Source organism: Eulemur rufifrons, chromosome 18 (assembly GCF_041146395.1).
Source record: "Eulemur rufifrons isolate Redbay chromosome 18, OSU_ERuf_1, whole genome shotgun sequence".
Lineage (NCBI taxonomy): Eukaryota > Metazoa > Chordata > Mammalia > Primates > Lemuridae > Eulemur > Eulemur rufifrons.
In genome coordinates, this window is record NC_091000.1 from 3405690 (window position 1) to 3477778 (window position 72089).

Consider the following 72089-nt stretch of genomic DNA (forward strand, 5'->3'; position numbering starts at 1 on the left):
GTCCTCTGAATATTTTGAGAATGTTTCTTCAGCTTAGCATAACGTTTCACAATAATTTTTTACTAGAGATGGGTTTTTTAGGGCTTAAATATAATAGTTGCATCTAATTAAAGGCTCCAAGGACATGGGGCATGAATAAAACAAGGTTAGATGTACAGTGAATATGTAAATTTTAGTTCAAACTGGGACATTTTTGAGGGTAAAAAGTCACACTATTAATAATGATGCTAATATAACCAGGTCAACCAGGCCTGTCCAAGCAAACCAGAACATATGTTTGCCCTAATAACAAGATACATGAATGTTATACATTCATATCTGAAGATTTTTTTTTAAAACAAAAAGAAATAAATAGTTGTAATATTAATGATGCTATTTGTTTGAAATTTTTCCTCCTTTTTTTATCTCCTATTCCGGGAGCCTTTAGTTTGGTGCTTATATCCTGGATAACTTTTTTATCATCTATTTTCTTGTATTTTCTGTCTCTTTGGGTTTTTGTGCATAGTTTAGTGGCAATGAGGAGGAATTGATGGATTTGAACAGGGTCATGGTACTATCAGTGATGTGTTTGGGGAATGCTATTATTTACATAATGATGATGTGTAATCTGGATTGGAGCAGATAGTAATATGCGTGGGATACCATTAAGTCATTCAAGCAAACATGATAAGATACGAATTTAGTTGGAAGCAGTGGGAATAAAGGGACAATTTGAATGAGTTTTCTTGAGATAGAGCAGATAATGCTTAGGGAAAAGTTTCAAGAGGCTGCCAAACATTGCTGTGGAAACGACATTCTCCTTGCAATAGGAGAAACCAGGGTTTAGTTTTCTATACTGTCATTATCTAGCTTCATATTTTCATAGAAATGGAATAAAAATATTCAGAGAAACTTGTAGTTCTCCATGGGCTTCCAGGCAAGTCACTGTCTAATCATTTTAGACTCCTGATGCCAAAAGACCAGCAGACATGAAGAGGAGTCAAAGTCTCAGTAGAGATAATTAATCCTGATCTTAGGGATTAAGTAGACCTGCTTTGTACAATGAAAGCAGAGAAGGCCTTTCATAGCTAGTGGGCCTTTGTGGGTGTCCCCTGATATTCACTCGCCCTATTTTGACTGTAAAGGGACAAGTCCAACAGCCACAACTTGAGAAGAGCACAACATCCTCCGACTTCTCAGTGGTTAGGTTTGTGTCACCCAAACAGGTAAGCCACCTAGATCAGCAAAGGTGTTATCCAAGGGCGAGAGGAAGAAGACATCAGTGATGAAGGAAGGGGATGACAAGTATCAGTTAAAACCCCCAAACCTTCTATAGCAGCAGGGTGTGATGCTGTGATATAACAAGAAATATATATATTTTGATCTTGGGGCCAGGTTCCTGGCCACAGTTTCTGAAACCCTGATAGTTTCCTAAGTCCTAAGAGCAATAGGAGCATCTTTTGTTATAATATTTGGTTCTTGTTCCCAGTTCCTGAAAGAGTGATGGAGCTAAAAAGGTGAAAGGAGTCTTTTGTTATTCATAGTATGCCCCTTTCAATCACACCTGCATTTATGTTGATGTGGTAACATCTGGAAAGCCTCAAAGGATAAGAGGAATTGTTACCAGGGGAACCGAAGTTGTGATTAGAGGGTTAAAACTTTCAGCTCCATCCAAATCAGACCTCCAAGGAAGGGAGAGGAGCTGGAGGTTGAATTTGATTACTAGCGGCCACTGATGTCGTCAATCATGCCTTTGTGGGGAGGCCTCCATAAAAACCCCAACAGAAAGATGCCCAGAGCTTCCGGGCTGGTGAATATGCGGAAGAGCTGGGCGGTTGGTGCACCTGCCCCTCCTGCCTGGCCCGGTGGGTGCATCTCTCCCAGTAGGCTGCTCCGGAGTTTAGTCCCCATCAAAAGCCACAATTACAATCTTTAGTTTAAAGATCTTAACTGGCTTTCCTGTGATTCTAGAATCAGAGAACACTCTATTCCATAAATAGAGTAAGTGTTCCAATGAGTTGAGCAGAGGGGGTTAGTGTCATAGACAAAAAGGCTGAAGAAAGCAGAAAAAAAGAACAAAGAGCAGATTGGTCATTTCAAAGTTACTTTTCTTACAAGGCAAGGGCAAGGAGACAGAAGATAGGAAAATAACTGATTAGGTAACATCAGATTACTTCAGGTTATCTTTTTGGTACAAGGATTAAAGCAGAGGGAATGCCATTATCATGCCCAGCGAAGACTGAAGCTGGCCTGTTTGGGAAATTGGCTGTTTTATCTCTCTCCTGGTTTTACAGAAGGTTAGATAACAACTTAGTTTTAGTTTGGTGACATGGAACTTTAACGTGGATGACTCTGTTTTTAGTCTATTAGGGCCAAGTAGAGGAGTTTGGTCTGTAACAATGGCCTTGTATAAATTTTATTTAACACTCTTTTACAATAAACTAATAATCTAGTAAGTAAACTCTTTTCCCGAGTTCAGGTAGCCATTCTAGCACATAATCAAACCTGAGGGGGCTGTGGAAACTCTGGATTTATGCCAGTTGATCAGACGTCAGAAGGGAGGCCTGGGCTTGCAATTGGCATCTGAAGGGGGGGGGCAGTCTTGTGGGACTGAGCCTTAACTTGTGGCATGTGATGCCAACTCCAGGTACATAGTGTCAGCATTAAATTGAATTGTCGGCCACTCAGTTGGTGTCCACAGAGAATCTGGGAATTGCTTCATATGGAAAAAGCCCACACATTTGAGGTTAAAAGTGTTGTGTGAGAGTGTACAGGAGAAAAGAGATTATTTTTGAAAGCTTTCTATAAAGTTAATAAAGGGCCACAAGGTGAGAACTGTACTAGGGCTAGGGTTAGCCTGAATGCTGCAAAGGTGTAGGCACAGTTAAAAAATAGACATAACCAGCCATTTTCCCTCGCTTGCATTCCTGTAATTGCTCACTATTCAGGGGTCACATAGCTGATAATCATAAAGATTCTTAGCATTGTTCGTTGCTCCCACAGATAACATCACCCTTGTGAAACCTAAGGCTAGTTTTCGAGATATGTTCCAGACCCTGCCTTCCAGTGGACTGGCAGACCCACTCAGGCCAGTGGCCCATACTGAGGAACCGACTCACTGCTCTTGCAAGCCCCGCCCAGGAATGGACTCAGCACAAGACAATTTCTACACTGCTGTGACTCCACCCTGAACCCAGTCAACCAGCAGACCCAACTGCTTCCTCTTGAGCAGCAGGCAATGAACCTGGTTGGGCTGTAACAGTTTTCTCTTACAGGGAATGCAGTGCATCCTATTAATCTTCCTCTTTCAACTCTGATCCTCACCTTCTCCAAAATAAGCTTATTATCATAAAGAAATGAGCCCTGACCTCCAAGATTAATGCACTTATTCCTGCAGCCTTGTATTGTTGGCAGCTGACAGCTGTCAGATGAGTTTCTCTCCTAGGATTGCCCTTGGCCTAAAATAATATCCTCATGATGTGGAACTAATTCCAAGAGAGCTCTCCCTTATTACAATCCTGTAAACAAAGCTCCTCTCAGAGTTTGGGTTTCTGCAGAACCCAACCAACCTGTAACAGTGAGCAAGGTAAAATTTCCTGACTCAGTGACATACATTACAATATAAACACGTTTGAAAGTGTCAAAATATTTCTACACAATCACCTCTATACATACAAACACACAAGCACATACGCAGGTACCTATACTTACAACATATTTCAAATTTACTATCTTGTTATAAAATGCAAATAGATAATTTTTATTTGAAAATTTACTTTTTTCTCTAGGGGATTCAACAAGCACTAATTCAGGAGCACTTAAATATCTTATTGAATGATATCTTAATGAAAGGTAAGTGTATTTTGCATTGTTATTAATGCAATTTCAAGATAGCGTAGTGTCTAATATTGTTATTTCTTAGGAAGATTTAATTGCATAAATAACATTAGAGGGAGGAGGATTAAACTTTTGAGATAACTAAAATAGAACAGGAAACAAGTCCAAAGAATTTGAGCGAACATGATTAAATAGTAATGGGAGAATTTATATTTATAAACAAGTAAAAATAATTAGACTTAGATTTATAAAAAGATTAGCTGTTTTGTTTTGTCTTCTTTTGGTACAAAACATTCAATTTTATAAAGTCCAAACAGCTGTAAATATAATTCTTTTTGTAACTCATTTGGCAGTAAAAAATGTGATCTGACCTGATCTAATTTAATTTGAAATCCTGACCTGAAGAGTTAAGAGGTTATTTGCCCTCTGTCTTTATGTCCCTTAGTTTGAATATTCACGTAGTTTTCTATGAAAATATTAAGGTTTTGGATTATGAGCTGCTGCCCCAATGCACTGGACCTATTACCAAGTATACTGTACACAGATCAGCACCATCTCCTTTCTATATGCTAAAAAATTGCTAAACAACAAATGCTGGCGTGGATGCGGGGAGATAGGATCACTTATACACTGCTGGTGGGGTTGCAAACTAGTACACACTCTATGGAAAGTAATATGGAGATACCTTGAAGAACTAAAAATAGAACTAACATTTGATCCAGTAATCCCACTACTGGGCATCTACCCAAAGGAAAAAAAGTCATTATATAATGAAGACATCTGCACTCAAATGTCTATAGCAGCACAATTCACTATTGCAAAGGTGTGGAAACAACCCAAATGCCCATCAATACATGAGTGGATTAATAAAATGTGGCATATGTATAACACGGAGTACTACTCAGCCACAAAAAATAATGGTGAACTAGCACCTCTTGTATTATCCTGGATAGAGCTGGAACCCATTCTTTGAAGTGAAGTATCCCAAGAATAGAAAAACAAGCACCACATGTACTCACCATCAAATTGGTACTAATCGATCAACACTTATGTGCACATATGGGAAGTGACATTCATAGGGTGTCAGGCAGGAGGGAGGCGGGTGGAGGGGATGGGTAAATTCATAGCTAATGGGTGTGGTGCACACTGTCTGGGGGATGGGCATGCTTTTAGCTCTGGCTTGGGCAGGGCAAAGGCAATATATGTAACCAAAATGTTTGTAATTTAAAAATACAAACTTTTGAAATTTAAAAATAAAGATAAAATGAATTCCAAAACATATCTCATAAGAGATTTTATTCCTACACCACTTTTATTCAAAATATAATAAAACATAAAATATAATAAATATTTTAAAAATAGCAGTAAAACCTGAATTTTCTTCAGAACATTATTTAATATAAAGAACTTATTAATACCATCTTTTAAACAAGAATATTAGCCTAAAAATTCTTTAAAGCAATGATAGAACCAATTTATCCATGGTATACTTTATTTCATACATGTGAATTATGTGAGACACATAATAATTTTAAGAGGCAGAAGAAAGAAAAGACACACAGAATAAAATTGCTAAGTACTTACAGTGCCCCCAATTCTATATAAACAAATCATCTAAACCAGCTTCATATGCATAATCAAGCATAAGGGGTAAAATCATTATTTTAGGACGTTAATTCATTGTTTTTACCCAGGCACTGACTTGATCTTTAGTATTAATTCACGTTATTTGCCTTCCTTCTCGTCATTTTTCCCCTTCTTTAAATCTCTCCTCTCACGCAATCAATAGTTTTGAAATTCTAATTTAATTATTCATCTAGTAAATACTTGTTCTGTGGAATAGCTGTGTATTTATACAACAAATGGCTCTATTGAGAGGGTTAGGCATTCCGCCCCCTCCCTTAGACTAGTGCTTTATTAGGTAAAGAAAAGCATGGAGTGAGACAATGAGGAGGCCTGGAGGGAAAGACCCTTCACAGTGAAAGAATAATTATTGAGATGCATAAACAAAAATGTAATAATAAAAATCCCTGAATTTCTTAGAATACACTAAATTTCACAAATTTAACTCTCCATATAACCTCAATGTATGCCTTTGAAAGCGAATGTAATGTTAATACTAAATATTAAACTCTCTATGATTGATCCTACCAGTTGTCACACAGACCACCCTCGATTTAGTGTTTATTTGCAATTATCATCTTCATAGTTTTTAATCTATTTCAGATTATTTTCATTTTTTGGAGAACAATTATGTCATTTTATTAAGAGCATGGTTTATGTGTCTAAATGCAACCTATCTGTAATGTGTGATATTCCTATGACGACTAAATGACCACATGTTAACTAGTATCCTAACAAAGACAACACATGGTTAATTAAAATGATATTTCAATAAAGTATTTAAAGGAAAGTCTGCTGTATCTGGGTCATGATACATGACTCTCTACAATATATTCTGTAATTTTCTGTGTATTTTAATATTTCATATTGAAATTTCTAATGGTTTCTCAATACATAAAACAAAGATGCTCTCAAATTAGAACAATGTTATTTCACATAAAAATTAGTCTTAGGAAGCTTTTCATTTCTGTCTGATTTTATATTTTACAGTATTTCTGCTACTAACATGCTCATCTGTGGTTTTATTTGTTGTCATTTGTGGTGTTATTTAAGAGACCTCAGTATTACATTTGGCAGGGAATATTACCTGTGCAATATTTTTTTTCTGTTAAATTAACTTTATGATATTTTAATAGAGATACCAGAGACCTGCTATATGAATACATGTAACTTATTGTTCATATACTATTATATTCCACCTGGTCTAACAGATTCTACTTCTGTTTTATTAGTTGAAATCTGAAATGTTATGTGACTTCTCCTTAGGGCTAATATTTGTACTTATATTCCCAAATACACTATTTCTTTTTGAAAAGTAGTCATTGTCAGGAGGCTGAGGGAGGAGGATCCCTTGCGCCCAGGAGTTTGAAGTTGCAATGAGCTATGATAATGCCACTGCACTCCACCCTGGCTGACAGAGGGAGAACCTGTTTACAGAAAAAAACCAAAGCAAACAAAGAAAAAAAAAATCTAGTAGTGTATTTTTAGTTTCTCTCTCCTAGTTTTTCTCTCTGACCAGAAACATGCTGAAATCTCATGAATTATAAAGTTCCTTTATTGAGTTTCTTAATCCATATACAAATCTGTATTGTACAAATCTACTTGACAAAAATAGTTTGCAAACATGTTCAACTTTCTCGTGTTCTAGATACCCTAATCTAATAAAAATGTTAAGTCTTCAGTGATATCCTGGAATCGAACACTATTAACATATTCAAAATATACTGGGCAAGATACACTAGGTATGCTGTATTCTAGAGAGAGGGAGATACAAAAAGTGGAGCCACCAGGACCTCCCTGCAGTCTTGTAAGAGGCTCGTGGGGTGTTGCTCTGCAGTGCCACACTGTCACAAATCAAATGTTTGCCTGTGGGTGTCTGCTGTACTGTCTGTGCTGCTGCAAGCATCTGTTCTCTATTAATCATCTTCATGACAAGACTGCATGTCTTCAATGGTACAGCCTTACGCCATTTGTAAATATAAATACAAATACTGTAAATAGTGACCCCCATCTTATCATTAAAATTTAATAGTTATTAATTCATGACCTATATTTTCCATTTATATATACACAATCACCAGCCCAACTTGGATTATCTGGAAGCAAATACAGAGGTCCGGCCGCTTACTGGTGTGAAGCCTCTGCAGGCTTCAAGGGCGTTATGCTGTGGAGGGCCCCACGCTTGCTTTAATGCTCTGATATGATTGTCTTGAAATCTGTAACAGTTTTCAAAGGAGAAAAACTGGAGCCAGTCTTGATCCCTATTAATGCTGATTTCACATTCCTTGACCGTTTTAGACCATACAAGTAACCCCAAAGTCAGTTAGTCCTTTAAGAAACACTGATAATTGTATTAAGAGGGAACTAGAAAAGGAGTTATCAAATTTGCATTTGTCATATCTTCATGCATGCTCCCTTTCATTTTCCCTTCTGTCTTATAAGGAGATATGATGATAAATATATTTGTAAATTTAAGGGGAAAATAAAAGATGATATAGTTTAAATTACGTTGAATTATGATCAAAGACTCTAGTTTACATTCTGGCTTTGCCATTTATTTATTAGTCTCAGCAATCATTTCCTTCTCTTCTATATTCTCACGTATAAAACACAGAGAGTACAATCTGACTTTGTAGATATGTTAGAATTACTTATGGATAAAGAACAAAGATAAAAATGACCTTTCACCCTGTTCCTTCTGTAAGGAAATAAAACTATTCTGCTAAGAGTCATAAAGGAAATTTTGGACTCCCAAGGCAGTAACACTTTTAAGAAGGTATTTTAATTTAGTTTTTTGAGTTGACCCCAGGCGTCACTTCCGATAACTGTCACCTATGCTGCATTACTTTTTCATGATGGGCTATGGGGAGTTGACAAGGGACCCAAAACATGGGAAGACTAAAGCTTTCCCAAGGGCCACTTATTCTCCAAGGATTTGCTAAAATTCGTGGGAACCTGTGGCCTGAACTTTGCATTACTCCCACTAGAGAGTAGTTTTGAGAGTAAATTATAACCACGCAGGTCCTGGGGGTAAAGAGCTTTAGAAATAATCTTGGCTTAAGGATTTAGTTGACTCATCAGAATATCAATGTCAATTCCAAAGTGAGACTGGTGCCCAGTGCACTGAGCAGCACAGGGCAGATTCCCGCAAGAGTCAGAGCCGTAAACTTCACAGGACACTCTGCACAACCTTCCCGACGTTGGAAACCAATGGCCAAAGACTAGAGAAAATATGGCTCATGTCTAATGACTTCACTGGTAAAGAGTGGGTGTATCTGATGTGGGATCATAAGACACATGCCATTTTCCTCAGGCACTTTGGAAGTGATAATTTCCTTATCCACTCTGATTTCAGAGAAACTTCTGCCACATTATGAATTTCAGGCCTCTGAAGTGAAGAAATTCAACACTATTCCAGCTATCTCCAAAGGGAGACACCCGGAGGGCCTGGGAGCTAATTAAGTGCTGCTGCATGTGCGGGAGAAACTTTTTCCCAGAAGAGGAGGAACTCTGGAAGCAGAATGCACAATCCCCACGTGTTCCTGTGATGACATTAGGAATGTGGTTATTGATTTACTTCTTGTTTCTTGATGTTTGGGCAGGAGTCTAAGCTACACATTGATCACTGCTCTGGGCTGGACGAGGGAAGTCAGGCACTGCGAGATTGTATTCAGTATGCAGCTAATGAGAGGGGCAAGTTGCAGGAATAGTTCTGGTTCGTTCCTGACATTATCCAGAGCAACATAAAATGAAAAAAAGAGATGGAATGATGTCAGACTGACATTCAAAGTATGAAAAGGAAGTTGATTAGTCACAATCGTCTGTTGATTATGCTACGGTGACCAAAAAACTCAAAATCTCAGCTGCTGCCAGCAACACTGTTTAATTCCTGACTCGTGATAAGTGTCCATTGTGCCACCTGCTGACTTTGCTCCCCTCCATCCCTCTCCTGGTACTGGGGTGATGAAATGGCCACGGTGGCACATACTGCCCTCCAGATGTCACATCAGATGAAGAGAGCACCACGCCCAGAAGCATTTCACACCACTGTAGCCCACATCTCATTGGCCAAAGGAAGTAACGGAGCTGTAACTAATTTCAAAGCGTAAAGTAAGTGCACTTCTGCCTCACGCCTGGAAGGAGAACTGGAATATTTGACACTGTATTAATGACTACCATTTCAATTACAATTGCAATTTCAATTACAATGCTATAGACTTTCAAGTAAAAGAAACAAAGATATCTGAAAATCTCTTCTTTATATCACTTGTATATGAAAGTATAGCGAAGATTAATACAGGCTAATTTGTTGTGTATGGAAAAATCTATTGCCTGGGTATGAACTCAAAGAGCTATGTTCCCTCTATATTCATTTATTCTATCCTGTGAAGAGCTGATATGCCCAAGGGCAGGGACAGTTTCTCAAAGAAAAAGTATGTGTTTTATCTCCTGATCCTCCAGAATGAGAGAAGGATTGAACAATGAGTTACTGTGGTAGAAATGGAGGTGGTATTCTCCGAAGGTGGGAGAATGCTCATTTTAGACCTTTAGACCAGTAATAGACCTTTCTGAAGAATATTTTGAGGCAGTGTACACACCTGATAAGATTCATATACATTTAAAATATACTCAATCTATTTTTATTTATATTATCAAGAGTTTAGTTACTTACATATATTTAATTTTTGTTCAGAATTCACTAAGCACGTAACTATAGATTTAAAAGAAATTAAATTCAAAAAGTTATGTTTTTTTTTAAATCTCAAAATGAAAAATATCTGAGGATTTCCTGTCCTCTCAGTATAACTACTAGTCCATTTATGCTGTCTTCTAAGATTATAAATATCAAACAATTGGCAAATAAAGTATAACTTTGTATAAGCATTGTGATTGGTTAGGCTCCAGTTTTAGGTGTTATTTTCAAATCTTGATTATTTTCTATTCCTTATACTCTTTAGCATCCTGCATAACAATATGTAATTTATTGTTATTCTATTCAATGCCAATACTGATCTCTTAGCCATGAAGATCCCAGCTGATTCACAGCCTTTATCTGGCTTAGCAAATGGAAAGCAATTTTGATATCATAGCCAATGATACAGCACCAAGAAAGGGAAACTAAAAGCCTCTCGCAGAGCAAATATGAACATATAATTAACATCTTATTTTGTTTGTTTAGTTAATGGTCATCCCCAGTGTGCTTTGGAGCCTTAGAAAAATAAGAACATACAATGTGTATTTCACATTTCCTATGATTTATCTCAAAAGTTTGTAAATATTCTAATGAAGAAGAAATCTGAGGAGGGGAAAACACATCTCTCTCCACATCAGTGTTGTGGTAAAGGTAAAAGAAAATGTGGTCTGCAAACAATTTTGCTATTCTGGAATATGTGGGGGCCATGTTATGTGTAGCAACTTCAGGTTATTCTAGCAGTAGCTTATGGAGCCCTTAACCCTACGTGTTTCACTGGCTATTTCTGTAAACCACTTTCCACCCCAGCATCGGGTTGTTCTCCACATCATGAAATATGGAGCCCTTGTTCTATTTTGCTGCATGGAAAATTACTCAAATAAGATCACAGGCACAGATTTGCTCTCTGCACACAGAAAGACACCTTATACATATGTCCCTTCATATGTCCCTGGTACATATGAAGTGACTGCTCTATTTTAGTAGAGTATCCCAGGGAGGAAAACATACTGTGTAATATATTTACTTGTGTTTTAATGACAAAATTTGGAAGAGACATTAAGCAAAAGGAATGGGGAAATCAGGAAAGGGGAATGAAATTGGGAAGAGCTGAATTTATTTCCCATTTTAGGTTTTAGGGTCTGCCAAGTGTGAGTTTTAAATATGATCCTAGAATAATTATTGATAAAAAAAATTGTAATCTTTAGCTGCAGGAGAATTTTTACAATGAATAATACTGACTATTTCAGTAGCTAATCCCAGTTTCCTTTTACTAAGTAAACACTACGGTTAGTCCTATGGATTATATGCTTTTGACAAATTGGTTCTGTTTAAAAGCCCAGCAAGGCTTAAAATGGCATTAACGTCCCACTGTTATTAGAATGATTTGAGTTCATTTAACATAAATTGTGCTGTTCCTGTCAGTAAATTATATACCCAACATGTTAAGCTGGTGCCTGTCAAAAGACTTCAGTGTGTGTGCGTTTGGCAGTGCCTCGGAAGCTCTCACCTCTGCAGGACGTAAGGAATGTCGATATGGAAAATGTTCTCCATCATTTTGAAACAGTTAAATTTCTAGAAATTGCATTGTTTCCGTAAGTTTTATTCTTCATACAAAATTTTAGCATAACATTCATACTCTTTCTTTTTTATTTATTTTTAATGGACAATAATTGGGTATATTTATGGGGTGCCATGTGATGTTTTGATCTACATATAGATTGTAGAAAGATTTATTCAAGCTATTTAACATATCCACCCCCTCACCAACTTATCATTTTTGTTTTTTGTGGCAAGAATGTTAAATATGTATTATTTTAGCCATTTTGACATATACGATACATTGTTATTAACTGTGGTCACTGTGCAGTACAATAGATCCCTAAAACTTATTCCTCCAGTCGAATGTACTGGAGGATATTAGGCAAGCGAAATAAGCAGGCACAGAAAGACACACACTGCTATTCTACCAAACACATGAGCCATTACATTTAATTCTATTTTTTATGTAGTTTAATCTGACTTTTTAAAATTTAAGCCAAAAATTATATTAACCTATATGCACAAATCGAACCTTATATTTTAAGAAATAGATATGTTGCATATATTTTCTCATATTAACCTATATGCTAAGTATAAAGTTAGTGCCACTTTTGATCATTCTTTGAAGTTTGCTGTTTCCTATATCCTATGTATCATATTTATTATAAATCATTAAGGCACTATTATATACCTCACGGATTATATTAATTTATTAAATAATTTGCCTATGATCCATATTAAATAAGAGTCAGTTGAATTTGTAAGCTATCTGAATTTAATCACAATTAAAAATCTTTCAGTGTAATATATGAATCATTCATATTCTTTAAGTAAATCTCCCAGCTCATGCTGAGATACAACACCAAAGCAAAAACCAAAGAAAAGAAAATGTTTGCAATGTTATTCCTATTAAATTGTGTAGCTGGAGAATTCCCATTATTCAGCCAGAGAATTTTATTCACCATTAGTGTGAATCTTAATTTGTTTGTATTTACCTGAAATGCCCCAAATAAAATTATTACAAATATTTGAAATATGTTTGAAATGAGTCTCATTTTCCCCAAGTACTCTTAGATCTTCATTGATTCTGAAATTGTTTACATTTTAACTTCTTATTTGAGTAAAAAAAATGATTCACAACTGTAAGTTGAAAATTTTTATTTTAGTTTCAAACCCTGTGTCTTGATTCATGCTGAATGTTAATAAAGATAAAGATTTAAATCACTTTAATTGGATGTAGAGATGATAACTAATTCTACTTTCCCTTGCTATCTTATATAATATAAATCAGAGAATAAGTATTAAGAAGTTACTGAGGAGTCAAAAATATCCAAGAGAGCATTAGTTGGCTAATTATAGTAGGAGGACTCTTACTGATGAAATTTATTTCTTTTACTTAATACCTCTGTAATATAAAATTTTTAATTTTAATCATGTTTAAAAAATGTGTTCAGAAATTTTATTTCTATTGACTACCATAAAAAAGTGTTCTCTGGAAGAAAGCAAGCATCTGTCTTTTACTTATTTTAGTTTTCTCAATACAGCCAGACAGGGAACAGCAATGAAAGCATTAAAATGAAGATATTTTTTAAAAATGGAAACATGGCATTGTGGGAAAAATCAAGCTAGATAACCTATTTTTTTGTTCTAGAAAATAAAAAAAATATATTTTATGAGGGTTGTATGTGTGGGATTATGAAAGTACATTACATATTTGATAAGGGGGGTGGGATTTGTCTTTGCCATAGGAAGACCTTGTGGACACAATAAGCATCCAGGACAAAATACCAATACTAGACCAATAGCAACTGGATGATTTATATTCATTATTAGATATTAGAAATTATCTATTTACTTTACATCGTAAAACTTTTTATTTTGTAATTTTTTCATGATGCAATCATATTATCACCATCTGACATTCTGAGATACTTTTCCCCACGCCTTGCGTGGTACATGCAAACTGTCAGTGCAGGTTCTCTAGCACGGAAGAACAGGCACAATTAACAATAAATTTTCTGAGGCCAAATGAGAAAACCTCTTCCAGCTGGACTGAATGGAAATAGAAATTATGTGAGATTTGTATTTTCTTACAGAAAAATGTAATTTCTATGCACATTGAAAACTATAGCCAAAGTTTTTGCTTCTGTTTGAATTACAAAAGTCTATTTATAAATACCTCTTTACCAATGCCAGAAATGTTGGCATTTTAGTATACTGAAAACAAACTTGGATAATTTTCATAATGAAATGTATTATTTCAAATGTATTAAGTGGAGTAAAAATTTTTTCAAACAAAATAGGTAGCTATTTATCCTAATCACACACATTGTTGATTAATTCATGATAAGATTAGCTTCCAGCTATATTATGTTTTTGAGCACCAAACATTCTTTCAGGCATGTCTCATTAATCATTTAATTAGTTTACAAAACACTTTCTTTTTCCCGGAACAGTCATTGTGAGATTAAAAGGGATTTTAATTGATGGCAGGAGAATTTGTTAAAAGTTCAATTTAAAAAGACATCAGGGAGGAGGGGGCAGGAACAGAAAAAGAATTTCCAAAAATACAAAGAAGAAATGCAGATGAAAATAAAGTAAATTATACATTAATAAGACTAAGGTATCAGTAGCTTTGATTTTCCTGAGTAAAGGTCTTCACTTTTCATTACTTTTATAGAAAGTGTGCCTGATAAGGAAATCAGAAGGTAATTTTATGTATACAAAGAATTGTAATGATTGGTATTGCTAAGATATGGAATGAATTTTAAGTTTGAAATTTGAGAGGCATATTTAAACCGCATGAATTTAAATACTTATTTTTCTTGTTGCTGGGGCTTTCAAAGTTGTTGAAATTACAAAAACACATAAAATATTAATATAGTATTATGTTAAGGCTGAGCATACTGTATTGATTTTATGTCAGTTCTTTGGATCATTATGTTTTACTTCAATGCAAGGCTTTTTGTGTAGTGGGGAAGTCTTACAGACAGTATTAAATTTGTTGTTTAATCATCCACAAAATTATTTAAAATTCTTAAGCCATAGCCTCGTCATCTGCAATATGGAGATAATATTTGTGCCATCTCACAGAGTTGTGGTAAATATTCTTAAGAACTGACATAATGACATGATGCAAATACAGCAGTACCTGGCATATGCTAGCACCCAGCGGGGTCCCTTACCCACTGCTTAGATAGATAGAGGGCGATATACTGAGATAGCGGGAGTTGCAGCAGAAAAGGAGTTTAATATCTCAAAGAGATGAGTGAGGAGAGGAGAGAAATTTCTCAAATCCACCTCCCTGAGAATTTTGGGGCCAAGATTTTTAAAGGTGGTTTGGCTAACAGTGCTAGTGAATTGAATCTACTGATTGGCTGAGGATGAACTCACAGTGTTGGGAAGCAGACAGTGTCTTCTTGGCTGAGAAAGTTCCAGGGTAGAGGGTCATAGGACACATTGGATCAGTTTCCATGCATGGCCACTGGTCCAACGGATGTCAGTTGGTTCCCCCCAGTACAATGTCTGGAAGGTATCTCAAAGAGCAGTCTTAGGTTTTACAATGGTGTCGTTATCCATGGAAGCCATTGGGAAAGTCATAAATCCTGCCCCTGCCAAGGATACGTGACACCTAAGGAGTGAGCAGCTATCCAGCAGCAGGCGAGTTAGGAAACCATGGCTGGTTTACTCTTAGCTATGTCTACACTTCTGTAGAAATCAGACTTTTATCACAATTTCTGTCTTATGGCCTTACATTATTTTAATATAGGCTGTTTCATATATGTTATGCCATGGTCTAACATGATTATACTGTTTAAAATTGCAGTTCTTTCTTAGCATGCTCCCCACCACACTTCTGAATCAAAAGGAACCCAATGCATAAATAATTTTTAGCAACAGGATCAGACAATTAAGGTAAGCTAAGCTATGCGCATGACATTTGTCCAACTTTTCCCTTGACTTAACATTTTATAAAGCAAAAGACACATTGGGAGTACAAGAAACTGAGCTGAGAGAACAAAAAATTAACTTTTAGAAACTGTGAAAAGTTAGAAGTCTTAGTAAACAAGATGGGGTTTTGACTGGGACACTGGGGAACAACATCTTAGTAGTAGTTTGCTTTCAAAGTAAGAGAAATTTAAATAATTTCATTTTTTGATTCAATTAAAGTAATCTTTCTCTAGGATTATTCTTGTCAAAAGCAGAAGAAAACCACATCCAGAGCCTCAAATTATCCCCATTTCTTTTATATACAATGTCAGCACTTAATTAAATGTAATCAAGCATACAAGAAAGATAACACTCAACTGAAAACCAAGAGAAAAAAATAGATAATAAAAACAGACTCACAGGATATGCAGATATTATCAGATTTAAATTTTATACAAATATGAGTAGTATGTTGAAGGAATAAAATAACAAGATTCAGAATTTCAGCAGAGAACTAGATAGAATAAAAAGATAGAATACTAAGAGGAAATAAAAATTACAATAACTGAAATTAAATAATTGGTGGACATAATTAATGGAAGATTAGGCATAGCAGAAAAAATAGAATATTGAACTTAATGACAGGTCAGAAGCTGTCTCCATACTATGGTATGGGGAGAGAATAAAGGATGCAAAAAGAAAATAAAAACACAAAAAAAGTGTAAGAGACACATAATGGCTAAGGATTTTCATAAACTGATAAAAACCCCACAGATTTAAGAAGTGCTATTGAGCTAACAAAAGTGTATCATTGTCAAATCAGACTCATATGATCTGGTAGACCTTATCCATTATTCAAGCTTTAAAACCAATTTCCAGGATGCAGGCAATGGACATGCTCACAGGAAGCAGAAAGTGATCTGAGATATTAAATGCAGTCTTTTAGGGTCTTCTTTCCCACAGCAGAAATGGTACTTTTTTTTTTTTTTTTTAACCCTAGACTAGAGAAGTTTTCTAATGAGGTATGTGGGATATCCCTTCACTTCACCTAGTGAGGAATAATTTGCTTACAGATATCTCTATTTTATATTGAAGCTTATATGACATTATTCAGGGAGTTAACCCCAATAAACTATAGATTCTGAGTTTAATTTACCCTCTAAAATCCTTAATCAGAAATGCTGTTTAGAAATTTCCCTAAATAAGGACCCTTCTCCTAGCAAATATTATAAGTCTATCAACCCTTGGGTTCAAATATTGTAAGTCTACCAACATGTATTATTAGCCAGTACTCACTAAGTGGTTAGACTGAATCCCCTTGCCTCTTTTATTTCCTCTGGGAGCATCATGTCATAGGTCATTACCCTCTTGATCGGTAGGATTTGTTTTCCAAAGGGGAGTAGAAATTTCTCCTACAAAACAGGTGAATTTTTATTTATAATCCTTCATGGGTATACTGATATTCTTTTACAAGCCAAATTATACTTTATCCTTTGTCAACCATACTTGCTGAAATTTTATATACATTGGAGGCATTCAATTGTGTATGCAATCTTATTAAGGCCAAAGTCACTTCAGTTGGATTCTGCCAATTGAAGACTTCATCTTAGATCCCATGGTATGCACAAATCAGACTTTCAAGTAAAAGAACTTAAAACTCTAAGTTACCAGGTTTCTATGACAAAGATATTAAATTAATATTTTTATACCATATGTCAGTTAAAATTACAGTAATATATTTCATCATTTCCCAACAGAAGTAAGTTTTTCCATATTAGCAATGACTGAAGTAGTGAATAGAGACAAAATTTTTAACCAATTCTTTGTTCTTTCTGGTTTGTGGACATATGCATTGCTCCAGAAAGAATTGTATAGGTTTTGCCAGATACCAGCTGCTAAGTGTCACTATGTCATTATGTAACACTGTCCACTTACCCACCATAAGTTGTTCCCTTTTTCTTTCATTTCTATACTGTTACACCACAGGGTCAAGGATATACATAGTAGGAAGGCTTAAATGAAAAGATAGGGAAGATGGAAATCATTCTACTTTGAGGTACTTAGGTCATTAGAAAACAATGAAAGCCATAGGACTCATGGTGACTGATCTACCATCACTGAAGCTTAAACAATTTTGTTAGGTGGGAAAGATAATTTCTCATAGGTATATGTCTGTGACTTGATTCTTTAAGATTGCTGCCCACAGAATTTTCCATGCATCATATTTCACTGTGATTTGAGTATCTAAAAGTTCTTCCTGGGAGAGGTTAGAAGCTACTGAAGGAATTGTTGAAAGTGCAAATACAATCATTACTGACTATTCCATTCAATTAGAATGGGGTTATCTCTCTGAAAGAGGGCCTCTTCCATAGGTACTATTTACCCACAGATCTGGTAAAATAACCAAAAAAGCCAAAAAGACAACAAAATAAGCAGTGGCATTTGGCAATGGAGCTGCCTTTAGAGAGCTTCATGTTGGTGAAGCTATTGTTCACCCCCAAAATGCCTTTAGGAACACAAACTGGTGACTTTAACGCAATCAATATTATGTCTTGAGCATTGATTTCAGCTTTCCTAATAGATGTAAGTTAAGCCTGAGCCTAAGACCAGTGGATCAAGCAGAACAAAATAAAAGTTTTGTTAGGTGGGTAAGATGTACAGTTTTGTAATTATATTTTTCCATCTCCGTTTGCTACCTCCTGATCCTAGAAACATTTCCATCATGTAACAAATGTTTTAATTTTTCATTCCAATTTTTAATGAAGCTAATGCTCTTGGGTTGTTAAGTAAAATGGTAGATTTTTATAACATTCTCTTTTGTTCCTCTATTTTTTATTTTCAAAATAGTGAAATGTATACTGTACTTTAATAAAAAAAAATATCCAGGTGGGCTGAATTGATAGATAATTCTTTATTCCAAATCTGTACTTGTTTTCATGGGGTTGTTCTAAAACACGATGAGGGGACTCTAGAGTAAAACAGGCTTTGATCCCAGGTAGCACTCACCTATCGACTCTGGGACTACTGATAGAGGTGTATAATCATCCACTAATACCATCCGATTTCACTAACATCCAGTAAGACTCTAGCCATTGTTTTTCTTTTGGCTTTCAACAGAAGCTTCCTCAGGCAGCTTTAGAGTAAAAATACCAAGAGTCATTCACTGAGTATCCCACTTCAATTTATACCAAAGACGCTGGTCTGCAATGTTGTGGTTGCAAATACATCTAACGTCAACCAAACAATTGGCTCATAAAGGCTTAAGTATACTGTGCCACTAACCTCCATAAATCTTCTAATGATTATTTCTCCTTAGAACCCCTCTTAAATTCAGATTATTTCTATTGATTTTGTGAATAAGTCTTGAAAGGATTCTTAAATGAAGAATATGATATCTCCAAAACCTGAAAAAGGGGGTAGTCTCTGAGCCTCTTGTTCACTGGCAGAGTCTGTGTGAGAGAACACTGTATTTCTTGCAACTTGAGGAATGCGTCTGGTTGATCCAGGCCACATAATTCTGAGAAAGTTGCCAGGTTGGATTGGACTTTGCATTTGAGCTGGATTCATAAACCAGCCTGTATTTGTCATACGGACAACTACATCCTTAACTCTTGTTGAGCAGAGGAGGCCCTTTCATAAACTGATTTCTGTTCCACAAGAATGTAAATTGTGGTTGGCTGTACTCCTATATATTAATAGAATGGAAGACAAGGTGTTATCTGGGGCTTCAATGACATACCAGTTTCTCTTGACCTATTGCTGTTCCTGTACAGACTTTACCATGCCAAACACAGCTGAAGCAATCAGGAGAATCCATTATTTAATCTTCAGTAATCTACTATCAAATCCCAGCACACATTTTCCTAATGTATTTTCCAGAAGGAGTGTTATAAAGGGAGTTAGTGAAAATCAAACTCCTGCTTCCCCCATTTACTAACGTAAAGCAGCCATCTCCTGTTATCCTCCTGGAATTCTGTCTGCTCAGTGTTTATTACTGAGGAGGGCTCAGCTTATTCCCACTTTTCACGTCTTATTAAAACTGTCAGAAAAGTGAACTTAGTTGATATCTGTCTAATCACCATGTGACATACTTTGGTCAATTGAATTGGAGTCGATTCTATGAGCACCACACCTGAGTGGAGGTGCTCAGTGGCACCTTAGTTTTCGGTCAGCTGTTTTGATCTCCATCTCCGCTGTAGTGATAGGCATGCCCAGATAGAGAGCTGCTCGTCCCCCTGGATGAGAAGACCCAGAGCTGCCACCAAGCACAGAGCCACAGACCACCTACCACTTATATATAATAGGAGTAACACATAGAATCATCTGTTGAAGATTCTGTTGAGATGCTGGGGCCAACTGTTGTTATACTGATATTGATTAATATACCATCTTAGGATACATTTCAATAAATAAAGATAACAAAAGCTCACATTCCTGGAAACTAATAGTTTCCCTGAGTTATTCTAATGTATTGATTGCACTGATGGACCCCGTGTCTTATCTCCCTTGGTTATGGCGATGTTAAATTTTCTATTACTGCTATAACCATTTATCATGAATTTATTATCTTCCAGTTCTGTAGATCATAAATCCAGAAGGAATCTCACTGGTTAAGATAAAGATTCAGCAAGTTGCATTCCTTTCTGAATACTCTAGGAGAAAATCCACTTTCTTGGGTGTCCCAGCTTCTAAAGGTGGAAAACTTTTCCTTGTGCCACGGCCTCCTTTCACCGTCTTCAAAGCTGGCAATGTCAGACTAAGTACTTCATGATGCTCTCTCTCTAGTTCTCAGATTCTCTTTACTGCTCTTCTCTTCTAATTTTAAGAGCCTACAAGAATAACTTGGGATAACCTCCCCATGACAATGTCCTTAATTTCATGACATCTGCAAAGTAACTTTTGCCATGTAAGGTAACACATTCACAGGTTCCAGGGATTAGAATGTGGGCATAGTTGAAGGGCCATTGTTCTGCTTATCACAATACCATTCTATCAATTTTTGTATTTCATTAGTGCAAAATCATTATCAATATATGGTCCCCAGTCATCTGGATAATCAGTAATATGTGTTGATGAAAATACTTTGAAATCTGGCCTTCTACACAAAACTTTTGGCATCTTTGTCATAACTTCTGCAAGATCTAATGAGTTAATCTAGTCCATTCTCTGGTTGGCTAACCCATTAATGACTCACCCTTGTTTGAATTTGCATTTTAAAAATCTTTTAATAATGAATTTTATTTTAACTGTTCTGTAAACTAAAATTAAATAAAATCCTAAGCCTTCTGCCAACTGAATGGACTCCCTCCTGGCCAAGGGGATCCCAGAACAACCTTAAAACTGAGTTTCCAGCCAGGAAGGGAAGGGAGATCAGACACACCTCCTTATACCCCCTTTCTTTTGGAATTTAGACCAGTATTAATATTAAAACAGATATCAAAAGATGCACAAAATAGACTCTTTGTGGCAATAAGATACTAAATTACAAACCTGACCTAAGGCCATGTGAGGTGAAGGTTAAGTCATGGTCCCAGGCCATCTGTTTGCTTATATTGTGGCTTGCTCTGTGGTTAGCAGACTGTTGAGCCTAAGAATACTGAGTTATAGAAATGCCCTCTGTATTTCTGGAGACAAGATTTGATTTCAGAAGTCAAATAAGTCTTCGCCTTAAAGAAAAAATAAATGTGTTAGTTCAAAAGCTGTCTCGTCTCAGGAGGGCATCTCATTGGTCAGTAATAGCTGCACTTCAAAGAGACAGCTGTAAACTGGGCCTATGGTTCTCACCTGTTTTGAAAGACAAGGCAGACCTCTCCTAGAACGAAAAGGTTGCCGGAACTGACAGGCAAAGACCCCTGGAGATGAGAGCTAATCAGATAGATATGCTAATGCCCAAGCCGGGCCCAGATGGAACCATGCAGTTAAGGTAATTAACGCAAAGCACAGCTCATGTTGACTTCTGAGATCATCTCTGTCTCCAAGAACACAATCACTGTCTCTGTTTTTTGCTAAAGTAATAGCCTTATCATAAAACTTAGAAGTTTGCCCCAAGAAGATTTTATAACTCATTGTTCCCCTAGTTAGAGTTAGTTAAAGGATCTGTAGTAGCCTTTTAGAAGACTTTGACCCTAAAGCAAACTGCCTGTTAGTATGTAAACGGGAGCCTGTATCTTCCCTATAAAATGCCTGTGTGGAGTTTCAGTCTTTGATATATTTTTGCGGGAAGAAATATATCCATCCAGATACCCTCCTTATATCTATTTTCATAAACCTTTACTTTATAAACTATATCTTTGGCTCTGTGTATTATCATTATTTTATTTTTATTTCTGTTTCCTACTATTTTTTCATCCTTTGCGATGCCCCTGCCTGAGAGACCTGATCGGAAGAAAAAAACTTCTTTGCGGGGAGTGTAGCTAACTCCCCGCAGCAGACTTTCTTAATTTAAGATAGTCTTTCTACTGATTCCAAGATTTTAGACAAAGCCTTATTTCTTTAACCAATTACAAATCAATAAATCTCTGCATCCACCTATCCCTCACTTCAAGATGTCCTGTCTTTTCAGGCCAACCAATGTATATCTTCCATGTATTAATTTATGATCTTAGCTGCAATTCCTGTCTCCTTAAAATGTGTAAGACCAAACTGTAAACCTGCTGTCTCAGATATTTTTTTCCCAGGACCCCCTGAGACCATTTTCCCTGGACCATGGTCACTCATATTGGCTCAGAATAAACCTGTTTAAAATTATTTTACAGATCTTGGGTTTTTTTCGGTTAATATTCCCAATCCAAATTTAAAAGTTGTGTGAGTATAAAACTCCATTTTTCTCATGAAAAACTCATTCAAGAGTCTGAAATAGCATACATTAATATTTAACTAAACAATAATGTTCTAATATTTTACATTACTAAATTTATTAGATACACGTTTCTAAACATCCACCACTTTCTGCTGATGGCCTTTGTGTTGCTTCTTTGTGTTGAGCCTCAATAACAACAAAGTAGCACAAATTTATCCTGTGGTTTACTCAGCCAGTGTGTTTGGCATTGATGGCTTCCTAGTCAGCACAGGGAAGTGACTGACAGGCTTATATACTTGTGGAATGTGATTAATACAGCACACTCCGTAAAAGTCAAATCTGCTAATAACGTTGGCATTATGCCGTAGTGTGCAAATCTATTTATCATAACATAGCCTTCCCCATTTAGATTGAGCCAGAGGATGCTGGCTGGAGAAACTCATTGAAATTAGAAGGATTAGATACTAATTACTGGAAAGAAATAGAAAAGATTCATCATAATCACTTGCTGATACCCTTGCTTAAACTACAGTGTCCTTTTTCATCAATACAAATCCATATATATTTACAATATAGTAAAAGTTAGGCTTTTATGTACAATAAGAATTTTTTAATAACTTGTAAATAGAAGTCTTTCTTTTCCTCAATGCCCTTCTTGAAAACTAATTGAAGTATATTAGATTAGCTGACCTCTCACATACTGAGTTCTAAATAAATTATGGTTTTTATTGTTACTGTCTCATCTTTTTCTTTTTCTTCTAGGATATCATTGTGCTAATTAGGTTACTTATTTTCATCTTAATGCTATTATAATCTAAATCCTATTCATTCTCCCTATAAATGTCCTATTGTTTATTTAATGAAAGTGGATAGAACAAAAAAAAAGAGAGAGAGAAAGAGATAAAGACTACTACTTCTGTCCATTAAAATTTAACTGCTAGGAAATCTGCCATTTGGCAACAACAACTGGGAGAAAACAAACAAAGAAAAACCTAAGCAAGGGTTTTTAAACATTGGCCAATGGGCAGTGCAGGGCTATAATCTCTGACAAAAAATAAAACCACACACACACACAGACAATAAAGTGAGCCCTATTATACTACCAGATTTCTTCCCAGCTTCATATTCCAAGTTACAGCTCAGGGCTGCAAAATCACAACAGCCTGGGAGACTGGCTGAATTAATCAAGCAGGAATTAGAATTTGGAGAGGGTGAAACACTCAGAATTTCTGATATGAGGTCTGGAAAGGAGGACACTACAGAGAGAGAGAGAGAGAAAGAGAGAAACACCTCTGGAGGCTTAAGTTGAGTCTTTGGAAGCTGAAACATGCAAGTATGAGAAGGCAGGAAAGAACCACTGGCAAGAAGGGGACCAAATGATTCACATGGGACTGGAAATTAATTTCTTCTTCCTTTTTTTTTTTTTAATGTTCACATGATATCTTTATTTGGTTCTAAAGCAATCCATTGCACTCACTCTCTATCCTTTTCTGTTTTGTTTTCTTTTAATTTTTTTTTAATTTGAGAATATTACACGGGTATAAATGTTTTGGTTACATGGAATGCTTTTGTGCTGCTTGAGTTGAAGTCATAAGTGTGCCCATCATCCAGATAGTGTACATTGTACCTGCTAGGTATGATTTCACCCATCCCCTCCTCTACTCTCCCACCTGCATGATTCCATTGAGTTTTACTTCCATTTGTGCATAACAGTACTGATTGGTTAGTGCTAATTTAATAGTGAGCACACGTGGTGCTTGTTTTTCCATTCTTGTGATACTTCATTTAGGAGAATGTTCTCCAATTCTACTCAGATTGTCGCAAAAGATATTAATTCATTTTTATTGTTGAGTAGTACTCCATGGAGTACACATGCCACATTTTAGTAATCCACTCATGAACTGATGGGCATTTGAGTTGATTATACATTTTTGCGATTGTGAATTTGCTGCCATAAAAATTCCAGCATAGGTGTCTTTTTGATAAAATGTCTCTTTTTCCTTTGGTTAAATACCCAGTAGTGGGACTGCTGAATGAAATGGTAATTCTATTTTTAGTTCTTTGAGAAATCTCCATGCTATTTTCCATACATGTTGCACTAGTTTGCAGTCCCATCAACAGCATATAAGTGTTCCTTTCTCTCCACATCCATGCCAGCATCTATTGCTATGGAACATTTTGATGAAAGCCACTCTCACTGGGGTGAGGTGATATCTCACTGTGGTTTTAAATTGCATTTCTCTGATGATTAGTGACGTTGAGCATTTTCTCTTATGTTTATTGGCCATTAATCTATCTTCTTTTGAAAAGCTTCTGTTCATGTCTTTTGCTGCCTTTTTAATGGGGTAGTTTAACTTTTTAGTGCTAATGTGCTTGAGTACTTTGTAGATTCTGGTTACTAGCCCTTTGTTGTATGTATAGCATGTGAATATTTTCTCCCACATCGTAGGTTGTCTATTTTCTCTGTTGTTTGTTTCTTCCTCGGCTGTGCAGAAGTATTTTAATTTAATTAAGTCCCATTTATTTATTTTTATTGTTGCTATGATTGCCCTTGGGGTCTTTTTCATAATTTTTTTGTCAAGGCTGATATCTAGAAGAGTTTTTCCAAACTTTTCTTCTAAACTTCTTATGGCTTCATGCCTTACCTTTTAAGTCTTTTATCCCTCTTGAATTAATTTTTGTGAAAAGTGAGAGATATGGATCCTGTTTCAATCTTCTACATATGTCTATCCAACTTTCCCAGCACTATTTATTGAATAAGGTTTGTTTTCCCCAGTGTATATTGCTGTCTACTTAGTCAAAGATCAGATGGCAGTATCAGGATGATTTTATATCTGGGTGTTCTGTTCTGTTCTGTTGGTCTATGTCTCTATTTTTGTGCCAGTATCATGCTATATTAGTTACCATAGTCTTGTAGTATAAAGTCTGATAAATGGATGCCTCCAGATTTTTTCCTTTTGCTTAAAATTGCTTTGGCTATTTGGGGTCTTTTCTGGTTCTATACATAGCATAGAATTATTTTTTCTAGATCTGTGAAAAATGACATTGGTATTTTGAAGGGGGATGCATTGAAACTGTAAATTACTTCGGGTAGTATGGACATTTTAACAATATTGATTCTGCCGATCCATGAACATGATATGTTTTTCCATTTGTTTACATCATTTGCAATTTCCTTCCTCAGTGTTTCACAGTTCTCCCTATAGAGGTCTTTCACATCCTTGGTCAAATATATTCCTAGATATTTTATTTTCTTTGTAGCTATTGTGAAAGGTATTAAGTCTTTGATTTGATTCTCAGCTTGACCGTTGGTGTATAGGAATGCTACTGATTTGTGTACAGGTGACATAATAGTAAAAGTAGACACTCCAAAGCCATCTATAAAATAGCCACTAGAACTTTAAGTGATTTTAGCAAGGTCAAAAATACCTGTAAAAGGTACAGGTTGATATTCAAACATATATTTCTTTCTGCCATAAACTAAAAATCCCAAAGCAACTTTTCAAATGTTCTGTTATAATAGCATAAAATACTTAGAAATAAATTTGACTCAAGAAATGCAAGACTTGCACAATGTAAACTACAAATCACTGGTGAGAGACATTGTGTAAAGAAATATTAAAAAATGGATAAGTTTGATTACCTACAGAGTATTGGTAGATGTGGGGTAGAGATAGTGGAACAAGAGAAATGAGGTAATAGGCATGTCAAGGAAAAGACCACTTCTTAGGGTTTATTCTTATGCTTCTGACTCTTAGAACCATGGTGCTGTGTTGTATGTCCCAAAGTAAATAAATAAAAATCAACCAGTATGTGAAGGAAGGACTAAAATTGAATCCAAACAGTAACACATTAACATAACTGTTTTACAAATAAATAACAACTACACTCAAGGGGTTGAGAATAAAGAAAATACAATGCAGAGAAGCTAATGAATCACCCTGGTGTCTGTAGGACTAGATCCTTCTCAGTGAAGATCTACCATTTACACCTGTAACATCTATACTACATTGCCTCCATTAGTGGAATATGGGCTGTCTTAAGTCTTTCTCATATTTTTAACCCTCTATCAGTGAAAGCAAATGTGTTTTTCCAGGAAGTTTATTTTCAATTCATGTTCTAGTCTACTTTAAACAATAATGAACTTTCGTTGAAATTTTTTATATTTCCATGGATTGTTTTAGCAGCAAGGCCTTGTCTTTATGCTGAGAGAGTTACTTAAATAAACATTGTAAGGTTCAAAGATAAATCCTAATGTTTTTTACCTAGAAAATTTCAAGCTTAGAACATAAAAACTGAATCAAGTTTTAATCCATCTATTTTTCATTCTTTTCTTAATGAACTGTTAAAAATAACTACTGCTTTGAAAAACTGGGAGTTATTTTAGTTCTTTTTTTCTGTCCTCAATGATTAAAAAATACTGTGCCAGGGTGCACTCAAAGTCTTATATCCTGTAATCCCTTGATAATTAGATCACAGACGGAATGGAATATTTTTTGCTAGATGTCTTATTTAACAAAAATATTCTATTCCACTGTACATGCCTTTTACAGCATGTTTTTTTCAGGATGAAAAATAAGCTTCTTGTGACTATCTCTGTAGTTTGAAATGAAATTATATGGTGTCAGAAAACTTTAAATGAAGTATGTGTGAAAGACATGTTTACTAATACTGGTTGTTTTTGAATTACACACACCTGACTTATTGGTGTCTTATATATATGCAGAAAATGGCACAGTGCCACTGCTAAGTATTCCAAATCATTATACATTTATTATCACAAAATTCTCCCCAAAATGGTATAATTTGGTGGCCAAATAAAGGAAACATCTTATTTACTCCTTCCTGTTATTTCCTGAAAATCATCTCATTGTGTGATTATGAGGTCCAAAATTTTATGCTAAGCAAACAAAGATCATGCTTGCTAATTAGTTATTCATATGTATTCCAAAGTAAGTTTATTATAAGACAAAATGTAATACATGTCAATGAAGTTCAAAAATATATGAAAATTTAAAAAGAAAATGATACAAGATGACAATTCAAGGAAGTGATGGTATGTGAGCTGTGGCTTAAATAAAAATATGGTATATACCAATGGAATCCATTTAATTAAAAGAAAGTATTTACTGAGTCCAGGCATTTCTCTAGGACTTGGAAGAAAATGCTAAATAAGGTACAGTCTTTATGTAAAGAAATTGTCAACTTAATGGAAGAAATAGAGACATAAACAGAAAAAACGGTGCAGTGTGTTAGTTTCTGGTTTAGAAATGGATGTGGTACCCTACTACCCTACTACCCTACTACCTTACTACAAGGCTGAAGTACCAAATCTAGATTAGAATGTGAAGGATGAACAGAAATGGGTGCAAAGAGTATACCAGGATAAGGGAAAATATGTACACAAGCCAAGATGTGAATGAGAACATAATTTATTCAGCTAACTGAAATAAGGTTCATATTATTTCAGGGCTTGGAGTGCAAGATTTGAGTGGGAAGAGATGGGGCTGGTGGGTGGAGCATAAATAATTATGTAAAAATGCCAAGGAGTGTGCCCTTTGTTCTAAGAATAGTTAATTCTGACAACTGAAGTGTGACATGATTAAGTATGTAATTTAGCAAAATCACTGACTGTTGAGTCCAAAATAGAAAACCCATGAGAGAAGGGCACAATTTGTTTCAATAATTCAGGTTAGTACAGATAGTGATTAGACATCAGGTTGGCCTTAAGTTCCTCAACAGAAATACTAGAATATAGAAAAAAAAAAATAGAGGAATTCCATCAAAATTCTAAGGGAAAATTATTTTCAACTTATTATTACATACCAAGCTAAAATTTCAATTTTGTGTTAGATGAGAATTTTTTTTTCAAAAGTGGGATGCCTCAAAAATCTACCTTTCATATATTAGGAAACTATCATAAGATGTGTTTCAAAATTGGAAATTAAACAGAAAGGAAAGGAAGAGAAGAGAGGGGAGGAGGGAGAGAAGAAGAAAGACTTAGGAACTAGGAACATGAGCTATGACAAAGGAGAAAAATAAAGATATCCCACTCCTAAGACTCAAGAGAAAGCCCCAGATGACAGAAGGGCAGCTTATACAATCAGAGTAAAAAGGCAAAGCATTTGTCAAGAGATTTAAGGAGAAAAAAAGGAATGGATTCATTACCTTGTGTACACAACCATATTAGGAAAGACCTCTAGGAAGATTTCCATATTCTTATATTAATTATTGATGGGTAACTAAGTAAAAAAAAAAAATCTAAGCTAAAAAAATGAGGCAATTAGTAACTTCAGAAAAAATGATACACAAGAAGGAAAATATAATCATACTGTACAATGCTGGTCACCCTGAACATCATTTACTAGTAAAATGAGGAAGATATTGAATAATGATTTAACAGTGAATTTGAGTCTAACATTACCAGGAGAACAGACCAGGAAAGGGGACCCTGATATAAGAGAAATCAATTTTCCTCTTATGCACTTGGAAGATAGTAGATATTGTCTAATATTAGAAAACCAAGTAGTATTTGTTATGTAGCAATAAGAAGTAAACAGGTGTAATAAGTAGTGAAGGAAAAGTAGTTGACCGTGGATGGTAGAATCCAGGTGGAAAGAGTGGGATAAGGTATTGTTGATTTTTAAATTTTAGGCAATGTAGAATTTCTTGGCTTTCTGAACTATGTTTTACAAAGATAATTTCAAAAATAAATACAAAATAAAGGACTTCCTAGAATAAATGATAAATTTCATTCTGAAAAGTTTAGCAGTGAACAAAGGAAGTTATACTCATAACTTCAAGTTACTTTTGAAATTTGTTTAGGATTCGGATATCTGAGCATATCTGGGAACAGAGGGAAAGGGAAGGCTGGAGTTAGAAATAGAGATAGTGGAGATAATCCAGCTGATTGTTCAACAAGTTCCCTGGAAAGCAGGTAAGACTAGAACATAGTTATGCATCGTTTTAATAACAAACAGTTCTCCTTGGCATCCCTCAACTATTGTTTAGTTATCAGTTGGGAAAAATCTGCCACCCTCCTCCTTTTTTTCCCCGTTCCACTAATGTCTGTAAGTTAATAACTCTAAGGATGCTGTTGGGTTTAAGTGCAGTGCTAGGTTTATATGTAGTAAAAGTTACTGGCTGAAGTGAAAGTAGTTATGAGAACCAGTAGCATCACTTGATGTGTGTAAAAGATTCAGGAAGACACATCTAAATGCAGTGTGCAGGGTGCGTATGAAAGAGAAAAAGAGTTCAAAGAGTCTTTCTGACTCCTGGGAGGAGGCTCTCACTGAAATCACAGAGGAGGAGAGACTTGCGGAAAGGAAGGGAACAGATCATGCCTGCACAGTATAGGAGAAAGATGAAAGATCGCGGGAGAAAAAGCAACTCTTCCAAAAGAAAGTTTATGCTGTATTTTTCTCCTACATTCTTGGATCTTTAATGCTCCTGAAAGGCTTCATGTTTTGATTATAAAAGAGGAGGTTCCCCTGAGGCTCTGCTTTTCAGTCTTACTGTGGAACCTCTTCATTTTGTAAAACTCAGAAAGATGAATGTTTTGCATATCCTTGCCTTTGCCAACCTCCCTCCAGAAAACCATCTCTTACCCTCTCTTTCCTCGGGAGTACCAAGGACTCTACCCTTTGTACATCTGGTGTTTTCTTCTTTTCAACTAAAACTGAGCTCCCCTCAACACCACTCTCAGAAAACAAAACAAAACAAAAAACCCAAAACAAACAAACAAAAGTGGATATACTTTTTAAGTCAAGATAAACCTCAGTTATTTTCTTTAGGAACTTCACTATGAATTAATCTATCAGTTGTTTTTAAAAATCCGAGGCTTTGGATATTTGGACAAAAAAAACCACATTACTTCCTAATACCTATGCATTTAGTGAGAATTAAAGAAACATTGATTTATTTTCTCAGAAGATTTCTATTGAATAAACTAGAAGAAATTCATCCAGCTTGCATATATCTTTGGGTGTAGATAAACATGTTGTATAACACAGGTTTGTGGACACAGGCATATCGGGGTTTCTGTCTTGGCCTTTTCATTTATTAAACATGACCTCAGGGATGTCATTTGTTTTCTGTGAGGATACACCACGACCTGTCCCATAGAACTATTGTGAAGACTGTGCTCTCCCTGAAGTCCAGTGTGGGGTTTCACTTATTTTGTTTGTTTGTTTATTTTTCCCTGAACCTAATACGAGACCTCATACCTGTTAGGTAATTCAACACATCACTTTCACCCTAAGCTGAGTGACCAGCCTGTGATGTACAGAGTATGATGTAAAAGGTGTAAGTTGGAGGTTCCACAGAAGTATGTCTTCCTTTCCCTACAGAATCATCATCTATGAAAAAGGCTACTGGCTAGTTTATTAGATTATTTCTCTTTTAAATATATATTAGCCCTTTATGTCTTAGCCTCACAAATTTTTTTAGATTATCTTCTTTCTATGAAGGAGAAAAAAATATTTCAACGTGCTGTCCTATATTGTTTCAAAAGATAAGATTCTGTTTGTAAGCTGGAGACTGTTCTAATTATGAATAGATAACCAAGGATATGTTCTTTTCTCTTGATGTTTTATATTATACACATATCAAACAATCTCATACTGAAGAGATGAAGTTAGACTTTCGAAGCTTTGTGAAGGTTCCCTTCCAATGTTGAAACTCATGCCGATGCGAAAGAGCCACACAGCAAGGATGATGGGGAAGGTTTGTGCAAACTTGGGAAATCTCAGACCCGCAGCCTTTGGAGGCTGGATAGCTGTCTCCCTGCAGTAAAACTTGCCAGGCTAGACGTAAACAAAGCTGAAGGGCTATGAAAGAGAGCGGCACACTTGTGAAGTTAAGATAGAGTTGTCTGAGAAGGGAAATAAAAGGAAGAACATAAAGATGAGATATATGGATACAGTTTATTTTAAAAAATCTTGAATACTTGTTATGTGCCGGACACCATGCTAGTCATTAGACGAAACAGGCAATCCTTGCTTCAGTGAGTTTGCACCTAGTTAGGGGAGAGAGGAATGAGGGCCATGCCTTATAGTAACTGCTGTTATAGGGAATATAAAAAGTACTATATGACAAAATCCTTAGTCTCAAAGAATAAAATAGAACCCCATTAGGTGACAAGGGCAAACAGAATCCCTGGAAGAAGAAAGAGCATTTGCAGAAGATAAGCAAGAAATCCAAGCAGTGTTTGGAGGACAAGTGACCCTATATGCCATGCAAAAGAGTTTGGATTTTTATTTATTAAAAATGAGATCATAAAACAATTTACTATTTTCCTTTTAGAACTAATACTCTGACAGAAATGTGATATATACATTTAAAGGAGGTAAAACAGGAGCCAGGAAGATAAATTACAAAACATTAGTATTATTAATCTATTCCTTTGTCAAATATTATTGAGTGTTTACAATGTGTCAGGAACTAGGTGAGGTAAAAAGAAAATTTTCAAAACAGACTTTAATAAAAGCAGTAGCAGTAAGTCACAAGATGAGCAAATATTTGAATGTGAATTAACAACGAGACTGCCTGCTGTCATTTGTACTTGGGGTTTGCAGGAGGAGGACCCAGTTTTCAAAGGCAAGAGTCTAGCCCATTAGGATGATGGTGGGGTCCTGGTGAGAGCTGGAGGTGAGCACCTGGAATCTTAGGTTAATGTGGAGAAAGAAGCAGCAGGTACGGTCTTGCCTTAGTAGGCAGGACAAGATTGATAGGCAAAGAACACAATCAGGAAACTCAGCCATGAAAACTATGGTGCCAGTTTTCAGTCTGAGGTCTGTCCTAATGGAGCCAGAGAGAGCTGAGTGTGACAAACAGAAATGACGTGTGCTGTACAATAAGAGAAGTGCTTCGACACTCCGTCTAGGATAAGCAGCTGTTTAAAGATCAGAGGAGAGAGGGAATTAGGAGAAAGCATCTTGGAATCCAGGTGCCACAACATCCCGTCAGGACAGCACAGAACACAACTTTCTGTTTCAGCGTCCTTTCACGAGGAGTGACTGAGAGCTGGTGCGTGTGCGGGGGTTTAGGGTTTGTGCGTGTGTGTGTGGGGGAGGTGCTTGTGTGTGTGCAACAAGACAGAAGACTAAGCCAGCTATGAGGTTCCCGTTGTGCTCACACCGTATGTCCACGTGGCGCCATGCTCAGGATGACTCCGGAAGAGCAGGGTATCTGGCAAGGACCTTCCTCCGTGTGTACAGTGGGCTGGATGCCCAGACGCTGACTTTTCCATTAATCCCTGTCTTGGGTTTGAAGCTGGAGTTGCTGGGCCTGACCATCTGCCGCAGGACGAACTTGGAAAAACCTTTGAATCCAGAAGAACATTTTGTGTAATTTTCCTGAGAGAAAATATTGAAAGACTAAAAGATGTGTGGGAATGAGGGAGCCAAACAGATTACATCTGTAACCCCTGAGCGTTTATTGGGAAGCTTACAGTGATTTTCATTTTCTCTCTCCTCCCACCGCCTCCCTGCCTTCCTGTTCTCCAGGCGCACTACCTGCCTCCTTTCCTTTCTTTTCTCCAGAAACGAGCTTCTCCTCTGAGCTAGCACTATTGAAGATATCAGGATAAACATGCCCCTGGGCTCAGGAAGTTCTTAGATTTGTGGAAAAATGGTTACGTAAATAACATGCGAGTCCCACGGAAGAGACACTTGATATGAGAATCACCAGCGGCAAAATGACTGCTCCGAAAGAAATAAGAGAACACTTCACAGGGAAAGTAACTTTTCACTGAGATTGTTCAGCGGTGCTTTCCACACTAAGAAGGGGGAGAGAAACACCAGAGGCAGTGGATAGCAAGGAAGAGACGAGTGAAAATATATGATGCTTTCGAAAAGGATTTGCTAGTTTTGTAATGTTGGAACACCGTGTTGGAATATGATTTGAGGGGTTGCTACAGGCTATTCCTAGATGGTGAATGATCCGCATTCACCCTGCAAAGTAGCTGATGTTTCACACTGTAAATAGTAAGGAGCTTGCAGACTCCTTTTGCAGAAGAGTAGCATGATCCAAGTCTGTGTACATGATTTTGTTTCCTTTTTTTTTTTTTTTTTTTCAGAGCATTGTTATTTAGACTGATGGCAAATCCAGACGGCAGCACAGGGTGTGTACAAGGTGGTCAGAGGAGAGGACGACTGGATGAGTATTTCCTAGGGACAGTGGCCAGTGACAGAACTGGCACAGGGTGTGAGAGAGGAATAGCTTGCATACCTGGGAAGTTAGTGACTTCATTTGCATGTTTTTTTCAAGAATGCTTAACTGACTGTCTACTAAGTCCCAAGAATTAGATAAGACTCTAGGGTTTAAATGCTGCATGAGGAACAATACTACCCTATTGACACAGACAACCTGACAGCCTTGATAAATGATAAACACAATCAGAAAAGGCTGCTGCAGATACATGACACACTTTGACCTCCACTCTAATTTCAGCTATGGCTGCAGGAGATGGTTTTTAAGCGTCTCACGTCAAGTATATGCTGGGTGTCACTTCACCTTGTCTCCTAAGGCATCTCCTACGGTGCAGAAATTTCCACGAGGCTTCTCCTCAGACGCGCATGTGTAGACCAGAAGTATGACAGCATAAATAGCCCCAGAGACAACTCTAAAGCCATAATGGTAACCCTTCTCTAGGAAATTCTTGGAGGTATTCTATAAAGTTCACAGACTCTCCCAAGCAGGCTTATCCCAGCTGGCCTCAGCTGCATCCTCAACAGCACATCCGAGTCTCTCAGTTGTGCTTCCTGGCATTATCGGCATAAAAGCCTGTGTTGCAGACTTTACTTTCCAAGGGTACTTGTATCTGTAGTGTAGATAAACTTGGTAACTCTAATGGCCCTAGAAAAGATATCCATATGTATGCCCTGGAACCGGATTACTCATTGGGTAGAAAAAGGTAGAAATGTCAAAAAATGTAGGGACTCCTCTGTAGGTATACCAATTCAAGCTGCTATAAAAGCCAGAAGGCTTCCAAAGCAGTGTTTAAATGGACCCTTATCATTTTCATTTGCATTTGCAGCACAAACTATGCTGAAAATAAGGCCCAGGATATAATTGTTAGAACTACAAATGAGTCTGAATAATTAGCCTTGAGAAATCTCCTATGTCAGTATGAGGATAGAGATAGGAATATATGGGGGGTTGGAGACATTTTGGGGATGTTTTGTTATGCCTAAGAATTTTGACCCTCAGATCTGAATTCTCTAAGCTTAGAGAGTACCTTCCTTCTTTTTGCTGGAGTAGAGACTATTGCCCTCCACTCAAGACCCTGAAAACATCTACCTGAGGCAAATAGTTCATGGCCAAAGCTTGTCTTTCTCAAGATCCATCCCTGGCTCCACTACACAATTATCAGGGTCAGGTCTCAGCATAACAAAGCACGGAAATACTGTCCTTTCTGTGGGAGAAAACAGCAAACATCCTGAAAAAGTTAAAAAGTTAAAGAACCTGGCAATCCATGCTGGTGAGAAACTTGTAACAGTAAGATCTTGAGGGTCTTGAGTCAGGGTCAAAGGCAAAACATAAGGCTCAAAAAGGGAGAAGTTATTGATATGGGATTACTCACTCATGACTTGAGGTTTAATGTCTTAGCATCTTTAATTAGTCCCAATGTGTTGTTAAATGTCTTTTTGAAACCTGAACTTGCCAAAGACCCATGGTAAAGGAGGTAGATCTGGTACTTTCTGAGGAAGGAGTCAAAAGGGCGATGGAGTTGGGGATTTTAGAATGGAGTTATTTAGACACTGGAAAACCCACCACTTCAACATAGTCCCTGAAAGGACTCAGGTGACTCTTACTTCTTTAAATCCACAAGGAATGCTCTGGGAGGGGGATTACTGCCATCTCCAAGACAGTCAGTGACAGCTGTCCTTACAGGCCAGGCTCGCAGTAGGACATGCTGTTATGCAAAAAAAATTTTCTTGTAACGACGAGGCAGATAGGATTCTAGAATGGCAAAGTTACATGGTAGAACTTACTTGTTAGAAGAAAGATAGAAGGGCATAACTCATCTGGTGAATATCAGCCAAACTGTCTCCGTGGCCAAGGATGGAGGCTGATACATGTGCCCAGCAGCACAGGCTCCACTGCCCCTAGAAACTGGCTGAATGTCCAGTTTTGCAACATTAGAGCCCAACAATGAACTCTCAATATGGCACCATCGTTTGTGGATATCAGCTATCAATTGGGAGTTGATCACATCAACTGTTTACACAGAGAGCGTGAAGGCAGCAATCCGTTCTTACTGGAATTGGCACTTGCACTGGCTGTGATTTTGCTTCCCCAGCCCACAGTTTCTGAGGGCTCACAGCCACGGGATCCTGCATAACAGTGCCTCAGCCTACATGACCCCCTAACGGCAAAGGAGGTACGATGATGGACAGCTCAGGTGTACTCACCCTGTCAGCTCAGGTGTACTCCATCATCTGGTGGTGGCTGCCCTAATTGTTGGTCTATTAAAGGTTTATTTAGTTGCTCACTCAATTTTAAAGCCTGGTGTTTGGGCACTGTCCTTCAGAGTGTAATATAAGCACTGAACCACAGTCATGCATTCCAAAGCTAGAACGCTGTGTTACAAATCAAGTAGAGGAGGTAATTTTGACCTTGTCATCATCATCTCTAGTGACCCAGTTGAGAAATTTTCCTTCCTGTCTTTGCAACCTTAGGTTCCTCTGGATTGGAAGTTCTGATTGGTAGGATAGAACCCACTTCCACCAGGTGATTCATTAGATTTTCCACTGAAACCGAAACTACAAATACTGCCTTATCACACTGGCTCCTTGTGCCAGTGGAAAAGCTGCCAACGAGATGAGTTACTGTCCTGGCAATTGTAATTGGACCTGATTACCAAGAGGAACTAAGGTTGCTTCTATCTAATAAGAAGAAGTAGCGGTATGTCTTGAGTTTGGAAATTCATCTGGGTGTGTCTTGGTGCATTCACACTTGTTGATAATGGAGAAAAGTCAGCGCAGCGACGTGGCCTGACAAAGGCTCAGTCACCTCAGACATGAAGTTCAGGGTCACCCCGACCAAGCAAGCAACCGAGGCCAACTGAAATGCTAATGGAGGGAGAAGGAAATCTAGAACGAGTAGTAGGAGGTGAAGATGATGAGTATCAAAGATAACCTTAGGACCAGTGGCAATAGGATTGTTTCATTAACCCTCTAATATTATGGCCTTTGTAGAGGTTGTGACTTGCCTCCTCCCTTCACTTTTTCTCTGTACTTGCATGCTTGAGTTAACACCACTGGGAACTAGTCTCAACCAGTGGGAAGACCATCCAGTGGATAAACACTTCTCAAGGTCAATCCTTAGGTGGATAATTCTCACAAGCAGAATCTCCTGAGCAGGAATGAGCTCCAGTTGCTTTCAGTGTGGACTTCAGTCATAACCCTTAATGTAGCTTTTCCTTCTTCCTTTTCTTGATTTTCTTTTTCCATTTATTCTCAGGCTCTACTTTCAGATAGATTCCTTAAAAATGCCTGGTATAAAGGGCAATATTGATATTAGACTCCAAAATGCTACAAAGGCTCCAGACAATTGTTGAAAAGGGGGGATTTTATGAGGAATGTCAGCTAATGGTGTCCACAGTTGCTAGCTGTTTTGGTCCCCTACTGTGAGATTGCTCCAGTATGCTTATCCTAAACACCTCCTAATTTATAATAGTTATACTTCCAGTTTTCCTCTGTTTTAAATTTTATGTCTTAAATAGTTTTTCCTACTAAAATAAATATACTACACAAATTATTTAATTAAATCCCATTTGCAAGTCATTTTCTTATGACTTTATGTCACATAAATGCAAAGATGTTTTATCAGACTAACTGAACTAGAAAAAAATGCCTTGTCAAAAATGTGACTTTGACAGTCAGCTTTTTCCCACCCTAAACTACATGACAAAAACTTTATAGAAAATTGGAGTTTTACAAGAAGTGTGAGTATCAAAACAGTATTCAGTTACATATTCTCTCATATCTGGCCTCCTCGATAAACCTCTACCATTTAACAACACAAACAAAAAATTAAAATATACTTAAGTAAAATTCAAGGTGCAAATATTAAAGCAATCTAGTAACTTTTAAATTATTGGGTTATATTTATTTGCTTAGTTGTTCTCTCTCAGAGTATCTCAGAGATTAGGAGAAAAAGGAAAGATATATTTACAAATTTTCTGTTGTTAAAGAAAATGATGATATAGACTATAAAAAATGATTTTTATTTGGGTGATTCTTATGGTGATACTTGATGAAACCTGAGAGCTTAATTCTGAATTATAACACAGTGAATTCCTTGGAAAATGTACTGAGTTGTAAAACAGACTGTAAATGGACCATATTTAGCAGACAAGGCAATCATCATATTCGTATTATTTTCATACTGTGCATATTTCATCATGCTTTGGAAGCAACATTTAAAATGTATAGCAGAAATGAGACATAATATTTGGAAGCAGTAAAAGACCTTCATACAATTTAGTCATATTTCTAGGTCTGTTTAAAGGGAAATAACTATATTCTATAATAGGAATTACTACTTCCAGTAGAATTTACAGTAACCAAATCTATGCCACTTGTAGAGTCACAACTCTATCAATTGAAATAGAATCAAAATCTAAGAAAGCACAAAAATAAATATAGAATTGATTGATTGATACTGAAATATTAAGGTTTACCTAGCCACTGTGTCATAATCTTTTGTTTCCTTATATTCCTGTATGAAGCAATTTTAACAGTCATCTGTTCTAATATGTAACAAGAATATTTTTTGGGGGGAAACTAAGATGTTCTTTGTTGACTTGTACTAAACTGAGAACCATGAAAATGGCAACATATGGTTTAAAATTTAAAAAAGAATATTTTTTTCTACAACTAAGTTTTTAAAAATACAATAAGTCCAATAATTTAGATTTCATTTGAAATGTATTCAGAACACGAAATACCACTGGAGAATTTCATATCAACATTAGAGAAGAGATTATTTTCAATATATATCTCCTGCCGTCATCTTTTTCAAGAACTCCAGGTGAGTTTATCTAACTACATATTTGTCATTTCTAATGATACAGCCAACACCAAGCTTGATTATTCCCTGACCTGCTAGTCCCACAGTTGCCCCCATGTTAGTAAATGATGTCACTAGCCAACATCTCAAATTTTAAAAATATGTAATATATCCCTGATTTATATATGTTTAAACCATTATCCAATATTAAATCTATTTGCAAACCCTGCTAACGCACAAGTATATCTATCATTCTATTCATTTGATGTCTCTGGCTTGGACCACTACAATGACCTTCTAACGGTTTTTCTCTTCTCCTTCACTTAGTCTGTTTGAATATAGCAAAAAACTGATACTTTATAAACATAAACCAGAGAACAAGGCTCTTTTTCTTAAAATTATTCAAAGGTTTCAATCAATTTTAAAGTTAAATGTAGCTGGGTCTGGTGGCTTAGGCCTGTAATCGTAGCACTCTGAGAGGCCAAGGTGGTAGGATTGCTTGAGGTCAGGAGTTCAAGACCAGCATGAGCAAGACCCTGACTCTACAAAAAATAGAAAAATTAGTCGGGGGTAGCAGCATGCACCTGTAGTCCCAGTTACTCAGGAGGCTGAGGCAGGAGGATCGCCTGAGCCCAGGAGTTTGAGGTTACAGTGAGCTATGATGGTGCCACTGCACTCAAACCTGGGCAACAGAGCAAGACCTTGTCTTAAAAAAAAAAAGTTAAAAGCAAACATTACTGTGGCTAATGAACTCCTAACGATCTGTTCTTAAACATACCTGATCAACTTTCCTTTGACTTCCTTAAACTTCCTATTCATTACCAACTTATTGCTTTCCCATCTGAAGTTTCTTATTCCGAGGGTATTATTACCCTTGATTCCTAATGTCTAGTTTGCTCTTGGGTGTAATTTTCTTTTACCATTCCTTTGGTAGGAGTGAGGTATTAAGCAGGCAGGTCACTTTAAAACACTTTATATTATTCTTTATTAAATTGCCATATCCCAACTTTCATTGCTCTGTCTAACTAGCTAGCTACCTATCATCTACCTGCCTATCACTGATTTGTTAAATGTGTACCCTGAGAAAGGACCCTTATTTGTCTAATACACCAGCGTATCCCAGAACATAATAGCTGTGCATAATTACTTGCAGATTGAGTTTATGAATATATTCCCATCTAGCTCTTACTCCCACTAAAGTATTTTCTTTATAGAAAACAAAATACTTCTATCAAACCCCACAATGTGGGACATTAGGAACACTCTTTGGGGAAATAGGTCACAGATGAACACAAAGAGGATACGCAGTGGGAACTGTTCATGGCTTTTTACAGTTTCTGTAAAAGGCTTTTTACAGCCATGTTTTCTTTCCTTTCAATAACTCAGGGTTTTTAATTTCTTTTAGAAGCATTTCAATTCTATGACATCAGAGACACTTTGCATAGATTTCTTTAACTTTGCATAAAGCATCATATAGCATTATGAATTAAATGATAATGAATATGCCATAATAAAATCTGTAAAAATAAGCAAAGATTTTTAGAAACTGGAACTCTCAATCATTGCTGGTGGGATGGATAATTGTGCAGCTACATTGAAAAACAATTTGGCAGTTCCTTGAGATATTAATATAGAATTGCCATATGAACTCACAAATCCATTTCTTGATATATAAATGTAAGAAATTAATACATGTGTCTACCCACAATTTTGCATACAAATGTTCATGGCATTATTCACAATAGCCAAAGAGTGACAATAACCCAGATGACCATAAACTGATGACTGGACAAATAACATGCAGTATGTCCTTATTACACCTGGAAGATCCAATCATACAAACTAATGCTCTACAGGTTCTTGTACAGTGACCTCATACCTAACCAACTAATTAATATTCTTACTATTTTAGCTAAAAACTTGAAGAAACAAAATAATGCTTAAAAACCTAGTTTTTCCCTCCCTCCCTCCCTCCCTCTCTCCCTTCCTTCCTTCCTTTTCTCTCTCTCTCTCTCTTTCTTTCTTTCTTTTTACTGTTTGACAATATCCCAGCTACTTACCTGTTCATGCTTCCCTAAATATGCTGAGAGTTTGGACTCAATTTGTCTTATGTTGGACATAGAACCTAGGAGTTAGAAGAAATTTAAAGCCAGTTTTCATTATTTCTTGACTAAGATAAATGGCACCCCTTGGCTTTATGAAATTATGCTCATATTTAAGCTGTAAGAGAATTCTGCTCTATCCTGGCATCTTACATATGGACAATTTTACTTTGCATTGCCCAATATTTCAACATATTTCCTTGATTATCCCATCAGTATCCAAATCTTTCAACTCTCTCAAAATTGCTAATTGCTCTAAATCTTCTGCCTTTCTTTACTTCCAATATCTCTCCCCTAGAATACACCTTAAATCATCCCCAAACTCCAACAGCTCCTCAATATATTCTCAACCTTCAAAGTTGTATTTACTTTTATATATTTATTTACTGAACTTTCTCTTTGATGGCCTTTTCAGATGTTTGCAAACAAAATCCTCTTACATTTCTTGAAATGTGTATCTTTTGAAAGCTATTTTCAGGTTTGTTTAGTAGATCCATTAGATTAAAAGATAATTTATTTTTTCTCTCACCTTCCATACTTTACTGCCATAATCAAAATCAAAGTAAGAAAAGATGACTTAATTGTATAAATTATCAAAGGAAGAAAGTAAGAAAAGGAATACATTAAAATTTAAAGAAGACCAGAAAAATGAATTGTACTGCAATTGATTATTTTCCACACATTACAGTATATTCCTGGTATCCTGTTGCTATGCTGTAAGTGTACCGCAGGAAGGGTATGTGAAATTAAAGTAAAAGATTTGAAATGACAGTTGATCCAAATCTTACACTGTAACACCAGACCTGTCATCAATCTTTATAAAATAATGAAAGCTAATATTAAGAAATATTGAGAGAGTATCCCTGAGAAATACTAATATAAAGTTGATACCAAAAACTGTCAGCCACTAAACTATGATTAAATATATTAGGTCAAGGACTGTTTTATTAGCCATATTACAAGGGAGATGACATATTGAAAATCTTTAACACTAGTTTCCTGTCAGTAGTGAAAAATCTTATGTTAACATGAAATCAACCTCTCCCTTCCAAGAGTTATTTATCACATAGAATAGATTGAAGTTGGTGACCAGATGACCAGTAGAGTAGATTCATTTTGACAGAAAACTGCCTGGATAAAAAGTGAGTCAGACTAGAAGGTGGGTTGACACATCTGGTCAACAGTGAGACCCTGACTCACCCCCAGGCAGTCTGTTTCCAGAACCCATCCTGACCACTACTTCATATTGCATTTTTCAAGTCAGAAACCCAAATACATACCTGATTTTTACCCCAAATAAGCAATAAATCACAGCCATACAGCCTACTTATAGATATCCCAAAGTGCCACGTTTTCCTTCAAAAAAAAAAAAAGGATATGTAGAATTAATCATTAAGTATGTCTATGTTTAGACATGTCTATGTTTATATTTTGATATTTTTGAATAGAAATATAAATGTATATAGAGGTCAGTTGCAAGAGCTCTGTCAAAATTCTTTTGCCAAAGAGATGACCATGAGCCTGAAATGAAATGGTAAAGATTTTGGAAGCTAAATGCTAAGGATTGTTTGCCCGACTGTGACAATCACCAAGAAAAAGTGGTGCATTTCATTATTTCAGGTATTAACTCATTGATAACTATTAAAAATAAGTATCCTGATTTTCACCGTATCAACAATCATCTATGTTTCTAATGATTTAGAATTTTATCTTTAGTTTTATTACTGTCATTCCAAATTCTCGGTCATTCTAATTTTAAAATTTACATTTGTCAATTTTCTTACTAATGAAAATATTCTCATAAATTTCCAAACTGAATGAATTCAGGAAATGGAAAAAAAGTGGTGACTTTCTATAGCTCGAATGGGTAATGATCATGTTAACCTTCTAAGTATTCTAATTTGCAGGTCCACATAACCTGGAAATGGAATTTCTCACAGTTTTAGAGGCTGAAAAATCCAAAATTCGGGTGTTCGCATGGTCAAGTGCTGGGGAGGAATCTCTCCCTGGCTTGTAGAGGCTGCCTGCTCTCTGTGTCTTCACATAGCTGAGCAAGAGAGGGAAAGAACAAGCTCCCTAGTGTCCCCTCTTATAAGGGCACAAATCCCATGAGGGACCTTCCCTCATGACCCATCTAACCCTAATCATCTCCCAAAGGCCCCACCTCCCAATACCATCACAATGGGGGTTAGGGCTTCAACAAATGAATTCATGGTAAGATGCCATTCTGTCCATAGCGCTCTCTTTCTCTCTCTCCCTACATATATGTGTATGTATACATACATACACATTCATATGTGTGTATATATTTTTAAATGTGTATGTATATATTCACCTACATTTATGTGTGTGTATATATATATATTTTAAATGTGCTTGTACATATTCACATACATTTATATGTGTGTACACATATTTTTAAATGCAGCTCATCTTCATCTCTTTTTGAAATACTGCTAATTTAAAATTGAATTTATGTCTTCCAGTAGATGGGGCGTGGTGGTGAATGAATATTTCCAGACTTTAATTTCTTCAAAGTTTTAGGACAGATGTTTTCAGAAATATGACTTTAAAAAATTTGTAGTACCTTCTGGAACTTAAGTCTGTGGGAATATAACTTTGGGCCAAAGAATCTGAGCCGCCTTTCTCGGTTTATTTCTCAAATGACAAAAAGAAAGATTCAGAAACAAGTTGTGTGTGTGTGTGTGTGTGTGTGTGTGTGTGTGTTGTAATTTTCTTTGCTTCAAAGCCATTTCAATTATGTCATTTGTTTAAAATGCCCTTTAGATTACTTCAAACACAGAACCATTTTTCACAATTACTCAGGTGATGGTAAGAACTAGGGGAAGGGAAATCTGGCCCACACTGATTTCCCTTAGAATAAAACGGTATTTCAAGTTGAAGAAAAAAATGAAGAAAGTAGTTTTTCTTGCAGGGATCAGATTAATTTCAAACTGTAGTTCTTTCTTAACTGTTTCCAGAAATGTCTTATAAAAATGTAGTCTATAGAAAAAAGTGACTTTGCATGAATTATTCTCCTACACCCGGGCCTTTAATTGTTTTCCTTGTCAAAGTAGTTTATATGACTACTTTGCCTCTAATTTATTTGAAACATGAAAATTGGCTAAAAGTCTCATCAGAGCATTGAAGACAGTGTCCTTCACAGATTATCTGAAATGTGAACAACGAGCTGCTATCACAGGCTGTCAAGGCTTCGTAAACAGCCAGAAGCCCCTCTAAACTGGGAGTGCGAGGGCTGTCTGAATGCTGTCTCTCCTAGCAGTTTTCTGGACGGGCTACTCTCAGCGAAGTCAGACCCTCCTCTTCATAGCATGGATCACACATGTATCAGCAGCCTTGTTAAAGTTCAGAGTGAGGTGACAACTGCCAACCTTGCTAGTAGAGATTTCATTTTCATTACCAGCAGATGAACTGTTCCACGGCTCTCTTACTGAGGTCAGAGGGGATAGTGGGGTTCTAGCGTGGTGGAGAAAGTGATATTTATTAAGGGGGAACTTAATGCTTCAAAAAGCAATTACAAATGCATTTGAAACAAAGGAAAACCAAAACTCAAAAAGGAAATATGAATTCCCAGCATAGCAATAGAATAACTACAGAAGAATCAAATGTAAATTTTATTATTGAAAAACAAAATAATTGAAATGGAAATCTCAATGAATGGGATCAATAGCAGAATAGAGAAAACAAAGGAAAGAAATAGTGAAATGGAAGATATAGCAATAGAAATTACACTATCTGAGCATAAGAGAAAATATATTGACAAAAGTTGAACAGAGCCTCACAGACACGTAGGACTACAACAAAGGGTCTAACATTCATGTCCTCATAGTCTTGGAAGTACAGAATAAAGGTGGGAGCTAAAATGTGCTTAAAATAGCAGCTTAAAACCTCCCAAATTTGATGCAAAGATATAAACATGCAGATTCAAGAAGCTAGGTAAATCCCAAATAAGCTAAACATCTGAAAAAAGAATTCTCTACATCCAGATTATTTTATTGGAGGATTGTACCAAACATTTAAGGGAGAAGTATCACTAGCCTACATGATCTTTCCCAGAAGGTATAAGAGGAAGATATAGTTTCATATGCATTTTATGAAGCCAGTATTGCTCTGAAGCCAAAACCAGACAAACACTGTAAGAAAAAAAAGAAAGCTGTAGAGCAGTATCTTCATGTACATTGATGAAATATATTATAAAATTTATAATTTTAAATATATTTGAATGTAATTTAAAATTATAAATTTTAAATATTAATAATAAACCCTACCTTAAAAAGTAGGGTTTGTTCCAGGGATGAAACACTGATTCTACATTGAAAAGTCAATAATGTGATTTACTTTAATAATAGGCTAAAGAAGGACAATCACATGGTTATATCAATGCACCAAAAAAAAAAAAAAAAAAAAAAGCATTTGACAAAATTCAAGACCTATTCATAATAAAACCTATCAGAAAACTAGGAATGGAAGGGAGCCTTCCTGAACTTGATAACGAGCATCTTCAAAAAAGGTACAGCTAACATCACAGGTGGTGGCTAAAGACAGAATGCTTAACCCCCTAAGAACAGGAAGATAGCATTCTTTTTGATTCCACTTATATAACGTTCTTTGAAATGACAAATTTGTAGAAATAGAGCACAGGGATTAAGGAGGGATTTGGGGCAAAAGGGTAGGAGGCAAGGCTATGTACATGGAAACACAAGGGACACTTTTGGTGATGGAAATGTTCTACATTTTGATTGTATCAATGTCAATATCCTGTTGTGCTACTGTATTGTAGTTTTGCAAGGTATCCCTTGGTTCACCTCTCTGCATCATTTCCTACAATAAACACGTAAACTTACAATTTTCTCAAACTAATAAGTTTAATTAAAAAATATAATAAAAGTCATGAAACATATTAAATAGACCCACCTGGGATACAGTTGTGAATCTGTAGTTTCTATCTCTATTTTGGGGTGCCTTGGACTGATTGGAGTGAGGGGAAATGATTGCAACTGTATGACAAGTTATCTCGGTGAAGTCACAGCTAGCTGACTGAACTGGTAGATATTTATAGCAGAACTGTACTCTTTGATTGCCCCATGTTTCTTTCATAAATTTTAATAACTTTGGCTGGCTTTGCTTTTAGCACTTCTTTAATATTAAAACTGAATATCCTGAATACAATTTCTTAAACTTCCCATTAATCTTTAAGAAGCAGTGTACTTTACTTGGAACTTGTGAAGGTATTTTTGAAGGTATTATGGCACAAGAGAATTGACAGTAACCCATTTGTAACCAGATGTCCTTAGTTAATAAGCCACTTCCAACAAGAATTGGGGTTTTCAAATCAAGTCTTGAGGAGTGATGAAGCCTAGAAGAGGGGGCAGTTGGGTTCTAGGGTGGTGGAGAAAGTGATACTTATTAAGGCAGAACTTTGACTTTGAACTTATCACTGTGATCTAATCTTTACATACTTCAATATTTACAGAAACCATATGTATTGAACATGAGAAATGAATATGGAGATAAACTTATTTACCTGATAAACTTAATCCTGGAACAAAGGAAAAAAATACAAAGTTAATCTATTTTTTAACATTATGATAAGTTTCTTCAAAACATTATTGCCATAGTGATCAAGCTCTTTTCCTTAAACAGCTTGAAATGTGAAGTAGATATCTTAGGAGAGGTAGCTACGTGGCGGGGGAGCGGGGGCATCTAAACATCATAGAAAACATACCGAACATACCGTAAGGTCTGTATTAAGGAAATTCTAGATTATGAGAACCAAGAGTATCATTCAAGGAAAAGTTAATCTGTAAATTTGGTTATGTTGAGGCTTTCAGAGGAGAAATGAAAATATATTGTTGGCACAAATCAAGAAAATAAGGATGCAGGAAGAGGATGGTTCCCTGCCATGTGCTTCCCAAACAGAAGAATTCCCAAGACATTCGTGAGAGGGCGAGCTTCAGGGTTTGTGATTTCAGCCCCACTTGCAATCATGGAAGGCCAGTGATGTATTGGAATCCTTGCACATGCTTAATTACACTATCGAATCTTCTATTAAATTTTGTTGGGAGGTTGGGGAGGAATAAGACAACAGAAAGAAAATCACTAGATTCAACTAGGAAATGTTCCTCTCTGAAGTATTCTTATATTCTCCAATTTTAGTTTCTAAATCAAACTTTTTCTTCTGTTTACTGAAACGTGAAATTAAATGAGAGTCAGGCAAGTCCAGTCATCAATACTGGATTTCTATGGGTAGGAAAGCGGATTATAGTATCTCTTGTAAAATGCAATAATCATTGTGCCACCTGCCATGAGCAGGACACGCTGGTAGACACAAGGCAAAAGTATGGAGCGAAATACAAATTTTGAGAATTTCTAATCTCACCAAAGGCTGAAAGGGTCAACATTTTGTGGATCCGACTTTCACCTTCATGGACGTTCTACCGCCTGCAGCAGCTCCCTTCCCCATGTTCAGGTAAACCATTAGGATATAGGTACGCCATTGACACATTAATTCTTCTAGAGAAGCAATGCATTCTGCATGTATCTCACCCATTAGAGTGATATTAAGAGTCAATAAAACAAAAATCACTTATTATTTTAGCCTCATGTAGTTCAAATAAACAGTTTTTTTAAAAATCCAAGTTGAGATTTTCTTACTGAATCTCCACTTCCCCTAGTTTGGCCTCCTCTGCATATTTTGTAGACCACTGATAAGCTGAAAGTTGGTTCATTTTAAAAAAAATTCTTGATGTTTTACAGGAATATCCCATCTTACCCAGATGAAAAATTTACAAAATTATGTTGAGAACAAAAGTCACTTATTTTATACACACTGCAGTTGAAAAATATTACTGCGGTGATTTGCAGAAACCACAGTAATAACCACAGCATGATATACTGAAATAATTACAGTCATAGCTTAAAAAGTGATGAATTTCTTATTGATTACAAAATTGATTGAGCTGAGGGCATTTTCTTTGTACCCTAAGAAGTGTTAGCATATAATGAAGCACAATACTAAGCAGTAGTCACGTAGGGAAACAATTTTTCACTGTAGAAAATAAGGTTGTATTATTAAAATCATAGAAGATACCGAAAGAGCCTCTCTTCCAGTAATATGATTGTTAATCAATTTCTGGTAACAGGATGGATTAATATTAGCTGCTACCATTCTTTTTCTCACTTGTTTCTAGATGGTTTTAAGCACTTAAAATTCATTTTCTCTGTTTTAAAAAGTCATCTGAGTATATTGGCCTGCCCTTCTGGCTCGCAGAGTGTGGGCTGCTCAGGCAATTCCCTGCCAAAGAAGTGCCATGAGTGTTCTTCTTCAAGATACTCCAGAGAACGGGGACTTGCTTTATCCAAGTCGCCTATGAAAGTGCCATATGCAGAGTTATATTTTACACTTACATTGAGCACGTGAACTCTTCTACATCTAAGTGCTTTCTGGCTGGGTCTTTAAGGGAAGCTTATGAGTAGGACCAGAGTATAAAAATACAACCAAAGTGTTATGCTTTCAGCTCTCCCCATTCTGTGCACTTATTCTATTTCTCTGCAAAACCACCTTGGAAGAAGCCCTTCACTTTCAGTTGCTGGTGGCTTCCTGATCTCTCTCTTCTCCTCCATTTGAAAACATGTTCTTAGAGAAGTAGTCAAAATTCAAATGGCATTACACAGTATCTATTGGCTGATAAGAACATTTTTTAGCTGCTATCTAGCTTTATTAATATTAATATATTGCCGTACTTGTTTAAGGATTTTTGTTGTTGTTCTCTCCAATCCGTTTTTCTTACTTTATTCATTTATTTATTTCAAAATATTACAGGGGTACACATGTTTAGGTTACACACATTGTCTTTGCCCCACCTGAGTCAGAGCTACAAGTGTGTCCATCCCCCAGCCGGTGTGCACCACCTCAGTGAGAATGACTGATAAGAACAGTGATATATAGAAATAACACTTCTGTTCAAATCCTTCTTAATGAATAATGGATTAAGGTAGATAAAAATTAGGCATAAATAAGGCAAGTGGTAGAGTTTAGAATTTCAGTCATTAAAGGATATTTATATTTTAGCAATGACATCATCTAGATTAATGTTACCAAGTTGACATTCTAAGTTCTAGTGAGCAATTGGGTTGGTATTTATAAGAAAAATAACTAAACATCAGTGAAATCCTCAAAACTGTGACTTTCAATTAGGGAATGAAAGGGGGACATGGTGTTGTGCATGATTTGTATCTATATATTAATACCTGACTTAAAAAGTTTTTCAGATTTGAATAAAAGTTGGTACCAAGCATTATCAGCAGCTTAGTAATTCTTAACCACATTAAAATAGTGTTAAAGCTTAGAGTCAAGACATCTTCTGAGGCCAGAATATGTCTCCTAGAATAATTAAAGATAGAAGCCAGCAATTAATTGTACATAACAGACTATCATACTGTTCTTGAGTCTTAGAATGTTTAAACACACAGCCATTCATTGATTCACATGAATAAAAAATTAGTTTTGCAAGACACAGCATTACATACTCAAAAAACCCACACTCTTCTTGCATTAACAGGGTTTATTTTCTAACAAGGGGGCAGAAATTGAGCAAAGACTACAAAATTAATATAATGGAGAGTGGTGCTATAAAGGCAAAATACAGGGTGCTATAATAGTAGTATTATGGTCATTATCTGTGTGGAATTTCTCATATTATATTTGTACTGATGACTAAGTAGAATTTTCATAGGTAAAGCCACTGCAGCATAGAGCATCCATGCAGATTTTACTGCCCATCACCTGGAAGTAGTTTGTGAGGAGAAAAATATGTAACAAAATATAGTGATTGCAAACATCCAATTAAATTTGTTCCTAAGGCTTATTGGTGGCCAGTGTACTAGGATCACTCCTAACAATGGGCTCCTTAAGTCCATACTGCGTCTTTTATTTATTTAACATACTCTATGCTCACTTATTTTCTTCTCACATCTATTTAATTTCTTATGGAATTATAATCTCATACCAATCTTGTCATGTTTAAATGTGGGTCGGAAATAATGTGAATTAATTAAGGCAAGAACTTTAGTTCATACGTTTTTCCTTGTGCCCTGTTGTTTTCTAACCATCCAGTTTGTGGCAGCCGCTGAAAGAGAAAGCATGAACAACCAAGAGAAAGAAAGCCGTGGCTTGCTTTAGGTTTTAAAGTAGAGTTATTTTTAATTGATATTTTAAACTATAATAGAGGGAATATAATCTAAAACCCATGCTATTTTTACTTGCAAGAGATGGACACTTTAGAGAGAGAAAATGTTAATTTTTCTCTTTTATATTTGTGATTCAATTAGTTTTGCCACAGTAATTCTATGAACAGTTACTGAATCCGTGGAATGAAATAATAAAAACATCAATTTGCTCAGGCATCTAATGGTTTGTTGGAGATTGGCAGACTGCGAATGTTCTTGGGTTTGGTGGCTCTTCTACACTCAGCTAAATTCACCGACACATCTTCAATGAGATGGGGGCCGCCTGGCCACAGTACTGCTGCATTCAGCAGGTGGGCACACACATAAACACACACGCACATACACAGTCTCATTTTTGTACAACAAAAAGCTTTTATTTACCTTATACTTATGAGTGTTAAATGGAAGTCAGCAGACATAGGGTAGCTTTGTTTCATGTTTCTTTCTTCCACCCGCTGGTGACATCAGGTTTGCATGGAATCTGTAGGATGCTTTCAGTAACATTGACATCTTAATAATATTGTCTTCCTATTCATGAACATTAGATAAGTTTCCATTCATTTATGCCTTGTTTGATTTTTTTCAGCGATATCTTATAGTTTCCATTGTACAAGTCTTTCTCCTTCTTGGTTAAGTTAATTCCTAGGTATTTTATTCTTTAGATGCCATTGTAAATGGAATTGTTTTGATAATTTCCTTTTTAGATTGTGTAGAAATGCAACTGATATTTGCACACTGACTTAGTATCCTGCTACTTTGCTGAATTGTTTATTAGTTCTAACAGGTTTTTTAGAAGAATCTTTGGATTTTCTATATATAATATCATCTGCAAACAGAGATAATTTAACACACTTTTTAAGAATGTTTGATTTCCTTTCTAATTCGGATGCCTTTTATTTCTTTTTCTTATTTAATTGTTCTAGCTAGAACTTCTAGTACTATGTGGAGTAGAAGTTCCAAGAACAGGCATCCTTGCTTTGTTTCTAATCTTAAAGGAAAAGCTTTCAGACTTTAACCATGGAGTATGACGTTTGCTGTGGGTTTGTCACATATGACTTTTATTATGTTAAGGTTGTTTCCTCTATTCAAATTTTTGAGTGTTTTTATTGTGAAAAGGTGTTGAATTTTGTCAAATGTATTTTCTCCTTCAATTCAGATGATAATTTTTTTCTCTTTAGTCTGTTAATGTGTTGTTACATTAATTTTTGTATGTTGAAATGTCCTTGCATTCTAGAAATAAATCCCACTTGGTGTATGATCCTTTTAGTGTGCCATTGCATTTGGTTTGCTAGTATTTTGTTGAGGAGTGTTGTCTGTGTTCATAAGGGATATTGATCCCTAGCGTCCTTTCCTTGCAGTATCTTGGGCTTTTGTATCAGCATAATGCTGGCCTCACAGAGTGGGTTCGGAAGTGTTCCTTCCTTTTCAGTTTTTTTTTGAAAAGTTTGAGAACTATTGGTCCAGTTCCTTAAATGTTTGATATAATTCACCAGTGAAACCATTAAGTCCAGGACTTTAATTTGTTGGGAGAATTTTGTTTACTGACTCAATGTTCTTATGAGTTATAGATTTATTCACATTGATTCAGATCTATTTGGATCTATTCTATTTCTTTGCAGTTCAATCTTAATACGTTTTGTGTTTCTAGGATTTATTTTTTCATTTTATCTAAGTTATTCGGTGTGTTAGCATATAAATTTTTTAAGACTCATAATCCTTTTTATTTCTATAGAATCAGTAATAATCGTCCCAATTTCCCTCTCATTTTGGTAATTTAGTCATGTCTCTTTTTTTCTCAGTCATCCCAGCTAAATGGTTGTCAATTTTGTTGAATATTTCAAAGTGTCAATTTTTGGTTTCTTTGATTTTCTCTATTGTTTGTTTGTCTATTCTCTATTTTACTTATTTCTGCTCTACTCATTATATTTCCCTCACTGTTCTATTTTGGATTTAGTTTGTCTTTTGTTTTTTTTTTACTTCTTTAAATTGTAAAGTTAGGTTGTTGATATGATTTTCCCCTAAGCACAGAGCATCTCATAAGTTTTGGTATCTATGTTTTGGTTCTTATTCATCTCTAGGTATTTTCTAATTTCAGTGTGGTTTCTTCTTAGATCCATTGGTTCTTTAAGAATGTGTTGATTGATTTCCACAAATTTATAAATTTTCCAGTTTTCCTTCTGATATTGATTTCTAATTTCATCCCATTGTAGTGAGAACAGATGTTTTGTATGCTATCAATCATTTTTTATAATGGACTTTATTTTTAAAAGCAGTTTTAGGTTCACAGTAAAATTGAGTGAAAGGTACATAGATTTTTCTATATAATCCTTACCCCTACACTCACACAGACCTCCACAGACACACTTTCAACATCCCTCACTAGATTGATATGTATGTACAATACATGAGCCTACATAGACACATTATTATTACCCAGTCCATAGTTTGTTAATGTTTACTTCTGTTGTTGTACATTCTGTGGGTTTGGAGAAATGTATACATCATTATAGTATTATGCAGAATAATTATATTCCCCTAAAAATTTCCCAGCTTCATCTATTCATGCCTCCTTTCCCTCAATCCCTGGGAACCACTGATCTTTCTTTCCTGTATCCATAGTTTTGCCTTTTACATAATGTCATATAGTCTTTTAAAAATCTATTGACAATTTATGGCCTAAAATATAGTCTATTCTGAAAAATACTTCCTGTATACTTGAGAATAATGGGTATTCTAATCTTGTTAGGTAAAGTGTTATGTGTATATCTGTTAGATCTATGTGGTCTATTGCGTGGTTCAAGTTCTCCATTTCCTTACTTGTCTTCTGTCTGGTGGTTGTGTCCACTATTAAGAGTGGTATATTACAGTTTCCAAATATTATTACAGAGTTGTTTATTACTCTCTTCATTTCTGCCAATTTTGACTTTATATATTTTGATGGTCCATTACTAGGTACATAAATGTTAATAATTATTATATCTTTTTGCTGTATTGAACTTCCTATTAATATGCAATATCCTTTTTCTCTCATAATCTTTTTGATTGAAAGTCTATTTTGTCTGATATTAGTATAGTCATACCTGCTCTTGTATGGTTGCTACTTGCATGGAATATCTTTTTTCTTCCTTTCCCTTCCAACCTATTTGTGTGTTTAGATCGAAATTGAGTCTCTCATAGATAGCATATAGTTGGGTTTTTTTAAAAAAAATCTATTCTTTTGACCTTATATTAAAATCCAATTTGATAACCGTCTAACTTTCTGATCTACTAAATAGGCACCTTACAAGTGCCATTTACCATTTAACTATTATGGTAGAGCAGTATTTCAATTGTATTTCTTACTATCTAGCCATATCTCATGCCCAGTAATAAAAAAATAAGTTTCAACATATTGTTAGATATTTTGTTTTGCCATTAATAATAAAGTTAATCAAAAACTAAAAAAAATAAAAAAAATCTATTCTTCCACTTTTTGTCTTTTGATTGGAGTACTTAATACAAAACATTTAAAGTAATTACTAATAAGGAAGAACTTACTTTTGTCATTTTGCTAGTTATTTTTTATATGCCTTATAGCTTTTTTGTCTCTAATATCCTGCATTACTCGCTCTTGTTTTTAGTTGATTTTTTATGCTGAAATGTTTCAGTTCCCTTCTCATTTCTTTTGTATATAGACAGTCTCTAACTTATGATGGTTCAACTTATTTTTTAAACTTTATGAAGGGTTTATCAAGATACTAAATGCATTTTTGACTTACAATGAGTTAATTAAAATGTAACCTTCATCATAAGCCAAAGAACACCTCTATTCTGCTCTACTTTTTGTGGTTACATGGAAATTACATTTAACATCCTAAAGTTATAACACTCTAATTTTAATTTATACCAACCTAACTTTAATAATATATAAAAAAAGTACTCATTTTCACTTTGTTCTCCATTTAGTTGTTGATGTCTCAAAATTATATATTTGTTCATTGTGTCCAAAAACATACATCAACAATTGTTTTAATGCAGTTGTTTCTTACATTATGTAGGAGTCAAAGTGTAGAGTTACAAATTTATAATGATACCAGCTTTTTCAGTAATGATATTTTTTCAAATTATTAATCTTTTAAGTTTCTTTTTGTAGAAACCAAAAAGTTGTCGCAAAACAGTTACAATAGTATGAGCTTTTATAATTGCCTATGTATTTACCTTTATTGAAATCTTTATGTATATGGCTTCAAGTTACATGCTAGCATTCCTTCATTTCAACTTGCAAGACTCCCTTTAGCATTTCTTGCTGGGCAGTTGTAGGGTAATGAACTTTGTCAGTTTTTGTTTGGGGAATGTCTCGATTTCTCTCTCATTTTTAAAGGGCCATTTTGCCAGATATAGGACTCTTGGCTGACAGCTTTAATGTATTTTATAGTTTTTTCTTTTAGCATTTTGAATCAGTCCACTGTCTCCTTTCTCCAAAGTTTCTGATAATAAATGCTGATAATCTTACTGAGGATTCTTGTATCTTTCTAGTTGCTTCTTTCTTGCTGCTTTTTAGACTCTCTCTTCGTCTTTGGCATCTTGATTATAATGAGTGTTTGTGTGAATCTCTTTAAATTCATCTGATCATTATTTCTTCAAATATTATCTCTGTTCCTTCTCTCTCTGTCCTCCTGAGACTCTCACAATACATGTATCTGTTGGCTTGATGGTGTCCCACAGGATTCCTTAGGCTCTTTTCACTTTTCTCCAATTTTTGTTTTCTGTTTCTTAGACTCAATAATTTACATTGGTCTATTTTCAGGTTCACTGGTTCTTTCTTCTTTCTGCTAAAATCTGCCTTTGCATACCTGCAGGAAATTTTCCATTTCTAGAATTTATCATATTTTTTATCTCTTGAATTTCTTTTTTGGCTTCTTTTTATGTTTTGTATTTTTTTATTTATATTTCCACTTTTTCATACATTATTTTCTTGACTTCCTCTATGTATTCTTTTAGTTCTTTGAGCATCTTTAAACAATTGTTTTAAAGCCCTTATCTAGAAGATCTGTCGTCTCACCTTTTAAAGTTTAGTTTTTCTTTTGTTTTTGCTTTTATCCTTTGATTGGGCTATGATTCCCTGTTTGATTGTATGTTTTATGACTATTTCTTGTTGTTGTTAAACTCAACATTCATTTGGACCTAATATTGTGGTAACTCTAGAAATCATATTCTCCTCCTTCCCCAGAGTTTATTGGATTTTGTTTTGTTTTACTTTGTCTTGGTTGTTTCAATTGCTGTTGACAGTGTCTCTGCTGAAGATCAGCCTGAGGTGTAAAAACTTAATGACTTCGCCTTGGAGGATCAGTGCTGCCTTATGTGATATCGGGTTAAAGTAAGGTCTGAAGTGGGACTGAGCCAGCAGGAAGAAACCGTCAGCTCTCTTCAAGCACCCACTTTTTATTGTGTGTGCTGTGATAACAGATGATGAGAAAGACCACAAACACCAAAGATCAGGAAAAAACAAAAAATAAAAAACCTTAGAACTGATATCCCTCCCCTTAGCACCAGGGTGATATGTGAGGTCCTGTAGACCCCAGACCATGTGTGGGAAGAAAGGTAGGAAATGGCAGCAGAGGATGTTTGTGGAGGTGAGAGGGTGCTTAATTACGGGTTTAAACAAAAGAGGTTGATCTTAAAAATAGAAGTGCCTTCAATATTAAAGATGAATTTTTGGCTATCATGTCTCCAAATGGACAAATAAAGCAACTTTAATCTCTGTATATTCAACTTTGATTCCATGTATGAAAAATAGCCCTGCTCCTCTCCCCTCCCCTCCTCTCTCTTTGTCCTCCTTCCCCCTCCCCCTGTTTCCTCTGCTTCTTCTCCTCTCTCTTTCCCCTCCCTCTCTCTCTCTCTCTCACCTATCACTCATTATATACCTCATATGTTCATATATATGTTTGTGCATAACTAGTTCAATCTCTCTATATAATTATATACATAATTACATGTGATATTCTTAATAATTAGTTGAAAATGATATTAATTATATATGAGGAAAGCATATATATATATATATATACACACACACATTAGTTATGTTTTAAAAACAGGATTGACATACCATTTCATTTTTGACACAAAATGAAGCCAATAGCTCTGAGATGCCAATACGTTCAGGCTTTGTCCTATTTCTGTGAGTGTTTGAGTCTATTACTTTGAAATCCTTTTTCACCCTATCTGTGCTATGTGCTAAAAGTGGCACTAACTTCTGTCCCTCCTTTAGATGAAATTCTATCTTAGAACCCATTTTCTACTTCTAACCCATAAACCTTGGCCCTGGGAAGCACTGTAATGTGTAATCTTTCGCAGCACAGTACATGCCTGTGGGTTTGCTGCCGCCCACCCTCCCTCCTGTGCTCTCACTCTCCCACGCACTCGGGCGGGTCTTCCACCCTGTGACTCTTCCCACCTGACAATCTGCTGCTGCTACTGTTTCTGCAGCATCCTCCACTGACCCCAAAGAGGGTCAGAGCCCACGAGAATGGCCCACCTCTCCTCTGGAGGCACAAACAGCAGCTGTGCAAGGCACATCTAGCAGGCCGCGGTTGGCTCACTCTGTCACAGATTTGCCACGATATCCTCTTCTACTCTGAAGCCTGAGAGAATTTTGTTTTGTCATTTGCTTATGTGCTATGGAACAGTTTTACTAGAGAGAAAGTTAATTGTGGGGTTTGTAAAAGTATTTTGCCAGAGTGGGAAATACAGCATTTCTACTAACATTTCCGTTTTTAAACTGCTGTTGGCTTTCATATTATCCCAACAGCTTTCCTACAAGAAGCTGCATGGGTTTTCATTTTGAAGTTAATTTCATTTTAGCCTCAGATAATCTCAATTAGTTGCTGTCTTTGTTTCATGAGAAATTGTTTTTGATTAGCAGATTTCTTTGTTTACATGGTTGCTCAGACCATATTGCAACAGAACAGCTAATTTGCTATCTAACTGCTTCTCTCTTAACATTAAGAGATGGCCAGAGTATGGCAAAGAATTTTGCCTATGTTCAAGTTATTACAAAGTAAAATATGCCAAAAGTTGTATCAGATAGTGGCTACTCTTGTATAACTTTTACATCGTATCTTTACTTAAGCTTAAATCCAGTTACCACCTCTTAAAATAGGAAAAAGAAGCCAAAAGGACTTTTTATAATACATTAACTATGGCTGTAACATTGAGTCTTTTAAGAAACTATATTATTTCAGTAACATTTGTGAATCCTAAGTGTCAACCTCCTGGATTTAGGCTGCTCTCCACCATCTGGTGAAATAAACTCTCCATCAGGAATCTTACTGTCTCCCTGAAGATGTTCATGAGCCAGAGGCAAAGATGAAAATATAAATAAACAACATTACAGAATCATACTTATTGGTATTAAAAAGATTAATTACATCCTGGTTTACATGAAATCCACCCTGCCCTCCATAAAAATAGGAAACAAAAATGATATGGGAGCAAGGAAAGGTAGACCATGCTGAAACATTTATTATTCACCAATGTCCGAGTAAGAGAAAATATAAAAACAATAAAACAATTCTACAGTATGGCTAAAATCAGTATATTTTTGAAATTATGAAATCTCAGCTCATTTATTTGCCTACTCAGTAGCAGTGTATTTCAATTTTTAGAATTATTTATTTATTTTGTTGTGTGTGGTGCGCTAATTTTTTATTAATATTACCTTTAATTTACAAAATAGTTGTATGAATTTACGGCACACAATGTGTTGACGGGATATGTGTATACAATATGGAATGATAAAATCAAGCTAATCAATATATCTGATACCTCACTTATCTTTTTTTTGTGGTGAGGCAATTGAAATTTACGTTTTTATTTTGAAATATGCAGTACATTATTATTGACTAGATTCACCTTGCTGTGCAACAGATCTCAAGGCTTTAAACCCTGGAAATTTACTAACATTTTCCCTCTGGATGTTGATTCATTTTCCCCATTTTTTAAAATAAATTGATTAATCTCTATCTATCTTAATCCATAAGAAAATTTTAAGCATTTACATTGAACATTTCATTAAATAACATGATATTTGGGGAGCATTTCCTTCTTCCTTTCTTTCCTTCCTTTTTTCCTTTCTTTTTTCTTTCTAGAGCTACATAAAACAGTGGACAAGCAATTCTAATATTACATTCATGAATTTCCATTGTGTGCCCATTACTCAAAATATAAAGTTCTATTTCAAAGGGAAATAGCTTCTATAAAAACATCACGCTGAGTTACTGGAGCTGCATGGGTATGTGTGTTAAATTCGATAACACAGTTATTGCCACATAAATGGAAACATTCTTTTGTTGTTCACTCTATTTTAGAATAAGTTATCAAATATTTAGTGCTATGGGTTCACTTTAGCTCAGACATTCCAGCCAACTAATTATATTTCTTTTCTGTAAAGGAGACACTTTGAGGCATTTATGCACTCTGTTACTTTTTTATATCCTAGATTTGACTTCAATTACTGTGGAATTTTCTGATAAAAAATCCATATCTAGAAAAATATCACTAGTAATATGTAAGCAGTCTGAACAAACTTTTTGGAACTGAGTGACACAACCTGGTGACTACAAGAATCTTTGGGAAACTGAAACAAATAAAAATACTGTTCACTTTATGATAAATATTTCAATAGATCTTTGAATGTGGTGCCCCAGCATAAGAAATATTTTAAAATGTCTATAATAGTGAGTATACTTCTAGGTAATATGAGCTGATTTTAATGGAATTTTTATATATCTTTTTGATAGATATGAGGATTGATGTTTTGAAAATCAATCTATCTTACAGTCCTTTCGTGATTAGTGTAGGCAAATTATATTACCATGAGAAAATGTCCTCTTTCAACCCCACAGTGTCTCAACAAAGAAAAAGAAAAGTTGATTGTTTGGATATTTGCCCAGTAGAATGTCTTCTTCACCTTTTAGATCTTTGAGAATCATAACTTTAAACTGAAGCTTCCAATTGAAAATGACTTTAAACTTTACTTAGAAATATAAATCATTCATTTCTAAATTGAGTTGAAAAGTTATCTGTATGCATATCATGCCCATTTTATAATGCTTTCTGACAAATAAACCCTAGGTAAATTTTAGCAGTGATTTTGTCACTGCAAGATCTAGTAAAAATTGGAAGAAAATGAAGTTTCTCTTTTTTTCCTATCTCCTTTTATTTTTCTTGCCCATTTCCTAAGACCCTAATTCCCGTATTCCCCATTCTGTGTTCTACTTTATTAGTAGCACTGCCCTCGTGATATTTCAGGTAGGGTTATAAATGCTCAAAAAAATGAAAAGTCAATTATATAGTTTTAAGCACCAACAAGTAATCTAGGTAAAGAACATTTTAAATTTCAGTGCTGGTCGTGTGCCTTCAAAATAAGACTATAAAGGTTGCTTATGGTACTCATTGTAAGGCTAACCCTAGTCTTTGACTCTATTTAATCTTCATTATATTTCACATATATGTGAACTGAGAAAGAAAGAAATAATACTTATTTATAAAATAAAGAAAACAAAAATATCCTTTAATCCCTCCACCTAGGGAAAGCTGTTAATAATCTGGTGTATAAACTTCTTATTTTTATTCCCACACATATAACACATACACAGATACATATTACTTATGGTAAAATTGGCTTCAAGGTTGTTACTTGTACATTTAAACACTGTACATTTAACAAGATAATATAAACTTCTTTTAGGCTAGTAAATATTCATAAACCATATTTTTCATTGAATTAATATATTTTATTAATTGGATGACTTTAGCTTATCTAACCAAGCTCTTAAAACTAGACTTCTTATTTACATAAAAATATTTTTATACATCACTGCTAAGAATAGCTTTATAGCTTATTTTTGCTCTGCTCTTTTCAAATATTTACTTAAGAAAAATTTCTAAAAGTAAAAAATATGATTGTAAATAAATATTAAATCTACTTTTTTATCGCTTTGTAAATAATTTTAGGGTTGATTTGAAGACAATTGCACATTCTTATTATAAAGTCATGATTTTCCACTGGAATAATTTATTTTCGCCTTTAAGTTTTGATCTTTTAATATGTGGTTACCTTACAATGAGGTTATCAAAATAACTGCTGAATTTTGATAAAAGTATAACTCTTGCTCCATTTTTCAAATTCCTAGCCTTGAGTGAAATTTTCTTCTTTTCAATATACACTTTCCTACTCCAGGATATTTGCTAAACAGTTAGTTAAATAATAATCCCTCTTCTTTTTTCATCAATAAGAACAAAAATATTAACAGATCACATAGAAAAGAATTACTTGACTGTATTTTGCCTTTTGTGGATCCATTCTTACATTTGACATCATTATAAAGAAGTCACTTCTAAATCATACTATCTTTCTCTAAAGTTTCCATCCAAATGTGAAACAACCTTTATTTCACATATCTTTTGCTCATATCTAAACTGACATATATGTTGGACAAACCAACATTATTCAGATGGAAAAATAATTCACAATTAAAAGATAATCATTTCATTTTAAATCACTGAACACTTCTCCTTGGCTGTGGATGTGTTTGTAAGTGAATGTGCCTGGACAGAGAGAGAGAGAAGCAGAGACAGAGAGAAGGTTAGTAACACCATGCATGAAGTGAAAGCATTTTCATATATAAAATGTATGTGTGTATAAATTATTGAGTGTTTACAGTCAACTTTTAGAGCCATATAAATTTAAGAGAAAATTAAAAGTTTAAAAATGTTTTTTGGTTAGTAAATGTAACTACTAGGACACTAATAGAAGCTAATAAAAATTCAATGTTGCCTAAAGAAAAGGAAAACAATGAAATGAATTTATTGACACACATATCTACGTTCACAGTTCAAGTCAGATTTCAGGTGCAGCTTGAAGCAAGGCTCAAATTATGTCTGCACTCTCCACTTCCTTAAGAAGTCACACATGATGGCCACTGTCATAATGACAACACTCACATCTCATCTCTTACTCCAGTAGAACAAAGGTTTGATTCATCAATCAATCAAACACATTCCTAAACTGATGAACAAAAATGAGTCCTGCCTCCCTCCATTCCAGAACAAATGTGAGTAACAAGAGAGAGAGTTGGGCACCCATTGCCGTGGTCTGAGTCAGGTGATAGACTAAAACATCTGGGCTGAGAGTAGAAGATAAATTTCCCTGAAACAAAATTGAAGGAATATTATCCCACAAAATTGGAGTAAATGTTGAGAGAAAACAAAACAAAACAAAACAAAATAAAAAAAAAAACATCCAACCAGAAAAGAAGAAAGGAAGATATATATTATTTTGTAGTATAGAATATTTATTGAACAAATGGAAATGAGGGGCACAGTGTTACATAGAAATTGTATTAATAGCTCCTTCTTGGATAAATGGGGTACCAAACATAAACTAAACTATGGGATATGTGAAATAAACATGAAGCTATCTTCCCAGTGGTAAATGCACCTTTAAAAATGATAAAAATTAAACTAACAAGTCTAACTAAAGTTTCTATCATATGAGAAAGATTGAACTCTTAGAGATCAAACGCACTATCAAGATTTTGTGAAGAAAGAGGTGAATGTTTTACTTGTTACCATGTTAAAGAGCATGATCAAAGGTTCCAATAGATTTACCAGAAGAGGTCAGTGCTATATTTCTGCTCCAAATCTTTGGAATTTGATCTCCAGTGTTGGAGGTGGAGCCCAGTGGGAATGGAAGGTGTTTAGGTCATGGGGGCAGATCCCACATGAATGGCTTGTGCCTAATCTTTGATTTATTAACTGTCTGGTCTTGTGCCAGTTACTTAGCCAGTCTGAGACTCAGGCTTTTCACCTGTTAAAGCATATAATAACAATACCTACGCCCTCAGTTTGCTTTGAGGATTAAGGGAGATGCTACGTGTAAAATGCTAACATAGGACAAGCCCTGGCACAGGGTAAGCTCTCAATATAATTTAGATATTTTATTACATTTTTTATCAAGATTCAAAATCTTACAGCATCCATAATCCCAGCGACTTGATGTTGTGTTGCTATTTCTTTATTTCTTGAAAGATTACAACATATTCATAAATCTCAACATTCCAGTCTCCACCGCTGCTGTGTCCTACACAAGGATTTCTTAAATCCTCCCTACAGAGCAAAAGTCCAACTGCTTTCCTCTCCCTCTATTTCCTTTGTGCCATTGGTAGGGATTGGCAGAAGAATGCTTCCCAGCTTGGCCATGATCTTGTACTTTTGCTTGTCTTTTTGTCCTTCATCTTGTGCCTCATCCAAGCAGTCTGAATACAAATAATTCTAAATTCAGATTTTAGCATAGCGGGGGGAGGGGTGGTGAAAACAAGAAGGTCCTGTGCTCCCTGTTTTGTCAGAAGCTTAAGTGTGTGTAGCAAATGGGGCCCTTCTTGGCCCAACCCAGTGTCTCAAAATTGTCTGCAATGAGGAATCACGTAGAACCCACACAAACATTGGAACCCAGTTAGATGGTAGCTACTCTGTCACTTTTAGATTTTTTCCCACTATAAATATTTACTTCACTTGCTTCAGACATAAATTTTTAAAATTCCATATATTTATCATAGTTATAGTTATAAAGTCCAACCTTAAAAATGATACAGTAAATATAAAATAAGTATATTTGATGCAACATAAGTTAGCTTTCAAGAAAAAATGGTGAACTTGAAAAAATGTCTCCAATAAATTTAGCCACAAATGGCTTAAGTTTTTAGTATTTAACACTGAATTTTATTTAAATATTAAGTTACTACTGTCTGACAGATGAATGGCTTTCAGGCAAAAATAGTTTTTAAATAGAAAAATAAAACTAGCTAGCAAACATGACTTTTTCTCTGAAACAACTGTGAGACTTCCCAGAAATGGGAGATGAAGGGGAAGAGAGGTTTGGGGTGGGAGGAATGCCTGCAGGAGTTTAGTACTCTAATGAGGTTGATTTTATTGTTTTAAATTGTCAGCCTCCAGTTCCCATGCATTGGTTCCTTTCAGTAATTGACATTCTCCAAACTCAGTTCATGTGTTATGTGTGGGCAGACACCACCCCAGATCCAGGACTGGGCACAGGATCAAAATCAGACTGTGTTGGATCCATCGCTCCACCGGTTGGCTCAGATAGGGTCACAGTTTCAGCCAGGTGAACAGGAGACCACCAAGTTCCTCTGTTAAACCAACTGGGAAAGAGAAGCTCTCTCTCCACCAGGATGCCTTTGAAGACAATGAGGGAAGAATCTGCTTAGGGCTGCAGTCAAAATGTGGGAAATCAGACCTGAGATGGCAAATGAAAGAGGTTAAATCTTGCTAATCCTGTCTGATTCAGCCACGCCTCAGGGAGAGAAACTGGCTTCTGCCCTGCAGCAGTCACAGGTAAGACCGCAGAGGGAGGATAACTCTACCTGTCTCTATTCTGACAAGGTCAGAAAGTGAAGTAGCCGAGTGAAAGCACACACAGAGAATCATGGAACCGAAACTGTCATGCCGACCAATAAAACAAGCATCTTGGCAAATCCCTGCTCAGACTGATGGCCCAAGAATCACATCCTAACCCAAACCCAAAATGCCTGTGTAATAAATTCACAGCTGGGAAAATTTACTGACAGCAATGGATGTGGACTAGAAATGAAAAAAAAAAAGTTATAGGAAATGAAGTTTCTCATTCTTGGACATGTGAGTTGGCAGACCGAGATTCCTATACAATATATATTGTGTCATCAGGTTGAATAAAATTCTGAAATACTTGAAAAGTGTAAGAAATATTTCTCTGGAGGCATTTAGCATCTCATAGAAATAGTTTCGGTGAAGTTCTTTCTTGAGGCAAGGGAGATTAAATGTTCTTTTGAATTTCTTTTCAGATTAATGATTCAAAGGTATTTGCTTTTATGTTCAATATAAAAGTCAGTATTTATACTTCAAAACCAGTCACCTTTATGATTTTTTAAGAATTGTATGACAGTATTATTATTTATATAGGAAAAACGTGAATCTTCTTAAGGACTGCGAAATAGGAATTATATCATATAGAAGAATTGAATTTTCTTTTCATCTTTGGTCACTATTGTTTTGGATAGAAGGGTATAGTTGTTCATAGCCCATCCAAAGCACACTTGTGCAGCAGGTTAAATCTGTAAACTCTATCCATCAGGATATTTGGTGACTCTTTCAGTAACAGCGAGGTGTCTATAATCACCATAGTGCCTTTAGCTGTCTTCATCCCCACATGGGGGCAGTGTGATATATCACACTTCAGAGTGAAAAGACAGGATCACAGCCTATTCCTCCAGTTATTAGCTGTAAGACTGCAGCACATTTTTAACTCTGAAATTCCATTTCTTTATAAGTAAATTTGCATAGGGTTATTTTATTGAATAAAATAAAAATATGTAAATAGGCACAAATTGTAGACCTCTTTTTATTTCAGATCTCTCTCAATCAAAATTTACTGAACCTAAATCAAGTCATGGTATTCGGTATTTGATTAAAATCGAATCTTAAACTAAATCTTTATTTAACTCACCCGATGTCTTTGGCCATCAAAATAGTTCAAAACAATAACTTAATGTTAAATGCTTTTTAATCACATTTAGCCTCACAACATTTCTAATAGGTCAGTACCATTACTTCTCTTTTACACTGAGAAGACTGAAGCACAGCAAATTTAAGTAACTTGGCCCAAGGTCACACATTTGTAAGTGGCCAAAATGGGATCTAAACACAGGTCTAAGTAAGTTCAAAACATTAATTTTTAACTAAGTGCTTTGCTGTAGTCCTGGTTGTACTTTTAACTGGTATGACATTGAGATGAGCCATTTATCTTCTCCCTGCCTCAGAATTCTTGCCTGCAATATAAGGGATTGGGACAGGGTAATGTCTAAAGTACCTTCTGGTTCAAATATTTTGTCCTATAACATAATAACTGGGTATGTGGATTATTCTTTACATATTTCTCTCTCTCTCTCTCTCTCTCTGCTAAGCATTATTTTGGATATGAAAGGCACAGAATCTACTAAGCTTCACTAACTCAAGTCTATCTGTCTTCTCTCTTTCAAAGGTCACCATGCTCTATTATTTGGGGGAAAAAAGTGACTTCCCTTAAGTCTGTTGCTGAATCTGTCCTCTGTGTAATAGGTTATCAGCCAATTACCTCTTTCTCTACAACACTCTCTATTCCACTTTTGTTATTTTATTTGTTTTACTGTTGGCAAACACAGGAATCTGGGCATGAACATCCCACCTTCCCTGCACAGTGCTGCTTGTCACAGTGACCTCAGTGAAAGATGACGTAGGAGAGAAGGCACGTCACTTGAACTTGCCAGCTCTCTGTTCCCACAGCATGAGTATCTGGTCTGTGCAAGCAAATTCACTGACGGTTGGAGATACCACAGGTGTTTGTATCACAGGGAGTGTTGTGAACTGACTTGAGTCAATTTGGGCGCAAATTGTTCACAGGTTCTTTTTAATTGAATGTCATAGATTCTAATAATTAAAGTTAGGTGGCTCCTATAGCTCTCCTCCCTCACAATCTTATAATCAAACGGTATGTTATAAAAGCAAGTCTCTGAACAGATTATGCCACCATAAATGACATTTATTATCAAATAAGCTCCAACAGTCACAAACATTTTTTTCTATAAAGTCTCATGGAAATTTTAACTTCCTATTTTTGTCACTAGACAAATAACTTGCATAAAATAAGGGCTTGAGAGAATGGGTATAATGTTTTGTTGACTGGATTCAGCTAAATTTTAATGAAATTAGACTATGCAATCCTCCAAGGGTATCCTGTAGGCCACTAACTGAAATTCAAATGGTGTAGGTTGCAAGATTTTCTAATTTCTGATACTCCTCCTCATTCAAGCATGATTGTATTAGTATATTTCTAAACAATTAATAGATGAACATTATTTATTCCTCAATAAAAAAGCATTTCCAGCATATTTTTGCTAATTAACAGCTCCTTTGTGCATATGTAGGTAATGTAGCCTTAGTAGCCACCATTGGAATGGAAACTCCTTTTAAGGGTCTTGTAAAAGACAACAAACCACCCTGGAGTATGTACTCCTGATTAGGATACAACACATGTTAGCTAATAACAAATACTCAGCAGAAGCTTTGAAGTTACATGTTTTTTTCTGTATCTTGGGCATGGTGTCATTCTCATAGAATTCCCTCACTAGTTTGTTCTCCATAACTACAGAGAACTCCATAAACTCTCCCTTTATAGAGCACATTGGAAGATGGGAAATAGGAACTATTGTACTTTCCCTTAATTTTCATTTAATTTGCTTGTGACATAATAAAGGAGATAAATATATGTACATAAGCTATGAAAGACCATTACATGAAGTATACAGTTATCACAATGGAGCTTTAATGGTGATAATATACCAAACCAGGGAAGATTAAGGGTGACAAGTCACAGATGTTGTAGACTCTAAGGGCTGTAAACTAAGAACACATTAAAATAATCAGATGAATGTTGAAAATACTTATAAATACAAATAACAATATTCAGATAATTCTGTATATGCTATACGTAATTTATAAAATGCACTTCTGAGAGATTAGAGCCAAATTTTTATTATATTAACTATTACTCTAAGCCCACCAGCCAAAGCACACTGGAGACACAGCCATACTCAAATAAATGATATTTAGTTAGCTTGCTGGAAGAAGAGAAAATGCATTTCAGAAGAGGTCTTGGGGCTGGATGCAGCGGCTCATGCCTGTAACCCTAGAATCTGGGAGGCCACGGGGGGAGGATCACTTGAGCCCAGGAGTTTGAGGTTGCTGTGAGTGAGGCTGATGCCACTGCACCCTACTCGGGGCAACAGAGCAAGACTCTCAAAAAAAAAAAGAGGCCTTGGAAATATCTCGCTAAAAGGAGTGGGGAGAAGCTTTTTATAGGGTTTGGGCTTTTGATGACTGATGCTAAGGAAGGCACAGTGAAGATCAGTTCTGGATTGGGTGCTGTCAAGGAGCCAGTGCATTTAGCAAGTGGATATCTCAGTAACATCTGCTCAGGAGGCGAGAGGAATGAGGCTGCGCCAAGATGTCATTTGTGGAAAAAAAAAAAAAAAAAAAGCAGTGATACCTCAAAAGGAGGGATTATTATTTATTGTATAGCCATGTTGTGGTCATTGGAGAAGGATTGTTTACATGGCCTTGTCGATGTCTTATTGTGAACATTGGTGTATGCCTGTTAAGAACAGCACAGTCTATTTACCAACAGGGATAGCTTTTACTTTTGAATATTCATGCTCCTCTCTGAATGATTCAGGGCGGCTAATCATTTATTCCTTCTAAAATTGTTTATTAGAAACCCATCATATATTACAATCTGACTAAGATATAAATCCTGCCCTTCAAAGCATGTTTAGTCTGCTGGGGAGGAGAAAGATTGTGATGGCAATGATTGTATTAATACTATATTGGCAATGAGAGCATTCAATGAGAACATTATTGCTACAAACTGACCCAGGCCAATTTTGTGGTTCAGCAAGCAGGGGGTGCCTAGTAAGATTTTTAGGCTAACAATGGGAAAATATGTTTTTTTTCCCCCCTAAGGTAATAATGTACACTTTATTTTTTATTTATTTATTTTTTTATATTTTATTTTATTTTTCAGCTCATTATGGGGGTACAAAAGTTCAGGTTATATATATTGCCCTTGCCTCCCCATCCCCCCAAGTCTGATTTTTAGGGGCCAAATATCCAGGTAGAATCTCATAATAAAAGTAAACATAAGGCCAGATTACTCCAAGCATACAAACATTATTAGGAGTTAGAAAAAACAGTCATCTACCTCTTCTAAACCTGTGAGAATTTCCATTTGCTGACCAAGGCAATATAATCAGCATTTTTCATGAGGATGACTTAGAAATAGATGAAAAAACATACACAGAAGACCTGCCAGGCTTGTAGCTCAATGAAGTGGCAGATCCTTTGTGCAAAGGAGGGACACAGGACCAACAGGACCCCGGCCGCTGAGCAGTGTTCTAGCAGCACTGGCCTGGCCCGATTGTACACATTTTCTCTGCACATCTTGAGATGCCTGTATATTTTCTAGCAGTTAAAACTGTGGCCACTCATTTCACCATAAACAATTCTAACACCTTTTTTGTTAATGAACAAGCTCAGGTGACAATTTTATTAACCAAGTTTAAAAATTAGATCGCATTAATTACATTGATTCTGATTCCATTGATTCCTGATTGGAGTAAGTATAACACCTTCAGGAGAATTGGTTCCTGATTTGGTTACCTTACATGCTGACTAACCATGCCTAGGTTCTAGATTAAAGCAAACATATACATATGTTTTATCCTGAAATATTTTAAAGTAAATCACAACAAAGACTGGATATATAGTTGTGAAACTTTGGACTTTGGACTTTGGACTTTGCTTGCTCTTACTGCAAGACATACATTGAGTTCAAACTTAGACTGGAGGAAGATAGCAGTCATCCAAGGAGAAGGCGATCGGGTGTTACTTCTACAACAGCAAGTGTGATAGCAAAATAGACATTCAACAAAGCAAAGGCTGTGGTTTAGCTGTCTCTTCACAGCATAGATAGTCTTATCTAAGACTTTCTAGTCTTAGTTTTACCTTAGGTGTCTTAGATGCTTTTTTAGGTTTTCAGATAGATATGGACCCCAGTTTCAAAACCCCAGAAAAGTCCTCAGCATAGGTAGGCTCCTTCTTCCAGACCTTAAAACCTCTTATTCTATTTTCCATTGAATTGTCCATTTTTCCTTCATTTGACTACCTTCAACAAAGTTTAAGAGAAGACCAATTATATTGTAGACAATATGTCAGCTTTGGTATAAAATGAATATGATGTGATCCTAACTCCAAAGAACTCACAGGTTCCTATGGGAAGAAAATCAAGCATGGTAGGTTCTAACACAAAGGCAGAAACAAACACGGTGAGAATACAGAGTGTAATACCTCTACTGGTGAATTGCTTCATTTGTTATTTGAAATTTTATTAAATAAATAAAATCTACCAGTGTCTTTTTAAATGTTTTTTTTTCTTGGAATGGGGTGATTATCATATACTGTATTTAAATTGACATCTGCCAAACGTACAGTGTGTGTGCAACCACTCTCACATCTGATCTTAACGTAGACATTGACAGTAAATCACACTTCACTCACTGAGCTTGGACATCGCTTCAAAATCATCAACACAGTACTCTAGGCAGTTGGTTAGATCAACCATTGTTAGAAATTAACATGAAAATCATAAGTGATTTTTGGTGGCACTCATGATTAAATGAGTACGTAATATTAAATATTTTAAAAATATTTTAAGTGATCCTGGGTGGTATTAAACTTTATGTGATCCATTTGTGTAACCTAAAATAGGGTTTCACTGTGCCAGCGTATTTTAAGGAGCTTTACAAAACACATACCCTATGATTCCTTTGTAAAAGCAGACCAAATGCGTTCCTAAATGAGAAGCAAGTTCTCAACAATCTAAAACGTATCCCACATAACCTTTTAAATAAAACCTGTAAAGGATATTTTCCACAAGTTTCTTTTGCTTTTTGTGAGTTTCTGCTAACCCTTTATGCTTGAAACGTTTTTACTGTGTATTTGCTTAGTTGTGCTTTGACATGTTATAGATTCATCCCATCCAGCTTCCAGTTTGGACTGCTTTTAAAAACAGCTGTGCTTCAACATCCTTTCTTTCGTCCAGAGAATACTAAGTGGCAACCTGCTGTCACGCTGCTGCAAAGGCAAATTAGATGCTGTGATTCCTGTGTAGAGCCCCAGTTACAGGTAAGGAGGGCACTTACCACGTAGTACTTGCCCTCATGCAAGGGACTCACAGATTTCAACTGAAAAATAGTTCTCCCTAAGAAGGACTCTCATGTCTGACTACATATATTTGATATTTCAAAATTAGAAAACAGAATTTTTTGATCAGTGTCTAACTTTTTGTAAATGTTAGGATATATAAAAGATTAAAATATCAATTCCAGCCAAGAAGGTTGGATAATATTTCGGACTAATTTAACTGTGAATTAGAGCTAATATTTTACATGTGGATCTTTACACGTTTTAGGCCACTTTTTCATGGAATGGAATGACTTGGGGTTAATTCTCCTTAAGAAAAATATTTTAAAATACATATTTACTTGAATGTCACATATTAAAATGTTTATATGCATAAATACTTGATAAACTCATATATAATATATACTAGTATATATGCATGCAGGCATTTTAAATTTTGGACAGATATTTTTATGTTGTTTTTCTGGGCTCATGAAAACATTTAAATAATATGATTTTGTTCTTGCAGAAATCACCAGTCAATTCAAAGGTGGCCTCTTCTTTTTGGCTGTTGGCTTTTTTTGTGGGAGGGTGGAGTTGTTTGTATGTTTTTTGTTTGTTTGTTTGTTTGTTTTTTCTTGAATGACAAGAAAGGAAAAGATAATGGCTATATAATATGTGCCAGGAACTATGATAAGGACATTTATATGCATCCTTTCTTTCATTTTATTCTCCAGATAAACCTGTAAGTTTATTATTTCCATTTTACAGATTTAAAAAAAATGGGAATAGGATAGTTAGGCAACTGGAGCAAGATAAAGTAAAATAACCAAGCCAGAATTCTAGAGCCGCAGTCCGTGACTCTGGCTGTCTGCTTCCTGGTGACCTCTCCCTAAACAGCAGCTGAAGAAAGGATGGCTGGGGACATTTTCTGATCCACCTTAAACCTGATGCTATTAATAGTTAATAGAAGAAAAAAATTGACATCCCCCAACTTCATCTAACTTCATGCTGTGTTCTGTCCCATGCTGCATCCTTTCCTGTCCTTCTGTTCACATTGGTGCTCTTTCCCATCCCCCATCCCAGCCTCTTCCTGTGCTGCCCTTCCAGAACATCTCCTCTGAGTCTCAGAGTTCATGACCATTCGAACCACTTGGATCTCAAACTTTCCCAGATCTTTTGCTTTATTCCTGATCCACTCAGCCAGCAATTTATAAAATACCACCTGTCTTTAAGAACTTGTTACTCAACTTAGGACTTTATTGTTCATGATGTATGACTATGAAGCATAAATCATATTTTCCCTAACTATGGAGAATTAGTCCTCTGACTTTTTATTTGGTATTTTTTATATGTGGATTTTTTTGCCCCCTCATCTAGACGGAATGATTTTGCGAGTAGAATCATAAATCCCTTCACCTCTTTTTGAATCCCACAGTGTTTTAGTCTAACACGAGCACCATAAAACGTGTCCAAAAGTGTTTGATTGATTGAACTGAATGCAGGACTCAGTAACCTTGGGGCCAGTCTGGTGCTCTAGACATTAGATTGCCCTACTTGTTATGCCACTAGGATTGACATTAAACTTTGCAAGCATGTTCATGAGCGGTTCAAAATAATTCCCAATATAACTCAAGTCTGATGACATTTGGTACTACTGCACTTTCCAGAAATTGATGAAAAATGTCAATTCTTCCCTGTGGTAGTTTGGCCAATTTCAACTAAAGTGAAAAGTACATGTTGCTGGGCGAAAAACTAATTTCTTCCAGAAAAACAAATGTGCTAATGAGCAAGATGGTTTGCTTCCAAAACACATGTACCCTGAAAAGGCATAGTACACTATTGATATTAGACTGATTGAGCACATGAACTTTGAAATATTTTTATTAATTAATTACCAGCCTGAGTTCAGTTACTTTGACCTGTTCATAATTGCTATAACTTCTCTACATGTAAGGTAAACATGGTTTTGTTTAATTTAAAGTAAAAAATCCAAAAATTAATTAATCCTGCAAACAAACAGCCCTCCAATGCCTATTATGTGACAACTAATTTCTGTGCAAGGCAAAGAGGGTGAACATTTTATAAAGGACTGATCCCTATACTTAGAGAGCTCATAATCTCATAGAAATTAATAAGTAAGGACAGTTAATGGTGATTATTGGTAAAATAGCATTTGCAAACTGCACTGGTGGCACAAAACTAGAAGTTCTAATATTGATTGTGGAGTTCAGATTAAGATGGCTAAAGAATCTTGAGCCAAGGTTTGAAGGATAAACAGATGCCAGAGGAAGGGCATTTCAGCTCATTTTAAAACCATGGTCTAAAGTCCACAACATAATATGTTCTCTGGAAGTACAGATTACACGAACTGGAAGTAGGGGGAATAGATTTTGTAAGACATAGAGTGCTAAGGGACGTAGTTCAGATACCTTTGGTAAACATTTAAGGGATTTTTGCAGGAAAGTGAGGGATTCCTTTGCTATTTAAACAGACCCTCTGGTGGGGTGAC